General features: G+C 43.4%; 1 protein-coding gene across 1 annotated transcript; it reads right to left on the bottom strand.

Annotated features, from left to right (window-relative positions):
* Window positions 1-15,218: 15,218 nt before the first annotated feature.
* Window positions 15,219-58,619, bottom strand: HPRT1 (hypoxanthine phosphoribosyltransferase 1). The gene is made up of 9 exons (NM_001105671.1): window positions 58,439-58,619; window positions 49,373-49,479; window positions 47,654-47,837; window positions 34,718-34,783; window positions 29,582-29,599; window positions 25,793-25,875; window positions 16,858-16,904; window positions 16,608-16,684; window positions 15,219-15,884 (listed from the first exon to the last, which is right to left on the bottom strand). Exons 1-9 carry the CDS (start codon window positions 58,463-58,465, stop codon window positions 15,837-15,839), a joined length of 657 nt encoding a protein of 218 aa, NP_001099141.1. The 5' UTR covers window positions 58,466-58,619; the 3' UTR covers window positions 15,219-15,836.
* Window positions 58,620-65,396: the final 6,777 nt, after the last annotated feature.

Here is a 65,396-nt window from a genome sequence, read left to right as displayed (position 1 = left end):
TCAAGTACATCATGGATCCTGATGTTTGTATGAAGAAACCCTGACCCGCTGGGGTGGCGCGGCCCATTGCTTCAACAGCAAAGTCAGCCATCAGGGACCAAAAGAACCTGGGAAGGCCACATTCCCAGGGGGGTGCCCAGGGCTCCACCAAGGTTTGCTTGGAGACCTGCTCTGTTAACCTTTTCCTCACGACACCTAAACAGCAAATTCCCCTATTCCTAACGCCCAACACCTGCAAACTGGAGCTGAAGTACAGGTTTTGGGGACGCAGGAGCGTGGGACTGAGGGAGCCGGGGATGGAGCACCATTTGACTTACAGATTACATGCAGCCAGAGAGCATCGGCCTTAGCGAAAATCACTCTTTTAAAGCATACAAAACGATAGCTATCGCTGCTTTTGGAGGCTTTTCTCCTATTTGTGTCCACTTTCCAGCCCTTGGAATAGAACCTAAAATCTTTACCATGGTGTGCAGAGCCCGCCCTTCTCCATCCCACCATTATCTCTCCGACCTCACCCCCTGCTGTTTTCCCCTTCATTCCTCTGCTACTGCCCTACTGGTGACCTCCGGGCTCCTCCCACAGACCAGGCCCCCTCCTGCCTCAGGGCCTTTGCTGTCCCTCTTCTCTTTGCCTGAAGTGTTCTCAGAAATCCTCCACCGCTTTCCTGACCACTTAGTCCACCACAGCAGCCCTGCCGTTCTCTGTGCCTTCTCCCCGCTCCCTTTTCCTTGGCACCTCACAATATGTCATTGCCCGGAACAGTCACTTCTTCCCGTGCCTGCCTCTGCCCCGCTCCCCGGCTGGAAAGCTGGAAAGTCTGCTCCGTGGGGCGGGGCGTGCTGCTAGTTCACAGCCAGAACCTAGCACGATGCCCGGCACACAACAGGTGCGCAGGACCCGTCCGCTGCAGGAATGGACGAGATCCAGACCCTGGGCGAGGGGGGAGGAAGGAGTTTGGGATACAGCAGGACTCCTTATTTTCAGCTCCAATTCAGTTCTCAATTCCTCTGTAGGTTCTAATCTGCAAAAATTAGACTGAACGTCGCACTTCCTTTCTAACCATGACGTTGCTTTCCTCTGAGTGCAAGGAGTGCATTTCTGTGATTACCAGGAGCGCATTCGGGAAAGAAAATGCAAACAAGGCTTTCAAAAGGAGCCGGGCAGAAGGTGAAGGCGCTCTGGCCTCTGGCCGGGGCGAGACAGAGGCGGGGGCCTCATGTTTTCCCTCCTGGCCTGGAGGGGTCCGCTGCCGGCCCATCGGGAGCGCGCTGCGCGGGCTGGGCACAGGCGGTCTGCACAGCGTGCATCGGAGCCAGTGCACGGGGCGGGCAGCCAGGACACCGGAAGGTTCTCATCGTTATCACAGTCTTCAGAGACATCCTTTCTGACGGATGAACACGGATTGAAAAAATGTATCTTTTGAGGTTGTGGATGTTTCGAAACCATTACTCTTTCCCAAGTATTAGCAGCCTTTAGAATTCCATGAGAAGAGCACACACCTTCCTTTTTTTTTTTTTAAGATGTATTTATTTCTTTAAAAGTCAAAGTTACAGAGAGAGAGAATCTTTCATCTGCTGGTTCACTCCCTGCAATAGACAGGACTGGGCCACATTGAACCAGGAGCCCAGATCTTCATCCAGGTCTCCCATGTGAAATGTCAGTAGCCCAAGGACTTGGGCCATCTCTGCTGTTTTCCCAGGCTATTATCAGGGAGCTAGATCGGAAGTAGAGCAGCCAGGACTCAAACCAGCACCCATATGGGATGTTGGCACTGCAGATGGAAGCCTAACCCACTATGCCACAACACGGGCCCCAAACCTTCATTTTAAGAAAGCTGCAGGGGCCAGCGCCGTGGTACAGTAGGTTAATCCTCCGCCTGCGGCAGTGGCATCCCATATGAGCACCGGTTCTAGTCCTGGCTGCTCCTCTCCTGTCCAGCTCTCTGCTGTGGCCTGGGAGAGCAGTGGAGGATGACCCAGGTCCTTGGGCTCCTGCACCCACATGGGAGACTGGGAAAGAAGCTCCTGGCTTTGGATTGGCACAGCTCCGGTCATTGTGGTCAACTGGGGAGTGAACCAGCGGATGGAAGACCTCTCTCTCTCTCTGCCTCTCCTCTCTCTGTGTAACTCTCTCTCTCAAATAAATAAAAAATAAAATCTTAAAAAAAAAAAAGGAGCTGCAATAAAAGGAAATTTTGGAAGGACGTATGTGGGTGAACACATGAAGACTTTCACTGGGTAATGGAATTCTGGGGTTTGGACAAATCTTGTTTTCTCCATATTCCGGTTTTCTAGAAGTAATGCTTTTTATTTCCTGATCAGAAAACGTCACAGTAACACACGCACACGCATTTTTAAAGGTTATGAATGGAAAGAGATCAGGCAAAATCTAGAGGGTTAAAAGAGGATTTTCCTTTTTGGGGGAACTGGGAAGAACATGAGGCTGACAGGAAGGATAAATGAGAGGGGAGGCTGAACCTCCAGGAGCAGCGAGGGGCAGTGGGGGAGGAAGCGAGGTCTGCCAGGAAGCAGCAGCGGCTAAGACCAGCTTTATGCAGCATTTATACACCGATACGAAAGACAGAAAGATGTGAAAATCTCAATGCTGGCACCTGCGTAGTGGAGGTGATGGCTGAATTTTATTTTTACTGTTTTAATCTCCTCGTGTATTTTTTAATTGCTTCTATATATTCATTTTTTTTCCATACTGATGCACAACTTTAAAATCAGGGGAAACATTGATCATGAAAACAAATATAAAAAATGTGTTTCCAGGGCCGGCGCTGTGGCGTAGCAGGTAAAGCCACCACCTGCAGTGCTGGCATCCCATATGGGCGCTGGTTCAAGTCCTGGCTGCTCCACTTCCGATCCAGCTCTCTGCTATGGCCTGGGAAAGCAGTAGAAGATGGCCCAAGTCCTTGGGCCCCTGCACCCATGTGGGAGAACTGGAAGAAGCACCTGGCTCCTGGCTTTGGATCAGCACAGCTCCAGCCATTGTGGCCAATTGGGGGAGTGAACCAACAGATGGAAGACCTCTCTCTCTCTGCCTCTCCTTCTCTCTGTGTGTAACTCTTTCAAATAAATAAAATAAATCTAAAAAAAAAAATAAGGAAGGAAGGAAGGAAGGAAGGAAGGAAGGAAGGAAGGAAGGAAGGAAGGAAGGAAGGAAATGTGTTTCCCAGTTCAGGAGGGTCATAAGTTAGCTGAAATCACCAGCCCCTCAGGCAGAGGCCACTGTAGGAAACCACGTGACAAACAGGCAGGTCACAAAACTTCTGGGGCTTCTTACTCTCTAGTGTTCTAGCATCCTGGTTAAGATCGCAACTTTTCTCTCAGGATTTCAGTATGCATATATTATATTTACAACTACAAAATTCATTTATTTATTCGTTTAAAAGGCAGAGTTACAGAGAGAGAGTGAGAGAGAGAGAGAGAGTCTTCCATCTGCAGGCTCATTCACCAAATGGCTACCAACAGTCTGGGAGGGGCCAGGCTGAAGCCAGGAGCCAGAAACTCCATCTGGGTCTCCCACATGAGTGGCAGGGGCCCAAGCACTCGGGCCATCTTCTATTGCTTTTCCTGGTGCATTAGCAGGGAGCTGGATTGGAAGTGGAGCAGACTCCCATACAGGAGGCCAGCGTTGCAGGCCGCAGCTCAACCCACTGTGGCACAACGCCAGCCCTGTACTACTACAAAATTTCTACACAGATGAGCTTGGTTTCACAGCAGAGCTAACCCTAACAGTTTTTCTCCTAACTACAAGTCACATATTTGCGAAGGAAAATTAAACAGTGCAGGAAGCATCAAGTAGAGAATGACTGTCCTGCGGGCTGGGGGCTGCTGCTACTTTTTCTGTCATGCCACTGACCTAGTGCCCTCACCCCTCCCCTTTTCTAATGGACCATGATTCCAGAATTACCCAGCATTTCTAGAGGGACATTGGTTCACATCTGATGTCTCAGCTGCTGGGCTGCCCCTACCAACCCAGTGGCATGTTGTGGCGGACAATGCCCCATGCCACTCAGATACCCACTTCTGGACAGGTTTGACTTCTGTAACCCTCGGTGAACGACCAGCTCTCTTCAGAACTGTCACTACTGAAAAAAAATCCACCTCGGCAGGAGAAAGCACGCTTCTGGGGTGGCCCACATCCAGTGACCAGTCAACACGGGGACACAAAGACCCAGGACACCACCACATGCAGGGCTACCCTTGAAGGGCCATCCTGGCTTCTGGTACTCACTGTGGAGTTGGCTGAGGCCTCTGCTGAACCGCATTGCAGCCCAACTTCCCTACTTGTTGATCCCAACAATGTTCTCCGACAAACTTTCTGCATGCTCACCTCCCACTCAGAGAGCCCAACCTGCAACACGTCCTAGCTTCACTGGGAGCCTTTGACCTTAGTCATACATAAAATAATGATTCAGCTTCCGACTGCCAGCATCTTAGAGTCAGTGCAACACAGGAATACTCTTTGGCTTATTAAAATACCTAAACATGGTTTTTCACAATTCCTGTTAACCTTAACAAGCCACCAGCGCCACTTTCTTGGCACGTGAGATCACAGAGGTTATTGTTGGCTGCCTCCCCAACACCAATTCCTTGTGTCTTCCTTCCTCATCAAATCCTGATTTTACCCAATGTGTCCTAAGGGAAATGGACTTTGATCTTGGTTCCAGAAGTGGGCCTGACTGGGCAAAGGGCAATTCTGGTCCCAATGGCCCGTGACTGCTTAAGAAATGGGCATGTGAGCCCACTCTGGCCAGTGAGACTTAACACAACACTTCCACCACTTTTAAGAGAGTTGACACAGAAAGCTTGTCTCAAGGAAATCTGCACTCATCTGGTGACTGGCAGCCCTCACCTGACCACAGGAGGACCGGCCCTCCAGTATTGTTTCCTCAGTATAATAATGGAGCAGTGTGGCCTGAGCTGCCCAGACATATGTAGCCAATAAACCCCTATTTAAGCTAGTTTCTGGAAGTCTAGAACATTCTGGTACACAGACCCTTAAGATGACCCCAATATCTCTATCTGGTTTCTTCTTGCACCCCTCTGTGTATCTTCTCTGCTACAGTCAACTACTCACAATTTCCTATACTGTCCTGTGATTTTTGGGTTACCCTTGCCTTTGCCCAGACTGGCTGAAACTCTTCCCCCAGCCTTCTGTCCTCTGTATCGACCTGTCCAAGGGTTTCCCACTCTCCAAAGGCTCATTTTTAAAGGATGCTTCTCCTGCAATGCCCTGTCCCTCCTCCTCTCCCCTCCCCCGACCCCATTCTGACAGTTTCCTCTTTGAATTACTGTTAAGGCCGGCGCCGTGGCTCAATAGGCTAATCCTCCGCCTTGCGGCACTGGCACACTGGGTTCTAGTCCCGATCGGGGTGCCAGATTCTGTCCTGGTTGCCCCTCTTCCAGGCCAGCTCTCTGCTGTGGCCCGGGAAGGCAGTGGAGGACAGCCCAAGTGCTTGGGCCCTGTGCCCACATGGGAGACCAGGAAAAGCACCTGGCTCCTGGCTTTGGATTGGCACAGTGCGCCGGCCGCGGTGGCCATTGGAGGGTGAACCAATGGTAAAGGAAGACCTTTCTCTCTGTCTCTCTCTCTCTCACTGTCCACTCTGCCTAACAAAAAATAAAATAAATAAAAAAATGAATTACTGTTAAGTATGCTCTGCTCAAAATAAATAAATAAATAAATAGATATTAAAAAAAAAAGGACCGGCACCGTGGCTCACTTGGTTAATCCTCCACCTGCAGTGCCGGCATCCCATATGGGTGCCGGGTTCTAGTCCCAGCTGCTCCTCTTCCAGTCCAGCTCTCTGTTGTGGCCCTGGAGTGCAGTGGAGGATGGCCCAAGTGCTTGGGCCCTGTGCCCACATGGGAGACCAGGAAGAAGCACCTGGCTCCTGGCTTCGGATTGGCGCAGTGCCCGCCGTGGTGGCCATTTGGGGAGTGAACCAACGGAAGGAAGACCTTTCTCTCTATAACTCTGTCAAATAAAAACAAAAATAAGTATGATCTGCTCTTCCAGCATTGCATGTGGCCCTGTCTTGCATTAGACTCACTTGTATACTTGACCTTAAGCCCCTTGAGGGCAGGAACAGTTTGCATTCATCTCAAGCTCTGAGACAACTAGCACAGAGCCCAGCACACAGGAAATTGTTTCCATCCACTGGTTAACTCTCCAGGTGGCCGAAACAGCAAGGGCTGTGCTAGGCGGAAGCCAGAAGCTTCATGAGTCTCCCGTGTAGGTGGCAGGAGCCCAGGTATTTGGGTCACCTTTTGCTGCTTTTCCTAGGCCATTAGCAGGGAGCTGGATCAGAAGTGGAGCAGCTAGAGCACGAATGGGCGCCCACGTGGGATGCCAGTGTCACAGGTGGTAGTTTTACCTGGTATGCCAACACTGCTCTGGCTCAGTGATCTTTAGAGGGAGACCAAGCTGAAAGCAACATCTTTGCCCAAGTTCCCAACAAAGGCTAGGTGGGCCCCAGGAGACCTTATTTAGCCACAGAGAACACCTAAGTAACTAGAACAAGAGCTGCAGCAGTTACCAGAATGTTCTGGGGGTGGGGGTGTGCCTTTAGAAGCACTAAGCTTCAGGGAGACCAAACTGAGGAGGGATGAGACAATTTTAAGAGGTGGTAAACAGCCTGGTGGTATATGCATTGGCCCTGGTGTCAGAAAGATCCCAGTTTGAGAACTGGTTCTGTATCAGATATGTCACCTTGAGGAACCTCTTTATGCTGTGACTCAGCTTCCTTATCTGAAAAATGGGGGCAGTAATTGCACCTACCTCAAGGGGTTGCTAGAAGCACCGAAGGCAGCAATACGTGCAAAGCGCCTGCACATACTAACACATGGGTAAAATCTCTAACTGCACCCAAAAACAAGGACAATGATACTCACTGGGTGGGAAAAAGAATGGAAAGCAGTGGGAACAGATTAGGAAGGGATAGGAAGGAAAGAAAGGGATGATGTTGTGGCGTAGCAGGTTAAGCCGCCGCCTTCAGTGCCAGCATCCCATATGGGCGCCGGTTTGAGTCCCAGATGCTCCACTTCCAATCCAACTCTCTGATAACGTGCCTGGGAAAGCACTGGAAGATAGCCCAAATTCTTGGGCCCCTGCACCTACATGGGAGACCCGGAAGAAGCTCCTGGCTCCTGGCTTCAGATCAGTGCAGCTCTGGCCGTTGCGGCCAATTGGGGAGTGAACCAGCGGATGAAGACCTCTTTCTCTGCCTCTCCTTCTCTCTCTGTGTAACTCTTTCAAATAAATAAATAAATCTTAAACAAAGGGAAGAAAACACCCCTGAGGAGACCATTCTGTGTAGCTCAGACTTACCATAATAATGAATTAAAGCTGGGATCTGAGGGCCTGATTGGAATACAAAGACTAACAAGGCAAACTACACCATAAATAACAGAACCACACTAAAAGAGATGAAGAAGAAAACCAATAATTTTGGAAAAACAGTATGTTGGGTTTTGTTTTTATTTTTTTATTGTTGTTGGAAAACAGTTTTTGGATTGGGTACTGCTGGGTTTAGTTCACAAAGATCTGTACACAAATAATGGACTCTAGCAAGTCAGTGTTTCAGGTGTGTTGCTTTAGACTAGGACTGAACAAATGGGTGAACAGAGTGCACTTAACAGGAGCCACATTTCCCACTGCTGAAGAAAGAAGCGAAAATCAGGAACAGGCGAAGGCTGGAATGAAACTTTGCTGTCGAGTGGAGACAGCAGAACGACCTCATGTCTCCTGTGGACATACGACCACAGAAATAGGTACAGATGGGTATGGGTCAGTATGCATGCTTTTATTTTCTAGTTCTGTGCGCTGTGGCACCCCCAGAGCAACGAGAACACCCAGAGCCCAGATCCTGGTTTCTAACATCATCCTGCAATAAAAGAACCCAGAGTCCTCAGAGAAAAAGGCCGATTCTGGCCCAGGGCGGGGAAAACACAAGATGAGCTGTATGTAGTGTTTTGTGGTGCCAGAAAATAGCAGTGCTCAAAGCAGGGGGAGGCCTGAGCAAAGGACACAGGAAACAATGGGAAATGCAGAACAAGAAGTTCCAGGCAGGGGCCAGCATCGTGGCGCAGAGTGAAGTCGCTGTTTGCAATGCCAACACCCCCTTTCAGAGCACTGGCTCAAGTCCTGGCTACTCCACTTCTGATCCAGCTTCTTGTTAATGTACCCTGGAAGGCAGCAAATGATGGCCCAAGTACTTGGGCTCCCACATGAAGAGATCTGAATGGAGCTCTTGGCTCCTGGGTTGGGCCTGGCCCAGACCTGGCTGTTGCAGCCATTTGGGGAATAAACCAATAGATGGAAAATCTCTTTCTGTCTCTCCATCTTTCAAATAAAATTAATCCTAAAAAGGAAAAAAAAAAGAGGGGGCTGGCGGTGTGGCTTAGTGGGTAAAGCTAGTACATGCAATGCTGGCATCCCATATGGGCGCCGTTTCGAGAGTGAGCTGCTCCACTTCTGATCCAGCTCTCTGCTGTGGCCTGGGAAAGCAGTAGAGGATGGCCCAAGTCCTTGGGCCCCTGCACCCGCGTGGGAGACCCAGAAGCTCCTGGCTCCTGGCTTCGGATCGGTGCAGCTCCGGCCGTTGCAGCCATTTGGGGAGTGAACCAGCGGATGGAGGATCTCTCTCTCTCTCTCTCTCTGCTTCTGCCTCTCTGTAAATCTGCCTTTCAAATAAGTAAATAAATCTTTTCTTTAAAAAAAAAAGAATTTGAGGCAAAGAAGCCACATAACAAATCATCGAATTTATCATTTCAGAGCTCTCTAATACAGCCAAAATCAAAGGAATGGGAAAACACATTATGAAAGGAAGCTTTATTGAAAAGCTACCAAGTTTAAAAGTCACTTCAGTCACGGATAATAATGAGGAAACCCATTATGAAGTACACCCAAGTTGTGTAAAAGAAAACTTGAAGCTGGACAGTTTATCAGTAAAGCTTGAAGTTACAAATAATGAAAAACCATTAAAAAATCATTACTCTTTCAAGTGGTTTGAAGTGCCCATAAAATTCACATTTAAAAATGGCAAAGAGCACAGAGAGTTCTTCATGCCAGAAGGTTATTGTGTCTAAAGCTGCCCGCAGGATTGTAAAATAAGGCAGCCGACAAAGCCGAGGAGCACACTGGAGAAACTCCACGACAGTCTGAAAATGCTTTCCAGTAAACGGAGTCAGCGTACATTTGTAAAGATGAGCTGTGACCTCAAAAAGCCGCGCTTAACGTACACGACGTACATTTGGGATTGCTACCTTCAATGGCTTAATGTTGCCCACTATGTTATCAGGGTATCCATGTCAACACAAGAACCGGGCTCTACAGGTGAAGTGGCAAGGAACTGAGAGAGCAGATTTCTAGAATAGAATTGCCTGGGTTCAGACTTCTCGTAGGCCACTTGCTAGCTGTGTGAATCGGAGCCAATTATGCAACCTCTCTGGACCTACATTTGTTCATCTTTAAAGTGGGGACAACTCAAAAAACCAAAGCAGCCTACCTCATAGGAGTTATCATTAAGGAGTCAAATGTGCTTATTAGCACAGTTCCATTATATACATATATTACATGGAAATAATTTAGTAAATAGTGGCTATTCTTAAAAATTTTACTTTTTGAGAGACAGAGACAAAGAGAAACACTCCCATCTGCTGGTTCACTCCTCAAATGCCCACAATGGCCAGGGCCAATGGGGAGCCAGGAATATAATCCAGATCGCCCATGTGAGGCACAGGAACACAATTACTTGATCCATTACTTGCTGTCTCCCACAGTCTGCATTAAACCCAGGTATTCTAATGCATGACACAGGCATCTTAATCGCTAGGCTAAATGCTATTCTTAATAACAAATCTTTTAATCTTTTTTTAACCTGAAAAATACATTTTGCTTCCTACCCTAGGTAGTATTACAATTTTCAAATATTTTCATTGCATCTTAACTTCTTACCACTTATCCAACAAGCATTTACTGAGCACTACAATTTTCCAGGTATTGTGGCAGGTGCTGGGGGTATAGCAGTGAACAAGACTGGCAAGATCCAGCCCTCATGAAGCTGATGGTCTAGTAGGGGAGACAGTAAATAAGAAATGCAAAGATCAATTTGCCACATGCTTATGAGGGAACAGCTCCTCCAGGGACACTTCCATACAGCAAGTCCAAGTTCACTGTGACCGGTCTTGGAGGAATGCCCTGGGACACTCCCAGGAACATAGTAACATGAGTAGTCTTGTGAGGAGCTGTCTCAAAGCCATTTGTCACCACCTCGCCTACCTTGTGGGAGCTGCCATGAGACAGTTTCTCATTTGCCTGCCTGGTTCTGGCAAGTCAAGTGACTTTTGAACTTGCCTCCCCACTTGCGGGACTCCTGTGCGACTGGGGATGCACAGCTGACACAACGCTCTCCTTGCTTATGTTAAGTAACAAACTCTCTGTAGCCACCTCGCCTTGTCTGCTTCTCTGCCAAACCCACAGCAGAGTGACAAGTCCGCCCTAGCAGCCGCAGTAGCTATTGCTTGTGGGTGGCATGTACGCCGGCCAGTGATCTGGGGGACAGGAGGAAAAGAGGGAAAGGCAGAAGGAACAGCAATTACAGAGGTCCCAAGGCAAGTGAGTGGCAATTTTGAGGAGCTGAGAGAATGGCGGTGTGGCTGAAGTGAAGTGAGCAAGGAGGATAAATGAGGTTAGAGAAGTAGGCAGGGGCTCATTTACTCATGGGCTTGCAGACTATAAGAGTTTGCATTTTCTTTGGTGTTAAATAAGCAAGCTATATGATCTGAGTTTTTTAAAAAAGATTTATTTATTTGAAAGTCAGAGTTACAGAGAGAGATCTTCCATGCACTTGTTCACTCCCCAGATAGCCATGACAACCAGGGCTGGGCCAGGCCACACCCAGGAGCCAGGAGTTTCATCCAGGTCTCCCAATGTGGGTGGCAGGGGTCCAAACACGTGGGCCATCTTCTGCTGCATTTCTCACGTCGTTAGCAGGGAGCTGGATCGAAAAGTGGAGCAGCTGGGACTTGAACTGGCACCCATACGGGATGCTGGCTTCACAGGCAGCAGCATTATCCATGACAGCCACAACACCTGCCCCAACCTGATTCCTATTTTTCAAAGTTCATCACCCTCTTGGGGTTGGCATTGTGGTGAAGTGAGTTAAGCTACCACCTGCGAAGCTGGCATTCCATATCAGAGTACTGGCTCGAGTCTCAGCTGTTCCACTTCTGATCTAGAGTCTTGTCAATGCACCTGGGAAGGCAGTGGAAGATGGTCCAAGTGCTTGGGCCCCTGCTGTTCATTTGAGAGCATGGAAGACTTGGATGGAATTTGGACGTTTGACTTCAGTCTGGCCCAGCCCTGGCAGCTGAGCCATTTTGGTGGTGAACTAGTGGATGGAGGACCTCTCTCTCTCTCCCACTCTTTCTCTGTTGCTCTGCCTTCTAAATAAACCTTTAAAAAGAAAAATATTCTCTAAAAATATTATCCCCCTCTGCTTAAAGGAAAAAAAGATCACTCCAACAGAAGTGGAGGCTGAACGGGAAGCAGAGGGAGACCAGTTGTAGGCACAGCAGTCCCAGGGCCCTGGGGAAGGGGGCTGTGGGAGGGAAGTGGAGGACTCTGGAGCCAGCTCAGATGCTTGGGGAGCAGCGATCTGGCCAGGGTGCTGGCAGCAGTGAGGCGGGGATGAGCAGATTCTCTGCCATTGTTAGGGATTTTGACTTCATTATAAAATGGAGAGCCGCAGGAGGGATTGGGGTGACTCAATCTGCGTGAAGATTTATTAGGATCGCTGGGGTTGCTGTGTGTCAGTCAAGGAAGACAGGCAAGGACAGAAGCTGGAGTTTGGGTCAGAGGCTACTGGAATGGTAAGAAATGATGACCAATTTGCCCAGGGCAGTCTTGCCTCACTAAATCCCTTCTCCCCAACTCACTTGTCAACGCAATATCAGGAGAGTCTCCTCTGGAAACATGTTGTGGATAAACAAAAATAATGTGAACAAAGCACTTAGTATAATACCTGACACATATTAAATAATAATTACTACTGGCATTGCCAACATTTTTCCGGAAGTCTCTGTTCTTTTTAAAATGGGCTCAAGAAGGCCTTTAAAATGCAAATGAACTTTCACTCCCAACTTGAAACTCTCAAGTGTTTTTCCTCTGTGGAGTGCAAAAAATCCATATTTCCTGCCTGCCACAGCCTTCGAGGTCCTGCATGGTCTGGCTCTGGCCTTCCTCTCCACCTTAGATTCTAGTACTCTCGACTCCCAGACACACTGGGCCTCCTCTTCCTCACACACCTCAGATGGCCTCTCACCATCTCGCTGCCTTTTGCACTGCTCTTCCTCCCGTAAGGCATTCCGCCTCTGGCTTTTCTGCGTCGCTGGCTGCTTCAAAATAGCGCAATCAGGACTTCGCCTACCTCTCACATCACTGTTTTAGTTCCATCACAGCCTAGTAGTCTTTGAAATTACCTTATTTACTGGCTCTTTTTCATGAAACCAGGACCCTTGCCTGTGTTCCCTAATACCTGGCACCCAGAGGGTGCTCAGTGTGTTTGTAGGCTTGCATGTGCAGGGAAGGCCATCAGTGATCTCTCCAAAGGAATGACAGAGCAGTAGGCCGGTCTTTCGTACTGGAATGCCAATATTTCAAGGCCTTCACTATTACAGGAACACACCGAGGGTTTGACACAGATGAAATTTCCAGGTAACTAAGGCTGATCTCTTCTTTAAACACCAACATTCCCTTTAACATTCTTAAAACAGGCTGCTTCCCTATCTCCTACAACCAAGTGAATGACAATTTTCTTTGCTCTTCTTCATGAACATCCCTTACTTAGTATACGGGGCTGTAACCAACGTTACGATCTGGGAGATTATGCAGATCCCCATTTGCTCCTATACTAAATGGCCCCAGGAAGATAATAGCTTTCTATTGATACATTTTTTTTAACTTTTTTTCTATCTTAACAGACTGTTATTATGAAAATGATTGCTGCCCCTCCCAGTACCCGCCTTTTCCTATCTTTTACATGGATTGTATCTATTCTGCTAAAAGACAGAGAAATAAAACTAGAAGTATCTGCTCAACTATCAGGTAAAGGTCTGAGCAGTATTAGAGCTTCAGTCCACGCATGGACTTCATGCTATTTGGGGAAAGGGGCCTTTTCTTCCTGACTGTCAGCTGGCTTTCTGGTTGGGCTGCCCTCTGTATCTGTGGGCTCTACATCTGCAGAGTCCACCAACCATGGATAGAAAATATTCCAAAAAAAAAAATCATATGTGCTGAACATAGACTATTTTCTTGTCATTATTCCCTGAAAAGCTATTTCATGCCACTTACATTATATTAGATCTTACAAGTAATCTAGAGATGATGTAAAGTACACAGGACAGTAGAGGTTATATGCGAATACCATGACCGTTGTATCAGGTACTTGAGAGATTCTTCAGATTTTGGCACTTGGGGGCGCTCTTGGAGCACTAATCCCCCTGAGCATACCAATGTACAATCATGCTTAACTACAAACTAGAGAGTTGTAGTGAATTAAGAAGGAGCAAGTGCTCAGTTTCTTCATAACGTTGTACAAGAATCAGACAGCTGAGTTGAAATCCTGGCTCTGCCACTTACTCGCCCTGCACCTAACTTCTTGGAACATACCATTGTTTTCACAGGCAACTCATGGCAACGTAGCGCTTTGCTATATTGCAGGCCACTGTCCTATCTCCCCTGCACAATAGCATCTAAGTAACCCTTACATTAAGCCTCTGGAGTAGATAGCATTATTCCCATCAACCAGATGAGAAAACCGGTTCTGAAGGTAACTTGATGTTACCGAGTGAATAAGCAAAGTCAGAGCAGTGTAACCCAAACCTAGGCCATGTCTCCTAGCTACTCATTCACTCAGCAATAATCACCTGAGATCCTACTGTCTTCTAGGCACTCCCCTAAGGACATGATACACATCAGTCAACAGTTTTTGCCCTTCTTATATTCTAGCAGGGGTGGGAGAGGGGTATAGCCAAACTGAAGAATGAACATACATGTAAATTACAAATCATGTTATTGGACTATGCAAAATTCAACACTGCCTCTTATTTAGGAAAAAAAAGGAGAGGAGGGAAAGAGGGAAGGAAGGAAGGGAGGGAGGGAGGAGACCCAGAAGGAGCTCCTCCTTCAGATCGGCACAGCTCAGGCCGTTGTGGCCAATTGGGGAGTGAAGCAGCGGATGGAAGACCTCTCTCGCTCTCGCTCTCTCTGCCTCTCTCTGTAACTCTGTCTTTCAAATAAATAAATAATCTAAAAAAGTCATAAAAAAAGAAACAGTCATTTCATTTGGTTCAGCCTGGTGGTGTGTGCAGCTGAAAAGAGGAAAGAGTAAGGAGGCTCAGCAGTGGGAGGCAGGATGCAGTATTAACTACTGTAGGCACACGGCTCTTAGTGAGGCCACATCTGGGGGGAAGGAGGAGCCCTGAGTTGTTCGGAGATTGCATTCACATGTGCTACAACTTACCTCAACCTTCCAGGGTTACCAAGAGCAACAGAAGTGAAAATCTTTTGTAAACTAGCTAGTGCTAGTACTGCAGCAAACTACTATTTCGTATTGTTCAAAGTTCCCTACTTTGTTGCTAGGCATTACAGCAACCACCTTAAGAAAAAAAAAAAAAAGATCAGATGGCCCACAAAGTCACCCGATTCGTACCTCACTGGGAGCATTGAAGCAGTTCACAGTTAACTTTCCTCCTACTCCGTAGAAAAGCAAAACGATTTTGCTGTTGTTCTTTGGTCAATAAAGCATCATCTATACACAGAAGGTAACAGGACGTGTCGGAAAACAATCTGTTGAGATGTAGCTGAGAATCCAATCTGAACAATTCGAAGAATTCCAAGAGACATACATGTTATTTTAGCCTAGTAAAATGTAATAAAGTGTACCATGTGTCTGACATTTAATGTCTCTGAAGTAGAAAGGAATTTCGCTAGCTCCACCAACCCATTCTACCAGATAATCATTATTCTCTATGTTGGTAAAGATTACAATTAAACTAGCTGCAAAAACTTAATAAACCAGGAAAACATAATTGACAGAAAACTATACTAGGTTAATTTGTAGGGAAATGATAGGTAGGCATAGCTTCTTTTAAAGACACAGTCCTTATTTTAAGGATTTTTACAGTGAAGAATTCACAAAGTGGTATTTTTTGGTAATTTATTTGATTGCATTTAAAAGGAACTGTTGACAAAAATTCCTTGGAAATAATCTGAACATGTGGGAAAATAGCCAATACTACTGAAACACTAATAAAATAACTACAGGGCATAGGTTTCTTCAACAGAACAAAACCTCTTAGATGCTCTATTTGATGTGAAACTGACTGCTTCTTTTCTTTTCTAAACACACAGTAATATAATTAACAATATTCAATCACTTCTGTTCTTTCCTGAATATATAAAAATTAAAATACCAATTAAAAAACTAATATATCTTCTCTTTAAATGTTTCTTAGATACAACTTCAATATTTTCATCTTATAGTGGTGCGATTTAAGATAATTTTTTCATTCACAAGTTTAACAATTGTTTAACAATCCACCCAAAGGGAACTGATAGTCTATAGGCTCATAGTGCAAACAAAGAGCTTAGGAATGCAGCAAATGACATTTCTAAAATACAAAACAGATAAAAATTCTTATAAGGTAACATGCAAAAAGCTCTATTTAAGCAGATGGCCACAGAACTAGAGCATTTGATAATTTTACTGGCGATGTCAATGAGACTCCTGATGTTTTCCAAATTCGACTCGCAGTTTCATCTTAGGCTTTGTATTTTGCTTTTCCAGTTTCACTAATGACACAAACATGCTAGAAAATAAAAATTCAGAAATTCACATTAGAGGAACAGACCAAAATAAAAGGCAAGCAGAACATTTTGCCTATCTGGTAAGAATACCTTTATGCTGCCAGGCTTCTTACTAAACAAACAGAAGTAATTCTATGATAACTTAAGACTGGTAACCTTTGGGGAGTGTCTTGAAACCAAACCAGTAGTTTGTCCCGTTAGTTTCTTTTTTGATCTCAATATGCAATTTTAAATAACAAATGAAGCAGGAAATTTTAAGTTTATCAAAATGGGGGGCAGGGTAAGTGGTGAAAAAAGATGCAATAAAAAGCCTGCTTTAGAGAGTGCCGTTGGAGTAGTCCTCCTCATCTTCCTTGGTAGTGTTCCTAAATGTATCCGTGGGACTCCTGCTTCCACAGGAGGAGGGCATTTGAAGGAGAATGAAAGAAGACTTGAAACACTTATCTATTTCTTACTTATGACCATATTTATCATCTGGAATAATAACGGGACAGTTATTACATATTAAAGCTGTTCAACTATTTCAGCCAGCAAGAATTGTCACCCCAGTCTGGCCAAGTTCCAGTTCTAAGGACGTCTGTACTTGACTACAGTTTTATGTGACTAATGGGAACCATCAGTCTGTTCAAATTATGAGGTGCTGGAAAGAGAAAACAATTCTTCCCTTTCCTAAATTTTTATGTGGGTTTTGAAAAATAAGAGCGAGAAGAAGAAGAATTACTTACATTCAAATCCCTGAAGTATTCATTATAGTCAAGGGCATATCCTACAACAAACTTGTCTGGAATTTCAAATCCAACAACTAGAAAGAATCATAATTCATCATTTAGATACAGAAAATACTGCTTTCAACTTTAATACTTGCAAATGGCCTTCTCTACAAATATTCCCTAAAGTAACTCTAAGCCATTTCACATACAACCTTTTTTACGTTAAAGATGGTTAAATGATTGACAAAAAAGGTAATTCACTTACAGTCTGGCCTGTATCCAACACTTCGAGGGGTCCTTTTCACCAGCAGGCTGTTAATTACAAAATGATACAAGAGACATATGGAGAGACTACAGGGCATTACCAAAGAGAACATTAATGTTCCCAAAGGCTTTCACTGCATTAACCATATCATGGTGAGCTTTAACATCCCTAAAGACAGACTAGGAAATGGCCGGCAAAATCCTGGAGATGAGAGCAGTGGCAATGAATGTACCCAACGGATGAGGCGAGGCCTCTGCCTGAAGTCTACCTGGAGCCTGATGGACAGTTCTGGGAGCTGTACCCTGACTCCTACGTGGCCACTGAAGGCAGCTATCCAAGATGAATGGGTGGGGAGTGCCAATGAGCAAGGATTAAAAGGGTTCTTGGTCCAGAATCTCTGGAAATACAATTCCTAAGCTGTCAAGGGTGTGGGAGAAGTGAACATCAGCTTTCATTAAACTTGAATACTTGGCTTGCAAAGAGGAGCTGCAGGCTAAAAAGTAACTAGTGTGATAAAGGAACTGGCATTCATTTTTGAGAGCAATAGTAGCAGGTAAGGTAAGTCAATTCTTTTTTTCTTTTAAAGATTTATTTATTTATTCAAAAGGCGGAGTTAGAGCGAGAAGGAGAGACAGAGACACAGAGAGAGACTTCCATCCGCTGGTCCACTCTCCAAGTGGCCACAACAGCCAGGGTGGGGCCAGACCAAAGCTAGGAGCCAAGAGCTTCTTCTGGGTCTCCCAGTGGGTGGCAGGGCTTTAAGCACTTGCACCATCTTCTGCTGTTTTCCCCAGGCACATTAACGGGGAGCTGGATCAGAAGTGGAGCAGCTGGGACTTGAACTGGTGTGCATACTGCAGGAGTTGGTTTTATCCACTATGCCACAACACTGGTGTGGGGAGCAACTCGGACTAGACTGTTACTCGAATTAAGACTTATTCTATGCATCTGCTCTCCCACAATATGGCGCTGGGAAAGGAGGAAACAGCTTCTACACAGCTGCCTCCAGTTCAACCAATAAACAGCAGGACCTGCTCCTGATTGGAGGAGAGCAGCGTGCTCGGCGTGTGGGTAGCAGAGTTGGGATTGGTGGAAGAGGACTATAAAGGAGGAGAGAGACAACATGCACCAGGAACATCTATCTGAAGGAACACCTGTGCAGCCCCCGAGAGAGCAGGCCGGCGGTGTGCCGCTCCCCCGCGGAAGTGGGGAAAGTGGCAGGGGGAACCGCCCTTCCACGGAGGTGGAAGGGTCGGTAGCCAACCCGGGAAGAACCAGCAGCAAACCCGGGGAGGGCCGAGCAGACAAAAGAACAGCGCAGGGTCCTGTGTCGTTCCTCCGCGAAGAGGGGGAGCGACAACTGGCTCTGAGGTAAGTCAATTCTGCCAAAAGCTAATGTTGTAACCTAAATGCTGCCTGCTGAAATTTTTCAGCCATGGTAGCAGCGTGGGGGGCAGGGAGAAGCTGTATAGGTGGGCATTTAGCCTACAGGTTAAAACGCCTGCCTCAAAAATCAGAGTACATGTGCTGGCGTTGTGATGTAGTGGGTTGAGCTGTTGCCTGCAACGCTGGCATCCCATATGGCACCGGTTCAATTCTCAGCTGCTCCACTTCCGATCCAGCTCCCTGTTAATGTGCCTGGGAAAAACAGCAGATGACCCAAGTGCTTGGGCACCTGCACCTATGTGGAAAACCTAAAAGAAGCTCCTGGCTCCTGACTTCAGCCTGGCTCAGTCCCGGCCATTGCTGCCATTTGGGGGAGTGAACCAGCAAATGGAAAATCTCTCTTCCTTGCTCTGTCTCCCCTTATCTCTCTGTAATTCTGCCTTTCCAATAAATAAAAAATAAATCTTAAACAATAAATCAGAGTCTCTGGGTTCAGTTCCCAGTTCCTTATTCCAGCCTCCTGCTAATGCAGACCCTGGGAAGCAGTGAGGATAGTGCAAAAGGTTGGGTTCCTGCTACCCACATGGGGACTTGTATGAAGTTTCCAGCTCTTAGCTGCAGCCAATGTCAATCCTGGCCATTGTGGACATTTGGTAAATGAACCAGTGGATGGGAGCACTCTGTCTCTTTTTCCGTCAAATACATACATACATTTTTTAAAAAGCTGTAGTAGGTGCATTGAAAGCCTTTACATATGTTAAAGACATCTTCAATAAAACTTATGATTTCATACCTTCCTAGATAAATATATTTAAAAATATGGAAAAAGCCTTAAGTGATTCTTAACCGTGGCTGCACATCAGAATCACCTGGGCATTTTGAGAAACACAAAATGGATAGATACTCCAGCCACACCCCTGACCAGTTACATCAGAATGTCTGGGCACAAGACACAAGCAGAGATGTTTGGTTTTGTTTGTTTGTTTGTTAACTGTCTGGGGATTTCAATGTGCAGCCAAAGTTGAGAAGCACTGGTCTAAGCCCAAGGCTCCAAGGAACATCTAATCAAGTCTCCCATGACTTTTTTCCAGTTATTAGTCACAGGAGATTCTGAACTCAATTTCCACTTAGAAATAACAAACCAGTCACCGCGAAACTCCTTACCTCTGCCTGAACTCATGAACACTCCAGAAAAGCCGTCACTGAACACAGTGCAAGCTGTGCTAAGAGATCAGGGGAATGCAGCACCCCCTATACCTACACATCTCAATGTTTAAAATAAGTTGGGGAAAGGTAAAGGAAGAGGACAGAGTGAAGTTGGATAACAGATAACGAAACAGATAGAGGGGACAAGTTCTAGTGTTCTACTGCACAGAGAGAAGATTACAGTTCACAATAATGTATTACATTCTGTATAAAGAACTGGAAGAGAGAAAACTGGTAGGCTCCAAGCACAAAGAAAAGTAAACTGAAGGGTCAGTTACCTGATTTAATAAGTTTATGCTGTATATATGTGCTGAAATACTGCATCCCGTAAAAATGTGCACATTATATGTTAATCAAAAAATGTAATAAAAATGTAAATTTAAAAAATATATAAAGTTCCATTGGTGAGGCATGACTGTGGGTCAATTCTAAAGCATTTTCAATACTTTAAAAGGGTAATATTCCAAAGATCTATGCAAATGGCTAATATGCAAATAAAAAAAGATGCTGCACCATCATTTGTCATCAGAGAAATGCAAACCCAGAACACAATGAGGTACCACATTAAACTCACTAGGATGGTTCTAATAAAAGTTAGACAATAACAAGTGTTGTCAAGGTATGCAGATGGTAGAACCTTTATATGTTGCTGTGGGAATGTAAAATGGTATTTGTTAAACAATTTGGCAGTTCCTTACCATGTTAAACACAGAGTTACCACATGTCCTAGCAATTACAAACCCAGGAGAACTGGAAACAAGGATTCAAACAAAAACTTGTACATGAATATTCATATTAACAGTATTCATAGGCCGGCGCCATGGCTCACTTGGCTAATCCTCCGCCTCGCAGCACTGGCACCCTGGGTTCTAGTCCCGGTTGGGGCGCCGGGTACTAGTCCCGGTTGCTCCTCTTCCAGTCCAGCTCTCTGCTGTGGCCCGGGAAGGCAGGGGAGGATGGCCCAAGTGCTTGGGTCCCTGCACCCGCATGGAAGACTGGGAGGAAGTACCCAGCTCCTGGCTTCGGATCTGCGTAGCACTGGCCGTAGCGGCCAATAAGGGAGTGAACCAATGGAAAGAAGACCTTTCTCTCTGTCTCTCTCTCACTGTAACATAACAAGGAATGAAGTATCATTATATGCTGCAACATGCATGAACCCTGAAAACATCATCCTAAGTGAAGGAAACCAGATACAAAGGCCACATACTGCATGAGTCCATTTCTGCGAAATGTTCAGAATAAGCAAAGTCAAACTTTCTTAGAAAGTAGATTAGTGGTGCCACTGTCTAGGAGGTGGGGGGTAGGGTGAATGACTGATAATGGGGACATGGGTTATTTGGTTTTCCAGAATTAGCAATATATAACATGTTAAAAGCCTTACTATCTTTCCTACATTCTAAAAAGCACAATTAAGCATCTGCTCACTGTAACAGCCAACAATGAAAAAACACAATATCTCCTTGAAAACTGGAACAGTTTATGAGGTAAGTGGGAAAGAAATGCCATACTGAAATCCCAGACTCATGTTTTCCCACTCCACTGCTCTATGGAGAAGCCCTGGAACTTGAAACAGATGGGACGCTCCTTGCATTCTCAACTGTAGTGATGGTGTCTCCAAGGAAAGCAAAACTAATTATCAGCATGAAAGGCAGAGATTTTGGACATCACAACAATTTGTGACCTTCCAAAATTCAACCCTTCCTGACATAATCTTATTCCTTAGTATTTAGTTTTTCTGTTGTGTTCTCTTGGGCATCACACGAACAGCACTGACACTGAGTGCATGGAAGATACATGAAACGTATGCGACATCAATGCTATAAAACTGGTGAACACATGGCTTTGGTTAGAGGGCTTCCTTCATTAACTGCTCAGTCTTGAAGTTATGGTGAGGCAGCCTACGGTGCTTGTTAGCTGCCTTGTGGATACTGTTTACTTTTTAATCCAGAATCTATACTTTATTATTTAATCCCCAAAAGCTATTTGCTAGCCTTTATTATGTCAACTACTAAAAAGAAAGTATCAACAAAATCTCAGTGAGTACCTAGAAGTTAATTTTTAAGTAATTAAAGGTTTGTTTGACTCTTGCTGAAAACAATTGTGAACTTTTAAAAAAATTCATTACATTGCCATCAGTTTTAGGTATTTATATAAACTGCTAATTTGCATGTATAATTTGATACATTACAATTTATATAAATAAGCTATAATAAAAGTGACTTAGCAAATACAATTATGAAGCTAAGCTAAAAGTTAATAGTTTGTTCAAATTTTTTAAACTGAAATATAGATTCATAGGAAGATGCAGAAAAAAATGCAAGTGCTCTTCATGATGTTCCCTTCAATGGTAACACTTTGCCTAACTATAGATATCACAATTGGGACACAGACATTGGTGAACTGACCATATCCAGATTTCCCAGACATTGGTGAACAGCCTATTTCTAGATATTACCAGTTTTCATGTACTTAATCTGCATGTGCATAGTTCTATGCGATTTTATCACATGTGGATTCATGTTATCACCACTCCACCGAGACACCTTGCATCAATGTTCCCTCTTGTATCCATATACCCCTGGCAATCACTAATCTATTCTCTGGTTTGTCATTTTAAGAATATTGTACAATTGGAAACATGCAGTATATAACCTTTTGAGATTGGCTTTTATCCTCTGAGGCTTATCTAGGTTGTTGTATATATTAACAGTTTGTTCCTTTCGTCCACCGTTTGTTGAACCATTCACCTACGGAAGGACATCCTGGTTGCTTCCAGCTTAGGGCTATTATAAATAAGGCTGCCATGAACATTCATGTACAAGCTTTTGTATGGACCTAAGTTTTTACTTCTCCAGGATAAATGCTCAGTAGTATAACTGTCTTAAGGTAGTTAAATGTCTAATTTTTAAAGAAACTGCCAAACTGTTTTCCAGAGTAGCCATGCCACTTTACATTCCTGTCAGTTAACAGCTTTTAATTTTTAATTTAAAATGTTTATTTATTCATCCTTTTAAAAAAAGATTTATTTTTTGAAAGTTAGATTTACACACAGAGAGAAAGAGAGAGAAAGAGAGAATCTTCCATCCACTGATTCACTCCCCAGATGGCCGTAATGGTCAAAACTGGATCAGGCAGAAGCTGAGAGCAAAGAGCTTCTTCTAAGTCTCCCATGTGGGTATCAGGGGACCAGGCAGCCGGGCCACCATCTGTTGCTTTCCCAGGTCATTAGTAGGAAGCTGGAGTGGAAGTGGAGCACCCAGGACAGAAACCAGCACCCATATGAGATGCCAGTGTTGCAGGTGGTAGCTTCACCCACTATGCCACAACACTGACCTCATACTCATCCTTTTTTTTAAAGATTTATTTGAAAGGCAGAGTGACAGAGAGAGAGAGACAGAGAGAGATCTTCCATCAACTGGTTCACTCTCCAAATGGCTGCAATAGCTGAGGCCAGGCCAGGCTGAAGCCAGGAGCCTAAAACTTCATTCAAGTATCCCACACATGTGGCAGGGGCCCAAGTACATGGGCCATCTTCTGCTGCTTTCCCAGGTGCATTAGCAAAGAGCTAGATTGGAAGTGGAGCAGCCAGGACTGAAACTGGTGCTCTGATATGGGATGCTAGTATCCCAGGAGGTGGCTTAACCTGCTACTCCACAATGCTGGCCCCCAGTTTAGTCATTCTTAACCCTGCATTAGATAAAGCTTTGTATTCTCATATTATCTCTCTCTCCCTCTATGTATTTGAAAGGCAGAGTGGGCCGGCGCCGCCGCTCACTAGGCTAATCCTCCGCCTTACGGCGCCGGCACACCGGGTTCTAGTCCCGGTTGGGGCACCGGATTCTGTCCCGGTTGCCCCTCTTCCAGGCCAGCTCTCTGCTGTGGCCAGGGAGTGCAGTGGAGGATGGCCCAAGTCCTTGGGCCCTGCACCCCATGGGAGACCAGGATAAGTACCTGGCTCCTGCCATCGGATCAGCGCGGTGTGCTGGTTGCAGCGCGCCGGCCGCTGGAGGGTGAACCAACGGCAAAAGGAAGACCATTCTCTCTCTCTCTCTCACTGTCCACTCCTGCCTGTCAAAAAAAAAAAAAATAATAATAATAAAAAAAGAAAGGCAGAGTGACAGAGGGAGGAGAAACAGAGGCAGATAGAAGCGGGGAGAGGGAGGGAAGGAGAGATGGAGAGGGAGAGGGAGAAGGAGAGAGAGGGAGGGAAGTGAGGGGGGGAGAGAGAGAAATGAATTTCAACTGGGGAATGCTGGTTCACAACTGGGGTTGAGCCAGGCCCAAGCCAGGGGCTAGGAACTCCAACCAGGTCTCCCACATGGGTGGCAGGAATCCAAGTACTTGAGCCATCATCTGCTGCCTCCTACGATGTATTAGCAGGAAGCTGGATCAGAAGCGGAGGAGCCAGGACTTGATCTGGCACTCTGATATGGGATGTTAGCATCCCATATAGCAGTTTAACCTGGTACACCACCACGTCCACCCCTATACTCTATACATAAAGCACAGATACAAAGGTAAGACATAAACTGATGAAGAATATAGCCACCATATTAAAATTTCATAGTGGTGGAAAAATTAGGGAAAGCTGAGAAACACTGATTTAGGCCAACTGTGTTAACAAGAAATAATCTAAGGAGTCTTTGAATACATCATACTCTAGAACCACAAATACATTCTCATGAGCCAGTCTACCTCAATTACACAGCATACTCTGGGATAGAACTACCAAAGAGCATCTGGAGGATAAAAGTCAATGCCAGGGCCAGCGCTGCGGTGCAGTGGCTTAAAGCCCTGGCCTGAAGTGCCAGCATCCCATATAGGTACCGGTTCTAGTCCCTGATGCTCCTCTTCTGATCTAGCTCCCTGCTATGGCCTGAGAAAGCAGGAAAAGATGGCCCACGTCACAGAGAGAAGTAGAGATAGAGAGAGAGGTCTTCCATCCACTGGTCTACTCCACAGATGGCCGCAACGGCTGGACCTGTGCCAACCTGAAGCCAGGGGCCAGGAGATTCTTCCAGGACTCCCACGTGGGTGCAGGGGCCCAAGCACTTGGGCCATCTTCCACTGCTTTCCCAGGCCACAGCAGAGAGCTGAATCGGAAGTGGAGCAGCCGGGACTAGAACCTGTGACGATATGGGATGCCGGCACTTCAGGCCAGGGCTTTAACCCGCTGTGCCACAGCACCAGCCCCAAAAATAACATTACTAAAGTAAAAAAATACATACCCATAACACATCAGGGATGTTACTGTGCCAGAAACTTAAGATTTAAAAAGGATGCACTTAGCCATTTCTTCTAGGTTCAAATCCCATGTCTACAGCTGAATAGCTCTGTGTCTTTGGGCAAGTCCCAATGCCTCAGTATCCTTATGTATAAAATGGGAATAAGAATGCTACTCCAAAGATGGGCATTGTGGCACAGTGGTTAAGAAGCCACTTTCAAGGCCTGCATCCCATATTAGAGTGTCTGGGTTTATGTCTCAGCTATTTCTGATCCAGTTTCCTGCTAATGCACACCCTGGGAGGCATCAGACAATGGCTCAAGTAGCTGGATCCCTGCCAGCCATGTGGGAGACCTGCCCTGGCTTCAGTCTGGCCAGGAGTGAGTCAGTCAGTCTCTCTCTCTCTCTCTCTCTCTCTCTCTCTCTCTCTGTGTTGCTCTGCCTTTCAAATGAATAAAAATAAATAAAACTTTAAAACTTAAAAAGCTCCTGGCTCCTGGCTTTGGCCTGGCCCAGCCCCAGCTGGCCATTATGGCCATCTGGGGAGTGAATCAGCAGATGGACTCTCTCTCTCTCTCTCCTCTTTCTGTATCTCTGCCTTTCAAATAAATAAATAAAACTTTTTTAAAAAAAGAACTATAAGAAAAAATGCCAAACAGTACAGGTAAGGTCTGGAGCTTAGAAAAAAAGGGAGGAGGCACCATAAAATTTCAATTTGGACACAAAACAAGATGCAATATACATTACTCAATTTCAGGAGCTCCAAACCTTGAGAGAATAGAATATCCCTTCCTACCACATCCTTATCCCCTGTTGGGATCCTTAGTCTCAATTCTGAAAGGAGGCCCAAAATCCTGTCTCACAACACTCAGTACAAGTTGATATAATTAGCATGATAAAAACTCAAATGTTAGTGTAGGAAAGAAAATGACTAATGAAGGAAGGGCTTATTAATGCACAATGAAATTATTTAGAAGGAAAATTTCCAAGTCTTATTTGAGATTATATTACTTTTTGAAGATAAAATGATCTCCGAGAACGTTCCTACTTACAAAGAAGTAATTACTTAATCAATCTTCAAATGAAAAAAATTATCTTATGTCCAAAAGTGATACTTACCTTGCGACCTTGACCATCTTTGGATTATACTGCTTGACCAAGGAAAGCAAGGTCTGCATTGTTTTGCCAGTGTCAATTATATCCTTTAAAAAAAGAGAAGATATTTAAATAGTAAATAAAAACCAGCACACTTTTAACTCCAGAGTTACCATATAAAATAAAATATCACAGCTCCCATGTATAATTGGAAGACTGTCATTTTTTTTTTGCTTCAATAATTCTCATCAAAATTTACACACTGAGATTTTCTGGAACCTATAAATCATCTAGTCCTCATCAAAGAGCAAATATGTCAGTTCCAGGATTAGATTTTGCAGGCACATAGAAGTCAATAATAGCAAATTTAAATATAGACAAGCACAACACACTATAAATATGTACTATCACTGTGTCAATGTAATAAAGATATATGAAGAAATAAAGTGCATATATATGCATGTATATACTGTATATTTTATTAGAGTTATGATGTTATCCTTTGTTATGAAAGGTAGTTTAGGGTTTTTTTTCCATAAACTCAAAATAGAGAATCTCTTCATAAAACTTTCCCATACAGGTGTTTGTTTTTTTTAAAGATTTATTTTGGGTCTGGCGCTGTGGCTTAGCAGGTAAAGCCGCCACCTGCAGTGCCGGCATCCCATATGGGTGCCAGTTCGAGTCCCAGCTGCTCCACTTCCGATCTAGCTCTCTGCTTTGGCCTGGGAAAGCAGTGGAAGATAGTCCCAAGTCCTTGGGCAACTACACCCATGTGGGAGACCCGGAGTAAGCTCCTGGCTCCTGGCTTTGGATCGTCACAGCTCCAGCCATTGCGGCCATCTGCCATAGCAGAGAGCTGGATCGGAAGTAGAGCAGCTGGGACTCGAATCGGCCCCCATATGGGATGCCAGCACTACAAGCGGCAGCTTTACCTGCTAAGCCACAGCACCAGCACCCCCATGCAAGTGTTAACAGACCCCACTCTCTTTAAGAAATACAGTATTATACCATCTTAAAAAGTATCCATACTAATAAAGTTTTACTGTATAAAATGACTTTACATGAAAGCAAATCTCAGGTACTCAGTCAAAAGTAGGATATTTTCAAAACAAATCTACCTCTAAAAGGGAACATATTTTTTGAACCATGACCTCAATATTCTTCAAAGAAAATATGCATTAATGATGGTATATAGCAGCATGGGCCATCAGAAACATCAGGTTTGGAGATTTTTAGAAACTGCAGATACATAGGCCATGGTAGGCAGAATTCTGATGGTTCCAGGATTCCAGTCCCATCATGGATACATACCTGGGAGAATCCCACCCCCTGTGTCTGACTGAGATCTGTGAAAATGATGTGACAGTTCTTGTGGTGACTGGGTTATACTTTACTATATAGCTGTATCAGGCAGCAGGCTGTGAAGAAGTCAGCTGCCAAATTATGAGGGCCTTGGGCTAGGACGTGAGGAGGGCCTTTAGCATCTGAGCACAACCTGTGGTCAGCAAGCCACCAGCAAGAAAAAGGGCCCTAAATCTTCCAGTCCACAAGCAACAACCTGAATGAACTCACGTGAAGAACACAAGCCCCAGCTAACACCTTTATTCAGCCTAATGAGACCTGGGGCAGAAGACCCAGGTAAATCTGTACTCAAACATGCATGCAAATGCTATGTATCAACTGTAAGCACGGTTATCATGCATCTGGGAATGAAGGGGAAAAAACAGGGCTTTGGCTGTACTATGATGTTTAATTTCCCTTAAAAATGAGATCTGAAGCAAATATGGCCAAATGTGAATATTTTGGGGTAAATAACTGGGTGCTGAACATACACTTTCCTTAGTTCAAAATATTTCATAATTAAAAGATTCAAGCAAGTTGAGGAGGGAAGGGGTACCAAGGAAAGCTTTATAGAGGTGACTTTTGAGCTAATCATAAAGGAATTTAAATATGGGATAAGGGAGAGGTTAAAGACATCTGAAGCACAAGAAATGAGGAGAAAATAGGGGGAACAATCTAAATGCCTATCAACCAATGAATGGATGAAGAAAATGTAGTATATGCACATACTGGGATATTCCTTGGTAGTGAAAAGGAATGTGTATTGATGTATCCACAACCTGCATAAACCTTGAAAACACTGAGCTAAGTGAAAGAAGCCATACACAAAAGGCCACATATTATATGATTCCATTTATACAAAATGTCCAGAATACGCAAATGCTATAGAGAGAACAAGTAGATTATCAGTTTGCTGGGGGAGAGGGAAATTGCTAAGGGGGTTGGGGTTCTTTGTGAGGTAATAAAAATATTCTAAAATCGAATGTAGTGAATGTACAATACTGTAAATATAGTAAAAATCACTGAATTGTACATCTTAAGTGGGTGAATGTTGTGAATTATATCTCAATTAAGCTGTTATTTAAAAAAAAAAAGAAATAGGGAGGAAAGAACCAAGGGCAGAAAATGGAGGTACAGGCTCCAGGAAGCTACGAAAAGCACAGAGAAATGTGAGAAAGTTGCTGGAGAATGAGGCTGGCATTATATATTGAAGTCACACTAAAAAATTTAAAGAATTCAATCTAGAGACTGAAGAATGGGGGAATAGGGTCTGAGTAGGAGATAGGATCACAAGCTACGCTTTAGAAGCTTGCAGAATTCAGGAAGGCAGAAATACCTGAATAGGGAGTCGACACACAAAAATTAAAGGAGTACAACAGGCTATTAAAGTGGTAAGTGCGGGCTGGCGCTGTGGCGTAGCAGGTAAAGCTGCCGCCTGCAGTGCCAGCATCCCATATGGGTACTGGTTCAAGTCCCGGCTGTTCCACTTCTGATCCAGCTCTCTGCTATGGCCTGGGAAAGCAGTGGAAGATGGCCCAAGTCCTTGGGCCCCTGCACCCACGTGGGAGACCTGGAAGAAGCTCCTGGCTCCTGGCTCTGGATCATCGCAGCTCCAGCCACTGTGGCCAATTGGGGAGTGAACCAACGCATGGAAGACCTTTCTCTCTGCCTCTGCTTCTCTGTAACTCTGCCTTTCAAATAAATAAATAAATCTTAAAAAAAATGATAAGTGATCAAGGGGAGAAAAAGTATTAGAGAGGGATAGAAGTTGAGAGGGTGGAAATGTGAGCTTTTATATAGGATGGCCAGGGAAGGCCTTAATGAAAAGGTGACTGATGCATAAATCAAGGTTCTTAAACCTCAGCACGCATACTGCGTGCTGGATACTGGATACTTATTAAAACATACTTCGCTGGGACTCATCACAGAAATTTCAATTCATTAGATTCTTAGCCAATGCTTTTGATCTAGGGGTCATGCTTTGAGAACCACTGAGCTAAAGGAAGTGAAGATTTGACTCTTCACTCCACTTACTAGCTCGGAGCCTTGAGAAAGTGCTTTACCTTTCTGTGTCTGTCTCCTTAGCACTTAGAACAATCCCTGGCAAAATAAGCACTGGATATATTTGGTTATTATGATGTACAAAAACTTTAGGGCACATTAGCAAAAAGAAAGTAGTGCAGAAATATTCTCTTGCATGTAGAAAATATCACATCAGATAAAATTTAAGCAATATATTAAATTACATATACATATGTAATATGGTTATAGCATGATTAGAAGGAAAAATTCAAACCAATAAGAGATAAAGGGAAAAATGAAATTTTTCCATTATTAGTAAAAAATAATTTACTAAGTAATCTTTATAAAACATAAGCCCACCATTAAAACTGAATTTAATAGGAATTTCTTTTCCTCTTACCTTTAGGAAAATAATAAACATACTATATTAAAAGTAAATGTAGAACTTACTTCAACAATCAAGACATTCTAGAAGAAAAAGAGAAATGAAAATCAGTACAAATGAATCAGACAGTATTTTCAATTATGTCATACTATAATAATATAGCATAATAGTATAATATTTTCACAAATAACATGTGACCCAAGTGTTCACTTTTGAAAAGCTTTTATTACTTACAGGAGGTCTAATCTTGGACCCCTCAGGAAATTTCTCTGGGTCTTAGTTTCTCAAGTATAAAATGAAAACTTGAACTGACTTCTTATCTTCTGACTCTTAACATTTTAAAAGTATAATTTGTATTATAACTCCAAAATTATGTATTTAACTAATCAGATGGAATCCAATTCAAACCCCATTTTTTTTATTAGACTAACACTGACCTGTGTCTTCTGTTGTGTCCATATTTTACATGAAGGAAAAATAGCAATTCTTCCTCCCAGCATAAACCCTCACCCTATTTTCTGCGTCTTAGAATTTTATAGCTAGAAGAGTTCTTGAGAGAAAATACCATCTAACAACTGCTTCCCAAAGTAGAGAATGGTCCTATCTATTCTTAGGCTAGTTACAGGAATGAGGCACCATCTTCTATACTGGGTGTAACTGTTGCCACAAGAAGATTCATACCGTATTATATATTTGTAATTCTCATTATAATCTGTCATACAAATATAGAATCAGAATTTTAATGTTCTACAACTCCCCTAAGGCAGTGCTTACCAAGATAGGATGCACAATATCCAGTGAGTTGCAAGAAAGATAAAAACTTTTTTCCTTCCCTTCCCTTGTTTAATCTTTATTTTTTGTAAGAAATTTTTATAACATACATCGTGTTACTACCCTAATTCACACATAATTTACAAATATTTATTAGGAGTAAATAATTCATTTTTAAAAATTCTTTGGGAATACAAAAAAAAAAAAAAAAAAAAGGCCAGCGCCGCGGCTCACTAGGCTAATCCTCCACCTTGCGGCGCCAGCACACCGGGTTCTAGTCCCGGTCGGGGCGCCGGATTCTGTCCTGGTTGCCCCTCTTCCAGGCCAGCTCTCTGCTATGGCCCGGGAGTGCAGTGGAGGATGGCCCAAGTTCATGGGCCCTGCACCCCATGGGAGACCAGGAGAAGTACCTGGCTCCTGCCTTCGGATCAGTGCAGTGCGCCAGCCGCAGCGCGCTGGCTGTGGCGGCCATTGGAGGGTGAACCAACGGCTAAAGGAAGACCTTTCTCTCTGTCTCTCTCTCTCACTGTCCACTCTGCCTGTCAAAAAAAAAAAAAAATTCTTTGGGAATACAAGTGAAAGTTTTCAGAGTCAAGCTGTAGGTGTTAAATGTACACTTATAACCAAGTAAAGCTTCAATCTTCCCATGTCTTAAAGCAGTTTATCATGGAGGCAAGATATCTCACAAGCCTGGATAAGGCCAAGTACAGAAGAACGTAAGGCTAGCCCATAAGTTTGGGTAAGCAATTCATATAACTTCTCTCACTCTGACTCATCCTAGGTGAACCAATTACTACAGACAACTGCGGCCTACTGGTAGCCTATTTTACAGGTAGGAAAGAAATTACTCTTTATGCAAAATGGGGCTCAGGATGGGGAAGAAATAAAACAGAAACAAAAATTGGAGCAAAGGGCATATAGCAAATGAGTAAAATTACATTTATTTTCCAATTTTGAGGAGGTCTCAGTAAGTTCTAACTATATTACAAATACTATCAATACACTGAGAAAAAGCCTGTTAGTGAATCTTTAGTCCAGTGCAATAGGTACAGATACTGCAGTTAGACATTTCTTGATGAAGCTGTGGCTCTATCACCTAACAGCTGTCTGACTTTGAGTTTCAATTTTCTCATCTAGAGAAAATGATACCTTCATCACAGGGCAGCTGTGAAGGTTAAATAAGGAATACAGTAATACAGCAGTAGTTGTTGAAGTTAATTCTCCTTTCCTCATATCACAGCAAACTTGTCTCTTCAAACAAGACAATTTAAATCTTTAGAAAAACTGAATATAATAAATTAATAGGCCAATAATTGTGTCACCACAATCTCTGTGATTCTTTCTCAACATTTTCTAGCACCTATGAAGATTAATATATTCTTACCAGTAACTGGCTCATTGTGGCAGTGATTTGTACAACTGGATGGAGTTAGTTTGAAAACAGCATGGAAGGATGAGACAGAAAATAAACTCTACTCTCAGCTCTAACACTAAGCTGTACAACTTTGATTAAGTTATAGCCATATATTATAAGACAGTCTATATGAATCGAAGTCCAGAGGTATAAAATACTTGTCCAATACAACACTGTGCCATCTAGAGTGTGACATTAATGCTATCTAAGAAATAAAAGAATGAGAATTGCTATCATTACTGAGTGTTTATTTATGTCAAGTGGCTATATCCCTACTTAAATGAAAAAGAAAATCAGGTTCAGAGGTCAAATGATCTGCCTAAAGTCATAAAAACAAGAACATGGCAGGGTAAGAATTTAAACAGTGGTATGTATTCACTCAGGCTCCAAAGCCCAGATGCCCAAGCAATAGTTGGGGAAAAAACTAAAAATACTTAAATACAAGAGTCAACACTGAGGCACAGCAGGTTTAAGCTGCCACCTGCAGTGCCAGTTCAGCTCCCTGCTGCTCATCTTCAGATAGAGCTCCTTGCTGATGTGCCTGGGAGGCAGAAGATGTCCCAAATACTTGGGCCTCTGTCACCCACGTGAACTCTGATGGAGTTCCTGGCTCCTGGCTTTGGTCTGGCCCAGTCTTGGATATTTTGGGCATCTAGGGGGTAAATGGTAAATGGAAATGCTCTGTGTGTATGTGTGTGTCAGTCTCTCTCTTTTTCTGTCACTCTTTCAAATAAAAAAAAAAACCTTAAAAATTTTGATGGCAGAAACTAAGTGAACCAGTGAATGGAAGACCTATCCCTCTCTGTCTCTCCCTCTCTTTCTGATGTTCTGCCCTTCAAAATAAATAAATAAATCTTTTTTTAAAAAAAAAAAAGGATACTTAAGAACAATCTCATGTGTACCTACACATAGTATATTTACTTTGAAAGAACCACTCAAATGCATATTTCTTGATTTTCTCAAAATAAGTTTGCTTTACTGTCATTATTATGCAAAGAAAATTATTTTAGACAAACAGACCCATTTCCTGATTAAGATCACAGAGTTACATAGTAGAGCAGAGGCACTAACACTGGAAACTGATTATAGGAAAAAGGGCTTGAAATGACTTCTAAATATGGACAAAACAAGCACAAAGACAAGGAGGCTAGCTCTGGCAGTGATACAGGGAATGGATGGGAGGGAGAAAGAGTTAACTGTATAAGTTCTCCTTTGAAGTTTTCCAAAATGCTGAGGAAGCCACATTAGTTTGGCATCATGATATGGAAAGACAGAATTTCACACATAGGTCATGGGTCAAAGTTTTCTTATAGATTAGCAGTCAAATTAAGTAGTGAACATTAAAATTTAAAAGCCAGGGGCAAGCGTCTTGGCACAGTGGCTTTAGCTGTCACTGGGATGCCTGCATCCTATATCAGAATGTTGGTCTGAGTCCTGTTCAAGTGCTTGGGAAGCGGCAGATCACCAGCTCAAGTACTTGGGTCCCTGCCACCCACAAGGGAGACCTGGACGGAGTTCCTGGCTCCCGGCTTCAGCCTGGCCCAGCCCCAGCTGTTGCAGATATTTGAGGAGTAAACCAGCAGATGGAAGATCAGCCTATCAACTGATCTCTCTCTCTCTCTAACTCTGCGAAAGAAAAGGAAGGAAGGGAGGAAGGAAGCTTTTTTAAAAATAAAATCTAAATGCCAGAGGGAAGGAAAAAAATACCCACTGAAGTCAGACTGATGTGCATTCAAATTCAGACTCTATCACTTATCATCCTGTGACTTGGGGCAAGTCCTTCAACTTTGCTGAGCCTTAATTTCCTAATCTGTAACACAGGAATATCATCCCCCTCACAGCTTATGAGATTGACTCAAAATCTGGCATAATGTCTGTAAGTAAACAACAACTAGAGCTTAAAAGGAAAGTAGCATTGTATCATTTATTACTGGTTACTCAAAAACTTTTTCAATGTATCAGAATAATAATATTCAAATACTTTACTAATTTATATTATTTCTAATTAAACAATATGCTCCCAAACAACCAACAATCCATGTAAGGAATTTTAAAAAATATCTTGACATAAACAATAATGGAAACATGATGCACCAAATCCAATTGACTACTCTGGAAGAATTTTTTATATACTAAGAAAATTCCTTGAGATTTCTCAAAATAATATTATGTTTGAATCTATGAAATTCTTTATGTACCAGAAACTGCTGTAAGAGCTCTACATGTTGGGGCCAGCATTGTGGCAAAACAGTTTAAGCGAGCACCCCATATTGGAGGATGGAATCCAGCTGCTCTGCTTCTGAACCAGCTCCCTGCTAATATGCCTATGAAAGCAGCAGAAGCTGGCCCAAGTCCATGGGCCCCTGCACCCATGCGGGAGACCTGGATGGAGGTCCGGGTTCCACTTTGGCCTGGACCAGCGCTGACCATTGCAGCCATCTAGGGAGTGAACTAGAAGACTGAAGATCTTTCTGCTCTCCCTGTCACTCTGACTTTCAAATAAATAAGTAAATTTTTTTAAAAGAGCACTATAAGCATTATATCACTTAATTCTCTTAACTCTATGAGGTGGCTGCAACTGTCACCCACACTCTATTTACATATCTACCTGGAGGCCACAGCTTAAAAAATTGCTGAGCTAGGCTTTGAATCAAAGCTGTCAGGCTCCAGTACCCATTTCAGCTACTATATTATACTGCTTCTCTATCGTTGAAGAAACTATGTGTGAGTCTATTGCTTAAAAAGAAGCCTGTCTTTCCTCCACCTATATTTTTTGAAGGATTCCCACAGGGGCAGACATCAGTACTTGGCCATATGAACATTTAAGTTTAATATCAGATTCTGCTGCATTTTTATTATATGATCTAAGGGAAAATAATTTACCTTTGCTTCCAAAGGTTAAATAACCTCTGTTTAGTTATACTATGTAAACTGCCTCTTAATGATTGATTGAAAGCAGTGTTACTAATTGACTCTTGGTATGAAGGGTTCTTTCCTTCCTCTGCAAGATACATACCTTTCCAGTTAAGGTTGAGAGATCATCTCCACCGATTACTTTTATGTCCCCTGTTGACTGGTCATTCTGGTTAAAAAAACATATATATGTTTATCTTTATGTACACACATGCTTCAAATTATCAAATGGGAACTAGAAGATTTAAGAAGTTAGCTATCTACTGTCCACAGCATGATATTCTAAATGACATGAATTATAAGAATTGTTTCAAGAAATGAAAGATTACATAATTTTCAAGTAGAGATTAGTGGAAAGTCCTAAGTAGACATTACTGATTTGATGTTTGAGTCCTAAAAATAGGGTACGTCCACTTTTGAGTGGGCAGTATCACAGCAGCCACCCATCTTCAGTCACAATCACTTCCGAACCATGAGGGAAGTTATTAGCATGACAGATGTCTGATTCTGGCCCTGTACCATTCCTATGAGGTAAGCAAGTTGTAGGGGCTGGTCTATATGACACTCAGTCCCAAGGCTACATCCCCCAAAAGTCTAGTCCAGGCCCAACTCATCTTCAGCAATGTCTGGGAAATCACATCTGATCAGTAGTCCTTTAAGACACATCTCTTTGGCTCCCACAGAATCCAGTAGAAACCCTTACAAGAGTTTCAATGGAGAATGCTCAACACCCACCAGAGTTGATGGTGATAATGACGACAATTTGGTTGTGCTGGATTCAAAGCAAAACTAGGTTGGAAGGGCAGGTGAACAAAACAGTTTAGACTTGCCCTGTCAGAGAGCAAAACACACCATAAAGCTCAACCATTGCAATAGTGCAACACCAGCACAGTGATCAACAAGGAGATCGAGGAACAAAGTAGAGCCCAGAAACAGACCCAGAAATAGATGATTTAGTATATGATAAAGATGATATTTGGAGTCAGTAAGGAAAGGATGAATTGCTCAACAAATGGGGTTTGGTCAACTAGTTATCCATTTAGGAAAAAAAAATGAAGTACGGTCCCTACCTCAAAGTATACACACAAACAAATTCCAGATGGGTTAAAATCTAAATGTAAAAAATAAAGCCATAAGCAGACTGGAATACAGTGGAGAATTTTTTTCACATATTTAAAACGGATAAAAACCCAGGCATGACATGCATCTAAACGGAAAAGATCTGTAACAAACATTCCTATTATACCTTGAGTGCCAACAATAGTAATCCACAGGAAACTGGCGAACACACATACATAGAAAACTTACAGAAGAAAAGGTCACAATCTATAAAACAATACCTAGCTGGGGGCTGGCACTGAGTCATAGCAGGAAAAGCCACCACCTACAAAGCCAGCATCCCATATGGGCGCTGGCTCAAGTCCCAGCTGCTCCACTTCCAATCCAGCTCCCTGCTAATGGCCTGGAAAAGGAGTGGAGGATAGCCCAAGTGCTTGGGTCCCTGAACCCACGTGGGAGATCTGGAAGAACCTCCCAGCTCCTGGCTTTGGTCTGGCCCAGCCCTAGCCATTGCAGATATCTGAGGAGTCAATCAGTGGATGGAAGCTCTCTGTTTCCTCTCCCCTCTCTTTCTGTAACTCTGCCTTTCAAATAAATAAAAAAATCTTTTTAAAAAATGATTCTGAGCTGAGAAATAAGTACCAAAACATTATTCTATTGTTCATCCTCCCACACTAGTAAAACTTAAGGCTGATGATACATTAAGGGGAAACAAGCACTCTTGCTGTTGGTGAGAATATAAATTAGTACAACCTCTGTTGAAAAAGATACAGCAATATCTATTAAAATTGGAAAGATATATGCCATTTGATCTAGTAATTCCACCTCTTGGAACTGGTGTTACAAAAGCAATCACAGGCCGGCACCGCGGCTCACTAGGCTAATCCTCCACCTTGCGGCGCCGGCACACCGGGTTCTAGTCCCGGTTGGGGCGCCAGATTCTGTTCTGGTTGCCCCTCTTCCAGGCCAGCTCTCTGCTGTGGCCAGGGAGTGCAGTGGAGGATGGCCCAGGTGCTTGGGCCCTGCACCCCATGGGAGACCAGGATAAGTACCTGGCTCCTGCCATCCCATCGGATCAGCGCGGTGCGCCGGCCGCGGCGGCAATTAGAGGGTGAACCAATGGCAAAGGAAGACCTTTCTCTCTGTCTCTCTCTCTCACTGTCCACTCTGCCTGTCAAAAAAAAAAAAAAAAAAAGCAATCACAAATATACAAAAGTATATTCAAAGATGTCCACTACATTAATTGTTCTTCAAAAAGTATTATCTATCTATTAACAGGGAATTAGTTAAATTAAATTCATCTACACAATGCTATACCATGAAGCTATTAAAAAGAATCTGCCAATCTGATACACATTAGACATGGAATAATGCTAATTACAAAAACCAAGTAGTAGAATAATGTGTTGCCTATGAAGTCATTTTTAATTCAGGACTAAAAAAATTTTTTACAACAATTATCTCTGAGATATGAGAATGGGGACAATAAGACTTTTTACTTTTATCTAATTCTATTTTTGTTATATACTTCCACATATACATGTCATTTTTATGGAGTTTTTTTTTTTAAGATTTATTTATTTACTTGAAAGGCAGAGTTCGAAAGAGGGAGGAAGGGAGAAAGAGATCTTACATCCACTGGTTCACTCCCCAAATGGCTGGAGCTGGGCTGGTCCAAAGCCAGGAGCCAGGAGCTTCTAGGTCTCCCACGTGGGTGCAGGGGCCCTACAAGCCATCTTCTATTGCTTTCCCAGGTACATTAGCAGAGAGCTGGTTTGGAAGTGGAGCAGCCGGGACTATAATTGGTTCCCAAATGCAGGCAGCAGCTTCACCTGCTATATCATAACACCAGTCCCTGCTCTCATGACTTTTACATCATTTCTCTTATTTGTTCACTCCCCAAATGTCCGCATCGGCCGGAGCTGGTCCGTAGTCAGGAGCTTCTTCGGGTCTTCCACGTGGGTGCAGGGACCCCAAGCACTCGAGCCATCTTCCGCTGCTTTCCCAGGATATTAGCAGGGAGCTGAATCAGAAGTGGAGCAGCCGGGACATCTATATGGGATGCCAGCATCACAGGCGGCAGCTTTACCTGCTATACCACCATGCTGGCCCCTGGAATATTATTTTTGAAAAATACAAATAGGCTAATACTATTTGGTGTTGCAAACTAAATGTAAAACTTATGATATTAAAAGCCCTTGCATATTATTTCTTATCTTATGGAAATCAGAGATTCTCCTTGTCATTGTTAAAACCTGGTGTTTCAAACATACATGAGTAACAGGAAAAAATTGTACAGAACTTGAAGCTTTATGAGGAAGTCATGTTAAATGATTGCTAAATAGTGACATCTTCTGTAGCAATTTGGTATTACACTCCAACTCCAATTCCTTTTTATAAAGAAAGCACGAGAGGAGTAAATATTTGAGAACTGAACAGTGTGGAATCACAGAAAAACTCCCATAATCCAAGGGCTATGGTGATAAGAGACAAGAGAACTTCAAGAACGAAAAACACCGCTGTTATACTAACATCACAATTTCAATACATTGGACCCAAGGTTTTTCAGTTAAGTCTTTTCTAAGGCCTTTTTCATGGAACTACAATCACCTTTTAAACGTAAGGTAATAAAGAAGACTCCTGTAACAGTAATGGGTCCCCTGTGCTGGAATACAAGTATAAGTACCCCAACTGTATACAAGTGGCACCCATGGATCAACTACCTCACTTGCATAGACAGAGAAAGTTCAAGAACCTCCCTGACTCCCTTACTGTTAACAACCTTTTCAGTGCATCCTTTTTATCGAGTGCCTCTTATATGTGTCATCTTTCATTAGGGTAAAGTCTTGGATAACAAGGCTGGCATGAGTGAGGGGAAAGCCTCCCCCACACACACACCTTCTTCCACCATTCTGTCTTCCCACTCCTCTCAGCCAACCAGAGAATCCAATCTGTCCTTTGTCCTTAACTCAAAGTATCACCATCAACTACATAAAATTCCCAGAGAAATCTTTAGGTCTATTAATTCAAGGGGACTTTAGCAGGGATTCTACTACTTGAGCAATCACCTGCAGCCTAGCAGGGTACTCCTCAGCACGAAGCTGGAATTGGGAGCTGAGCTAGAAGTCAAAGCCAGGCACACCAATATGGGACACCGGTGTCCCAAACTGCAGCTGAACCACTAAGCCAAAGACCTGTCCCCATGTATCTTTTAATTCCAGTTCCATGGATTCTTGATGCCCTTTTCCATATACCATTAGTGTCTGTTTCAATTTTGTCTACTTCTTGAGACCAGATGAAAAAACGAGAAGGTTAATATGAAAGAACATTGTTTGTTCCTACTTGCCCATTACCAGGTATTTTTAAGACCTCTAGATAGCAACAAGAACTATAGCTTATGGCCTGGGAAAGCAGTGGAAGATGGCCCAAGTCCTTGGGCCCCTGCACCTGCGTGGGAGACTCAGAGGAAGCTCCTGGCTCCTGGCTTCGGATCAGCACAGCTCCAGCAGTTGCAGTCAATTGGGGAGTGAACCAGCAGATGGAAGACCTCCCTCTCTCTCTCTCTCTGACTCTCCTTCTCTCTGTGTGATATTCTTTCAAATAAATAAATAAATCTTTAAAAAAAAGAACTGTAGCTTGTTACAAAAGGAGTAGGTGAAAAAAATGCTTAAAACAAACAGGTAGGTTGACACTTTAGGAAAAATAAGCAAGAGCCCATCACCAAGGCTGGGTTCTCAAGAGAGTATGCCTAGGAGTATTACTGAGGTAGGAAGCCCTGGATCGACATCCAGGACTTCCAATGATACCCTGCTATGCAGCTTGCTTTTTTGTGGATCCTCTTGGAATGGAATTTTCTCATTGGGAACAGTATCTTGATATCCAACTAGGTCCCAAGTCTACTATACACAATAATATTTTCTCTTCACACCACAGTCTGAACCATCTTGTCCTTTAACTGTTTTTCTACTCTCTGATCAAATACCAATGAAAGTGGGAGTTTAGAATCATATATTTTTAGAAGCAGAGTGGACCTCAGATAAAGACAACAGATACCCTGTTAAAAATATATAAATGCAGGGCTGGTGCTGTGGCGTAGCAGGTAAAGCTGCCGCCTGTGGTGCTAGCATCCCATATGGGCACTGGTTAAGAGTTCCGGCTGCTCCACTTCCAATCCAGCTCTCTGCTATGGCCTGGGAAAGCAGTAGAAGATGGCCCAAGTCCTTGGGCCCCTGCACCCGTGTGGGAGACCCGGAAAAAGCTCCTGGCTCCTAACTTCGATCTGGCTCAGTCCCAGCCATTGCTGCCATTTGGGGAGTGAATCATCAGATAGAAGACCTCCCACTCTCTCTGCCTCTCCTTCTCTCTGTGTAACTCTGACTTTCAAATAAATAAGTAAATCTTTAAAAAATATGCAGAAAAATAAGTCTGGAAGGATATATACCCAGGTAATTTATTCACTTCTATTTTATGAGATAATTTTTAAAATTTTATTTAAGTTACACAAGTTTCATGTATTTCACATAGATTTAGGAATATAGTGATTCTTCCCACCCTACTTTCCCTCTCACCCATGCTCCAACCCTTCTTCCTCTCCTATTCCCATTCTTATTTTTTAAAAAGGTCTATTTTCAGTTTACTTTATACTCATAAGGTTAACCCTATGCTAAGTAAAGAGTTCAATAAATAGTATGAAGAAAAGAAACACTGTTCTTCAACAGTAGAGACAAGGGCTGTAAACAATCATCAAATCTCAGTTCTTTAAACACATTGCTTTTTAAAAATAGATTAGCGTGCTGGCGCCGCGGCTCACTAGGCTAATCCTCCGCCTTGCGGCACAAGCACACCAGGTTCTAGTCCCAGTTGGGGCGCCGGATTCTGTCCCGGTTGCCCCTCTTCCAGGCCAGCTCTCTGCTGTGGCCCGGGAGTGCAGTGGAGGATGACCCAAGTGCTTGGGCCCTGCACCCCATGGGAGACCAGGAGAAGCACCTGGCTCCTGGCATCGGATCAGCGCAGTGTGCCGGCCGCAGTGCGCCAGCCACGGCGGCCATTGGAGGGTGAACCAACGGCAAAAGGAAGACCTTTCTCTCTGTCTCTCTCTCTCACTGTCCACTCTGCCTGTTTAAAAAAAAAAAAAAAAAAGAAAAAATAGATTAGCAGGTGCTCAACAGCCACACATGGCAAGTGGCTCCGTACCAGACAGCACAGATAGACAACACTTCCATCATCACAGCAAATTCTACTGGACAGCACTGCTCTAAATGTATCAATGATGCCATTTAGCACACATGGTACTAGAAAAGATCAGAGTTAGTACTGATACTTAACACCTGGTATCTTTCAGGTACAGTGTTTTTTTTTTTTTTTTTTTTAGATTTTTATTTATTTACTTGACAGGTAGAATTACAGACAGTGTGAGAGAGAGAGAGACAGAAAGAAAGGTCCTCCACCCGTTGGTTCACTTCCCAAATGGCCGCAATGGCCGGAGCTATGCTGATCCTAAGCCAGGAGCCAGGAGCTTCTTCTGGGTCTCACGTGGGTACAGGGGCCCAAGGACTTGGGCCATCTTCTACTATTTTACCAGGCCACAGCAGAGAGCTGGATCAGAAGAGGATCAGCCGGGACTAGAACCGGCACCCATATGGGAATGCCAGCGCCACAGGCGGAGGATCAACCTAGTACGCCACGGCGCCGAGCCCAGGTACAGTGTTTTCAAACCTTCAGAAGCTACTACATCCTATTTTCATGCTTTTCATTCCATTCCTGGTTTGGGACTAGAACCTAATAAGATAAATGTACTCAAAAGAACCAACTGTATGACCTATAATAGCACCCTGCATGGTACAGATGATCTTGTGTTTGCTGCGGGTATTAGTCAATTTCCTTAATTTTTTTTTTCAAAATTTGTGGTTTCTGGGGACCAAAGTAAAACATTTTTATGTTCTAAGAATCAGGGTGCTTATATAAAACCTCAGGGACAGACTTGGTACGGCAGTTAAGACACTGCTTGGGGGTCTGGCACTGTGGTGCAGTGGGTTAATGCCCTGGCCTGCAGCACCAGCATCCCATATGGGCACTGGTTCAAGTCCTGGCTGCTCCACTTCTGATCCAGCTCTCTGCTATGACCTGGGAAAGCAGTAGAAGATGGCCCAAGTCCTTGGACCCCTGCACCCGCGTGGGAGACCTGGAAGAAGCTCCTGGCTCCTGGCTTCAGATCAGCTCAGCTCTGGCCCTGGACGTTGTGGCCATTTGGGGAGTGAACCAGCGAATGGAAGACCTCTCCCTCTTTCTGGCTCTACATCTCTCCGTAACTCTGTGTTTCAAATTAATAAAATAAATATTTTTGCTTTAAAAAAGGACGCTCTTAGTAGGCCACGTGACGTGTGTAGCGTGGTGCCTGGCCCACAGCGGCAGCAGCAAAGGCAGCACGCTCTGGGGCTTCTGCACCCTCCGCTCCCACACTCCACCACAGCTGACCTTTGCAGCAGTCAGCAGGTGGAGGGCACTGCAGAATGTTCTGGGCTCTGATGGTCAAGTTCAAATTCAGCGCTGGCTGGGAGAAGACAGCCCGAACAGAATGTCTTCTCACTTCTCCAGAGCCCCAAGCCCCACTCCCACTCCTGGCAGAATGCAAACAAACTTACTTTTCTCCCTCCTAGTCGCTAAGCCCTGCCCCCACCCCACAGAGTCAGGAGTTGATGCTGATCTGTTTTTTTTTTTTTAATTTTGCCTTCTTGAAGCATGTGCTGAGCTGTGGGATGGAGCAATTTGGCGATTAAAAAGGCCTAACTGGATCCCATATCAAAACACCCAAGTTCATCTGCTGGCTCTGATTCTGACCCAACTTGCTGCTAATGTGTGCTTGAGAGATAGCAGTTGACAGCTCAACTACCTGGGTCTGTGCCAACCACGTGGGAGACCTGAACGGAATTCTGGGCTCCTGGATTCAACCTGGCCCAGCCTTGGCTGTTTCAGGCATTTGGATGTGAACCAGCAGATGGAAAATATCTCTGCCTTTCAAATAAAATGGATATAAAGAATAAATAAAACCTCAGTTGCCTGATAAGAACTGCATCAAAGTCCATGGGAAGGGACCAGAAAGAATACTTGTGACCCTAATTCTGTTAAATTTGTCTTACACCACAGATATTGTATCCCTATTCCTGTTAAATTCTTTCCCTCACCCCTGACTATGGTCTCAATTCAGTAACTAGGAGAAAGGCATCAATGACTTCATTAGCTTTAAATATATAGAGACAGATTTACAGAAGATAAGCTCTAGCTATTCTAGTATCAACATCAAAGAGGTGTACTTACATTTAATTTTAACTATTCTGGAAAGAAAAGCAAAGCTCAAAGCAAATGACTAATAACAGAGATAAAGGTCAAGCTAAAAGCTACTGATCTCTTAGAAATGTCTCTTTAGGAGACTCTATTTAGGAGGGTAGATTCTGGGTTGCTGAACACATGGAGGTGCTGGGAGTGTGGCAGACCCAGAAAGGGCAATGAAACTCTGCACCCTTTCCCTGTCATGCATCTCATCTGGATATTCACCTGTATCCTTTACTATGAGGGGTCTTCAAAAAGTTCATAGAAAATGCATCATTATGAACAAATTATACGGCTTCAAAATTTTTTGCAACAAAATAAACAATCTTTTTTTAAAAAAGGTTATTTATTTGGAACTCAGAGCTACAGAGAGAGGGAAGAGACAGAGAGAGGTTTTCCATTCTCTGGTTCACTCCCCAGCCGGCCACAATGACTGAAGCTGAGGCTGAGCCCAGGCCAGGCTGAAACCAGGAGCCAGGAGCTTCTTTCCAGTCTGCCACATGGGTGGCAGGGGCCCAAGCAGTGGGCCATCCCCTGCTGCCTTCCCAGGCCATTAACAGGGAGCCAGATTGGAAGTGGAGCAGCCAGGACATGAACCAGCATGGCAGGTGGCTTTACTCGTGATGCCACAACACCTGCCCCAAAATTTTTCCACAAACTTTTTGAAGTCCCCTCCTTCTCAAGGAAATGTACCCTTTATTAAAACTGGTAAACATAAGTTTAAAAAAGGCACAAAGGAAACTATGAGAGTTGGTGAGGAAATGTGAAGGTGTAGGACAGAGGATACAAAGAAGTAGATATGTAGGATAGAGAACATGCCTAGAGATCTAATATACAGCATGAAGTCTATAGGTAATACAGTTGTACTGTACTTGAGATTTATGCTAAATGAGTAGGCTTAATGTTCTTGCCACCGAAACAAAGGAAAAAAGGTTAACTATGTGAGTTGACCAATGTATTAATTTGCTTTGCTTTAGCAACCTTCTTACTATCAATATGGATCTTACAACATCATTCTGTATACCAAGAAGCTACTCCAATCTCTGCTGCATTTTTCTTTAATTGAATATGCTCACTCAAAGCAAGTTGATGAATTGTACCTTTGACAATGCTAAACAGATAGCCTAAAGAGCAACTATCAAGATCAAGAATGAAGGTTAGACCTTTATGAATCCTAACTGCAACAAAGGAAAAATCCCCAAGTGGGAAAATGAACTGCTTGCATGCAAAACTTCTGATTAACAGAGAATGAAGAAATAATAGGAAGCACATATTAGAGGATCTATGTCAGTTAAATCTATGTCAGTTTTATTTTTCCCAAGTAAAACCGTAAGTTCGGCACAGAATTAACACCTAGGTTCAAATGAAAGACCTGTCTGATCTTAGACAAGTCCTTTAATCTCTCTATGCCTCATTGTTCTTAAGTGTAAACAAGGATCATTTGTAACTAGGAAAAAAGTGTTCTCTAAGATTGCCAAGTCCTAAGAGCAATTTCATCTTAATATCAGCCATTTAGTCTACATATACGATAACCAGGCTAATTTACCCTTCGCTTAAGGCCCACATAAAAACATTCTTATAAAAATGTACTTGTCTAACAACTTTTCCTCCCAAGTCTTAAATGGTTTTAGAAAAAAATTTTACTACAATATTGAAATGATCTTGTAATAGAGGGAATACATTTGCATATTAATTGATTTTTCTGAATATCAAAGAATCTTAATGGCAGAAAAGATCACTGAACATATAATACTGTATTTCATTGTTCCAAGATGCACATTCACACTTCAATACCTGTGAAATTGACATATTACAACTGATGACACTACACAACTATAACTGGAAGTGTTCTTCTTCAGCAACGCAAAAAATAGTAGTAAGTCTTTTGTAAATTTTATTTTTTATTTATTTGAAATGCAGAGAGAGAGAGAGAAGGAGAGGGAGATTGATGTTCTTACCTTCTGGTTCACTCAGCAAATGCCTGACAGCTGGGGCTGGCCAGGCTGAAACCAAGAGCCCAAAACTTCATCTAGGTCTCCCACATGGATAGTAAGGACCCAAGCACTTCAGCCATCATCTCCTGCCTGTCATCAGCGGGAAGCTAATGGTAGTATTAGCACTAGCAGGAAGGTGGATGGGAAGCAGACAGTGACTTGAACTCAGTTGCTCTGAAGTGGGATGCAGGCTTCTCAAGTAGCATCTTTTTTTTTTTTTTTTTTGACAGGCAGAGTGGACAGTGAGTGAGAGAGAGAGAGAGACAGAGAGAAAGGTATTCCTTTGCCGTTGGTTCACCCTCCAATGGCCGCCGCAGCCGGCGCGCTGAAGCCGGCGCACCGCGCTGATCCGAAGCCAGGAGCCAGGTGCTTCTCCTGGTCTCCCATGGGGTGCAGGGCCCAAGCACTTGGGCCATCCTCCACTGCACTCCCTGGCCACAGCAGAGAGCTGGCCTGGAAGAGGGGCGACCGGGACAGAATCCAGCGCCCCGACCAGGACTAGAACCCGGTGTGCCGGCGCCTCAAGGCGGAGGATTAGCCTAGTGAGCCGCGGCACCGGCCAGAAAAATGTATTTTTTAGTTTGAAGAAAAAGATGGATGGCTATGTGGACATTGAATTGCTTATTACTTATATAATCTGGAACTATTTAATGCTTCATGGAACATTTCTTTAGGATTAATATAAATCAGCCAGCTTTAATGTACTGTTTCAAACTGATCAAGATCAGCACATAAAATCATACTAATATCAATGTTACTGGATGCTGTAAACAATTTAAAATTTACTTTTTATGCTTTTATCAAATTAAGCTGCCTGGAATTTTATATGCATGTGAATGTCTTCCATGATAAGCTTTTGAATTATGTTTTTAAAGGTTTATTTTATTTACTTGAAAGGCAGAGTTAGAGAGAGAGAGAGAGATCAATCTTCCATTTGCTGGTTCACTTCCCAAATGCCTACAAAGGCCAGGGGTGGGTCACACTGAAGCCAGGGGCTTTACTCACTATGCCACAATGCCAGCCCCAAGCTCTTGAATTATTAAACAGGCTAGAAAAGTTATTTCAAATCAGTATATAGTATCTGGATAGTTTTCTTAATCTCTACTGTTCAATAGTAAATCTACAAAGAACTTGACATAAAATATATTTTTCTCTAAATGAAAATTAACAAAGTATGTTTTACTTATGTTTACTATTTCATGCGTTTTATCAGCTGAGGAGCTCAACTTAATACTCTAAGAACTTAAAAAAAAACAACTAAAAGTAGAGAGGTGGGCATTTGGCTCAGTGGTTAAGTCATCTCTCAGAAGGGCCACATCCCTTTTCAGAGCACCTGCTTCAAATCCTCGGCTTCTCATCCTGCTTCCTTGTTAAAGTACACCCTGCAAGGCAGCAGATTTGAGTACTTGAGTCCCTGCCACCTAGATGTGAGACCTGGATTGAAATCCCAGTTAATGGGTTCGGCCCAGCCCAGCCCTGATGGTTGCGGGCATTTGGGGAGTGAACTGGCAGAAAGCAGATCTGTCTTTCTGTCTCCCTCCCTGACTTTTGAATGAAATGAAGAAAAAAAGTAGAAAAGTCAACAAAGAGAAACCTAAAAGTACAAAACCGAAATAAAATGTCAGTGTTTCTACTGCTCCAAACTGCTCTTACAACTATGAAATACTTCTAAAAAATGAAAACAGTAAAGATAAACTCCCTCTATTTTGGGGCTCATCTTTGCTTTCCAAAGAAACAAGATTCTTTCAAAATCTCCAAATTTGTGGGTGCTGGGGGGGTGATGAGGGCGTTAAAGAAGACCAAAAAGATAAATCCATACCATGAACTATATAAAGCACATGCTCTGACTCTTGTCAAAGGCTGGCCAGCAGCTGCACTGATTAGAATTGAGTTCTGGTGTAAATCATCAGTCAATAAATTCTGTTGAGTAAAAATTCAAATTCTGTATTTAAAAAGTCTTTAATTCAGCCGGCGCCACAGCTCAATAGGCTAATCCTCCACCTTGCAGCACCGGCACACCGGGTTCTAGTCCCGGTCGGGGCACCAGATTCTGTCCTGGTTGCCCCTCTTCCAGGCCAGCTCTCTGCTGTGGCCCAGGAGTGCAGTGGAGGATGGCCCAAATGCTTGGGCCCTGCACCCCATGGGAGACCAGGAGGAAGCACCTGGCTCCTGGCTTCAAATCAGCGCGGTGCGCCAGCCGCAGCGTGCCAGCCGCGGTGGCCATTGGAGGGTGAACCAACGGCAAAGGAAGACCTTTCTCTCTGTCTCTCTCTCTCACTGTCCACTCTGCCTGTCAAAAAGGAAAAAAAAAAGTCTTTAATTCAAGCTGGTTCAAGTCTTGGCTGCTGCATTTCCGATTCTGCTCTCTGCTAATGTTTCTGGGAAAGCACTGGAAGATGGTCCAAGGGCTTGGGTCCCTGTCACCTACGTTGGAGACTATTCAGATAGAGTTCCATGCTCCTAGCTTTGGACTGGCCCAGACTTGGCTTTTGTAGCCATTTGGGGAGTGAACTAGCAGATGAGAGATTTCTCTCTGCCTCTTCCCGCCTCTCTCTCTGTGAACTGCCTTTCAAGCATATAAATACATCAATCTTAAAGAATGAAAACAGGAAAACTATAGTTTCTACAGTTTTAAAAAGGAGCATATTAAATATACTTACACAGTAGCTCTTCAGTCTGATAAAATCTACAGTCATAGGAATGGATCTATCACTATTTCTATTCAGGGCTTTAATATAATCCAGCAGGTCAGCAAAGAACTTATAGCCCCCCTTGAGCACACAGAGGGCTACAATGTGATGGCCTCCCATCTCCTTCATCACATCTCGAGCAAGCCTTTCAGTCCTACAGAAACAAAATCAGGAATTAAACACAAAGTTCCATGTGTTTAAACTATAACACACAGCTAGCTCATAAACACTAAACTCTAAACTTCACATCCTTTGTGCCCATGAAGTGTGTCCCTGCTTCATAAAATTAAATTAAAATTGTATGCCTTCAAAAACCAGGTATAGCATAATATCTATCATTAATTTTTTACATGCAAATAAAAATAAGATGTCATTTTCTCCTATTAGATTAGCAAATTCTGAATAATGTATCTTTGATAATAACTAACATAAGGAGAGATCATGAGGAAAAAGACACTCTCCAATATCACTGGGAGTAGAAAATGATACATCATTTTGAAGGATAAATTGGCAATGCCAAAATACTCAATGAACACTTTTCCTTTGACTTAGAATTTCCACACGGATAAAGATGAGCAAATGCCAAAACGTGTAGAACGTATAAATGATGTTACGGTAAAATCATAATATGGAATGCTATGTAACTTTTAACAGACAGCTCTAGATGTAATCATATTAAAAAAAATCCAATAAATGGCCAGCGCCATGGCTCAATAGGCTAATCCTCCACCTGTGGCGCCAGCACACCGGATTCTAGTCCCGGTTGCTCCTCTTCCCAGTCCAGCTCTCTACTGTGGCCTGGGAGTGCAGTGGAGGATGGCCCAGTTCCTTGGGCCCTGCACCAGCATGGGAGAGACCAGGAGAAGCACCTGGCTCCTGGCTTTGGATCAGCGCAGTGCACCGGCCGCAGCGCAGCGGCCATTGTGGGTTGAACCAATGGAAAAAAAGGAAGACCTTTCTCTCTGTCTCTCTCTCTCACTGTCCACTCTGCCTGTCAAAAATAAATAAATAAATAAATAAAAATTTAAAAAAAATTTAAAAAATCCAATGAATGTTAGAACTACAGGACAGTATGTACCCATGTGTTTAAATAGATATGTCTGTATCTATATTTGCATACAATATATGTGCATAGCCAGTGTCCAAGGAGGGAACACTTACAGGAAGCTGAGGAGAGCACTTTACTCCACATTATTCAGAATGTTTTACAACACAAACATGCTGGCATTGTAATTAGAAAAAAAAAAAAAACACAGACTAGCCAGACACACAAGGCACATATTCAAATATCAAGTATGGGTTTTCACTGTAATTCATCTGAGGGGAAATTTTCAAATTATATGTTTGTAATAGGCAAAATCTGACACTGCCTTCAGGGGATTTAGCCCCAGCTCATTACCCTGCTGTTTAGGACCAAGAAATCAAAGTCTACAGTTCATTCTTCCAACCTCCCTTCAATGCTTACTTTTTTCTACTCTTTACAGAGTTCCACTATACCTTGAGTTATACTGGGTAATTAATAAGAACCCCATCTCTTTTTCAATAAAGAGGACTTTACAAATAGAAGGCATCTATTACTTAACAATTTGGCCTAGTTTATGTTGAAATATCAATTATTCAGAACAGCTGCTAACACCTAAAATTAATAAAAGAAAAAAATATAAAACTTCAACTTAAAATATTACTAACCTGTCCATAATGAGTCCATGAGGAATAAACACCCTTTCCAAGTCCTCGACGTAATGATTAGGTATACAAAATAAATCTAGGTCATATCCCGGTTCATCATCACTAATCTGAAAAAGAAATAGTTGTTTCAATGAAGGCATTACAGGATACATTTGATTGGCTTTAAATGAAAAACAAAACAAAACAAAAATTTTAAGTCTACCAAAGGAAATTAAGGTATGAGATAATGTCAACTTTGTTAACTCTGTAGGTATTATAATGAATTAGTTATATAAGAAAACATGTCTTAGAGATGAATAGTCAAGAATACAGAAGTAAAAATCACGTGACATAGAATTTCCTTTATGTCAAAAAGAGAAAAAGAAAAATTTTAAATAGCTAAGAAAAATATGGCAAAACCTTGATAATATTTTAAATATGGGTGATAAGTATATGGGAGTTCATTATCCTATTCTCTCCACTGCTGAGTATGTCTGGAAATTAGTATAAAAATTTCAATACACTGTAGTCTATCACACTAAACAAGTAAATTGCTGTACCTCATCCAAATCCATCTCTATACTCAAATCCACCAGCAAAAGCTAATTGATCACTCAAAAAAATCAAACTCCTGGAAGTCTGAGATTATTACAATCAATTCATGAGACCTTAGTACACATTGCAAGACTGTGTTGGATTATAGCTTGGTTGTTTTGGTATGTCCAGTCCCTGATAATACTGTACACCTATACACATAGGAAAAGAAGAATACAGCAAAATCATAAAAGCTATAATATTTGGGAGGGGAGTTACACTGATTATATGCCAGTTTTTCTTCAATGAATATGTTACTTTTTAAAAAATTCAATGGTTTTTCTTATAAATTATCTTTGGCAGTGTGTTTTTATATGTACATAAAAGTATGAAGAAATTTTAAAAGATACACTAAATGAAAAGAAATACACAAACAAAAAACTGACAAAAAGATAAAGGAAAAGAAAAAATGGAAAGAAGGATAGGTAGGTGGGTATGGAAGAATATACAAATGATGGTAAGAACTGGGTACCTGCCACTTTCTACACTTTAATATTTCTTCATCGTCAGTGTAACTTTTATTAACTAATTTAAAATTCCCACTTACCATTATATTCAAGGTTTATTCAAAAATTAAGCTAGAAAGAATTATAATATTCTATATCAGATTATATTTAAGACTAAATAACTTTCAAGCCACATTAAAGAGGCTGATATAAGCTTTGGCTTTTAAAGCATAATTAAATCTTCAGGTATTAGTTAATACCTACTGAACATTTTTTTCAGTTAGCATGGTATTAGCTGCAAGTAGCCTAACTTTCTATGAATCTTTAAAACATGTATTTAAGATTTATATTGAATCCAATTAAATTTTGAAGCTTTTACTCCTCAGAGATTTAAAGTGGATATGTTGTCTCTCTTTCAGTCCTGAAAGCTCCATTTTGAGTTCTCAGATTATGGTTGAGTTTTATGCATTATCAGGTAGGGCAGGTAGTACTGTGCACTAACTACACTGGCCGCCTGTGCACGTGGGCTATGACACTTTGCAGGTCAATAGAGCAGGACATGGCCGTGTGCACTGGTCTTGGTGATGGAGGTGCTGTGCAGTGCTCAGCAGCAGCCCAGAATCAACACTGACTTTTTAAAAAAGCATTACTTTCATAAGAAGAAAAGCGTTCTATCCTAAGAAAAAAAGATTATGCCAGATCTTCTAAGATTAAGTGCTAATGCATCTGTTAAACATCCACATCATACTTATTTCAGAACACATTTACTACGAAAACAATGGAAACAGGACATCTGAGTCACCTACAGGAGCGTTCCAAGAATACCTTACAATGAGCAAGTACTGTTTCTACAAATTTTATAAATTGAAATTTAATTCAAGTTTTGGGAAAAGGTAGACCTTGCTATATCTTATAACATGAAACATAAACATTAATGTTGGCTCATCAGAATATCTTTCTTATCATCAAACAAAAATGAAAATGCACTCTTAAAAATCAAGAAAATTCAGGGTGCCAAAAATGACTTCCCTAAAGCTTACTCACCCCTTCCTTCCAGTTACTCATTGTCTCTGCCACAAGCACAAACCAGGACCCACCCAGGACTCTGAAATGCACACTTGCAAAGACTACTGCATTTGTCAAAATGGCTCACGGCCTGCCTACAGGTTCTTCAGGCAGCCTCAGAACTTAAGAGTCTTGTTTGTTTCTATCAAAGCCAGTGTGAATTCTGCCCAGAGTTCATCCTGGACGCTAAGAATCGTCTAGAATTCCTATTTTGGAGTACATCCCTACTTACCCGTTTGTATTCTTGGACTCTAGTTCTGTCAACATACCAAATTAACACTGAATACAAAAAATTTGATTTCCAGCAGAACTAGATTTATATGTCACATTTAATGTCAAAGAGTTTCTCTTTTTAAATTGAATCCTAGGTTTTATTTTGGGTTTTTGGGGAAAATTTATGGTTTGCTATTTGAAGCATAAAAAGCATGTAAACACAATTTCTTCCCAAAAGGCAAAAACAAAAATTCATAAAAATTTTATCAAGTATTTGACACGAATTCACAAGTTTGTTATAATTCATTATACATAAATGAAATGGATTTTATCTGGGTCCCAACTTAAGAAATATATTACTAATTACAGATGGATAGTTGTCAGAACTGGGCATGGAGTACATGTGGATTCATAATGCTGTCGTCTACTTATGGATGTTCAAAATGCATCAAAATTCAAAGTTAAATAAGAAGACATTCATTAAAATAGTGAAAAGGCTTGGCGCCGGCACTGTGGCGCAGCAGGTTAAAGCCCTGGCCTGAAGTGCCAGGATCCCATATGGGCGCCGGTTCTAGTCACAGCTGCTCTTCTTCAGATCCAGCTCTCTGCTATGGCCAGGGATTGCAGTAGAAGATGGCCCAAGTCCTTGGGCTCCTGCACCCACGTGGGAGACCCGGAGGAAGCTACTGGCTCCTGGCTCCTGGCTTCCGATCAGTGCAGTTCCAGCCGTTGCAGCCAATTAGGGAGTGAACCAGTGGATGGAAGACCTCTCTCTGTCTCTACCTCTCTGTAACTCTTTCAAATAAAAAAAATTTTTTTTAAATAGTGAAAAGGCACCAACATCAACTTTCCTGAATTTTATATCTAACAAAAAGTCAAGCCCTCCTAATTCATATTTAGTGATCACATATTAGAATGCTGGGGTAGGTGCTATGGCACAGCACAGGTTAGGGTCCCCCTTGGGATACCCACATCACATATCAGAGTCCCATTTCAAGTTCCAAGTATTCCACTCCCAATCTAGTTTCCTGCTAATGCAGATGATGGCTCAAATGTTTTGGGCCCTGCCATCCACATGGGAAACACAGATGGAGATCTGGGCTTCTGGCTTCAGCCTGACTCAGCCCTGATTATTACAAATATTTGGGGAGTACATGGAAGATATCTATTTCTCTCTCTTTCCCTTTCAAGTACATGAAAATAAATAAATAAACATTAAAATGTTAGAATACCAATTTTAAAAAGGTAAGGACACCATTCAGAATCTGTATTCTTATTACTACTACTCAGATAGTTCTTGGAACTTACCATGTTGTATGGCATGTACTAGAGAGAATTAGATAAAGTTGACAGAACCACCCTCATTGAGCTCACGGTATAGCAGATGGCATGTATATAAACTGCCATAAAAAATACAGGTAAAGTGGTATGGTAGTGTTAAGAAAGAACACAAACTCTGACTCAGAAGCCTCACTTGCACCTGGACCATAAAGCAGATAAAATTCAATAAACAGGAACTTCAGTTGTAATCATTCCGAACAGGTTGAATACCTCTGAGTTACTTAAATTTACTAGTTTAGAAATCTTACTATATCTACTCAGAGCTCTAGAACACAGATCTCAAATTCGAACCTTTATACTTATCAACAAAAAAAGTATGCAGATACTTTTCTACCTTTTGTCTCAAATCAAAATCAATACTTTTGCAATCATAAATTACTGAAATGGGATCAGCATTGTGGAGCAGCAGCGTAAGCTGCCACTCGCAACACTGGCATCCCATATCAGAGTGTTGGAACTCTTCTCATCCAGCTTCCTGCTACTGTGCTTAGCAAACAGTGGAAGATGGCCCAGTGCGTGGGCCCCTGCCACCCATGTGAGAGATCAGAATGGAGTTCCAGGCTCCTGGCTTCAGCCTGGCCCAGCCCTAGGAGTGAACCAGCCCTCAGGAGTGAACCAGCAGATGGAAGACCTCTGTCTCTCCCTCCCTCTTTCTCTATGGCTGTGCCTTTCAAATAAATTAATAAATGAATCATTTAAGTAATTTTACTTTCCAGTAAAACTGGCTTTGCAAATTCTGAATAATTATGTGTATCACATCTGTAATAATGGCTTTCATATATAAAAAAACTGTGGTTGACACATATTTCTAATTACAAAGGTATATTATCTAAAATCACAGTAAGCAAGGAAATTAATCTGAGCTAAAACAACACTTGCAACATCAATACATCACCTGTGACTAGGACTGCTTCAGTCCCAACAAGACTAAATAGAAATGAGTCATAAAAACAGCTGTGAATAAAGATATACAACAGATTTTAAAAAAGGTATTTGATCTCATTCCCAGTAACAAACATTTGCAGGCTTTGAGAATGGGCAGAAATCACTAGGTGATATACTTTTTATCTTTTATATTCAGATGCAGTAAATTGTCAAAAAACATCAAAGTAGATAATATGCCACCCCCTTGGGATAATTTGTGATAACTCAGGATATCATAAAAGCAAAATGACGAATTATTGATGAAGATATTCCTAAATATGAAAACATGCCAGTATTACGTGCATCTTCCTATTTTGTATCAGTCTCAGAAGTACATATAAAGCTTGCTTGCTTCCTTTTCTAAGAGTTAAAGCTATTACAAGAATTAAAACAGGGGCTGGCACTGTAGCGCAGAGGGTTAACGCCCCAGCCTGAAGCGCCAGCATCCCATATGGGTGCCAGTTCCAGACCTGGCTGCTCCACTTCCAATCCAGCTCTCTGCTATGGCCTGGGAAAGCAGTAGAAGATGGCCCAAGTCCTTGGGCCCCTGCACCCACGTGGGAGACCCAGAAGAAGCTCCTGGCTCCTGGCTTTGGATCACTGCAGCTCTGGCCGTTGCGGCCAATTAGGGAGTGAAACATCAGATGGAAGACCTCTCTCTCTGCCTCTCCTCTCTCTGTGTAACTCTGACTTTCAAATAAATAAATTAATTAAAAAAAAAGAATTAAAACAAGCATTCTCGACTACTCAACACAGGGATAAATTTATCACCCATTCTAGGCAAATGGGCACGTAATGCTATATGTGCAAGGATGTCAATTCACCCAACACTACCATCTTTCCTCTATTATCGTGTACAGTGGAATAACAGGCATGTTTACTTTGGACAGAAAAAAATTGTATCAGAAGCATAACACTGAATAGCTCCATGGTAATTTGAAGCATTTGTCTGAATTCTTATTATTTTTGCAAATTATTATTGTAAATGTTATTAATCTGGTAGCCACTGGGAGGAAATTAAGAATTGAGTGTCAATATTGATGCTAATGGTGGTGACTTACACTTTTACAGCACATAAATCTTACTGAATCCACACAATATAAAATTACAGAAAATGTACACTAGCACACTTTAGCATCTCTTTACTACCAGGGCGAGTAATAACATGGTCCAGTTACTGCCTAAGGAACTCCAGAAAACTGACAGAAAACTCCAAGACACCTCTTTCTATGCTGATCTCCTTGGTCCTTTTCCTACTTTTCACAATACCCAGAAACAAACAATGATCAGAAAACAAATAGGATGAGTCTTTAGTATGTCTGCCACAGTACTTCACACAGAAAGCAAAAACAAAACAAAACCAAAAACTGCAAACTGAATCGCTCCATTTCTTAGTGGTTACAAGAATAATTTTGGTCTATACCTACAGACTATCAGTTTAAACTGTTGATATCAATGATATGGGCATGAACCCCCCAAAAATGCATCATTTTGTCAATTCTGTAAAAAATATTGGTGGGCTAAGATTTAAGTTCTATTAGTACAGGATTACATGTCCAGCACTACCATCCTGATATTTAGAAGACATTATACCCACATAAAGAACGTCTGATGTTTCACATTAACTGCAAAAATCCAGAAGCTTTTTCTTAGTTCAAATGAGTCCATGTTTACTCTGGCAGTTTCAAATGATAGTTACAAAGCAGCATGAGTTTTATCAGGCAGATCTAGGGGTCAATTTCATCTATGTGCTCATGGGCAAGTTAAAATTACTTCACCTAACTGCCTCCAAGGTCGTACTAGGTTTATCTACCTAATAGGGTACCGGTTAAGCAACTTTAGGGCATTTACATTAGATAATCTCTGCAAAAATATTTATCTCGATGCCTAAGACATAGGAAATATCTGATAAACATCTACTACTGTCACTACTAACTTCAAAATTTAGAAGCAGTTAGGAGCAGAATCTGGGGGCAGATAAATTAGGTTCAAATCCTAGCATTGTGGGAAGATCATGGGCAATTTACTTAACCTTTGAGTTGTACACTTTTTCAAAAAAGATCAAGTCAGTTAATGCATGTGAAGAGCTTACAACAGTAATTAGCACAAAGTAAGCACTTTTTAGGTGTTATTGCTAACACTTTAGGTGGAAGAAAAAAATTTTTAAAGGAACAGGAACTTGCTAACTAAAATCATAATATATTTATGTTGAAAGAAAACTGCCAGGGCCAACGCTGTGGCATAGTAGGTAATGCCACTGCCTGCAGTGCCAGCATCCCATACAGGTGCTGGTTCAAGTCCCGGCTGCTCCACTTCCAATACGGCTCTCTGCTATGGCCTGGGAAAGCAGTAGAACATGCGTGGGAGACCCGGAAGAAGTTCCTGACTCCTGGCTTTGGATCAGCACAGCTCCAGCCGATGTGACCATCTGGGGAGTGAACCAGCGGATGGAAGATCTCGCTCTCTCTGCCTCTCCTCTCTCTGTGTAACTCTGACTTTCAAATAAATAAATAAATCTTTAAAAAAAAATATTGTTGTCGGCCGGCGCCGTGGCTCACTTGGCTAATCCTCCGCCTGCGGCACTGGCACCCTGGGTTCTAGTCCCAGTTGGAGCGCCAGATTCTGTCCCGGTTGCTCCTCTTCCAGTCCAGCTCTCTGCTGTGGCCTGGGAGGGCAGTGGAGGATGGCCCAAGTCCTTGGGCCCTGCACCCGCATGGGAGACCAGGAGAGGCACCTGGCTCCTGGCTTCGGATAGGCACAGCACACCGGCCGTGGCGGCCATTTGGGGGAGTGAACCAACAGAAAAAGGAAGACCTTTCTCTCTGCCTCTCTTTCTCACTAACTCTGCCTGCCAAAAGAAGAAAAAGAAAAAAAAATACTGTTGTCAAAAAACAAGAAAACTGCCAGTGCTAGCAATAATAATTACTTCACTGTATAATGGGACAGGCATCATATCCCAAAGCTAAAAGCATCTATCTAACTGCCTAATGCAACAGCCATTAGCATTTTTGAGTACCTACTTTTAGTAAACCATTTAAATGCACAGGCTCTTTAGAGAGATTTAGGTTTGAGTCAGAGATCTTTCTCTTACTGAGTGACCTAGCATATGTCTGTAACCCCTCTGAGGCATCAAAGATATAAAATGATGATATAAAATGGTAATAATCAGAGCGCTGTTAGAGCTGTCACAGTGATAGCCATCATTACTATTCCCAAGAAGGGGCCATGCAAGGGTTGTTTACTCACATAAACTGTTCATAATCCTTTCAGTAACACCCCAAAGTAGCCAGCACCTCAGATGTACCTAAGAAAATTCAAGCCTGGAGAGGTGAAGTCAGTTGCCCAAGGCCACAGAGCTAGTAAATATCCCCAAAGCCACAACGCCTTAAGCCTGACTCCACCTTAAGCCACAACCCCTAACATGAAATGCAATCCTGTCTTTCTTAGGGCTCAAGAGGTTAATTATTTAATTTATTCATTCTACACACCACTGCTGAAAACTTCCTACAAGTCAGACACTTGCGATGGGGCTGGAGTTAACACCGGTGACTCCTGCCCTAGCAAAGTTTTCCTGAGAGAGGCCATCAACACGTAATCAGGCGAGTGCTAAGACAATAAGCATAATAAAGCGGACTGAGGCGTTGAACTGGCAGGGGGCGGGACGTTTTTAGCAAGCAAGGATCAGAGAGGTTGGGGAGTAGGAACAACAGCTTGGCTAGCGCCAGAAACAGAACCAATGAGGGTGGAGATAAGACACCAAGGCTGCTGGTGGGAGGAACGTCCTTGAAGGTAAGGACCACATTCGCCAATTTTTCTTGTCCGCAGTGTCGGAACGCACGGGACAGGGATCCAATCTTATCTCAGTTCAAGGCCCAGCTACCTCGGGCCGTGGGAAACTGACCTGCCTTTTTCACCCGTGTCCTCGCGGGTGAAACAGGCCTGGTTGCCGCTGCGGGAGCTGCGGTGAGGACTCAAGAAGGGACTGCGCATTCCCACAAACATGAATTATAGCATCTGCAGAAGTCCATGCAAAGCCCAGTGCCCACATGCTGGCCCAATAGGCCAGCACGCAGAGGTGCCCTGAGGACCTCGGCACCAGCTCCAAACTTCCAGAGGAGGGCCTCTCAGAGGACGGCCCCCACACCCGCACCCCGCGCCGGCACTGCCCAATCGGCCCCTCCCCACGGCACGCTCGCGGGCGGCACATGTCAACCACAACGCCATTTCCACCTTCCCTACCCACACGCAGCCCTCTCGGCCAGGGCTCTCCCCAGGCGGGACCCACCCCGAACCCCGCGCCATTCCTTCTTCCCTGTCGCTCTCGGGTGACATAAAGCCCAACGGGAAAACCTGTGAGCGCCCCCGCCCCCGGGGTTCCCCGGGCCACCCTGGCCCCAGAGCGCACCGCGGGCCCCGCGCCCCAGGGCCCAGCCGCCGCCGCCGCTGCCCTGCCGCCGGCCGCGTGGGCCAGGGCCTGGAGGGGCTAGCGAGCCAAGCTACTCACCACAACGCTGGGGCTGCGAGTCGCCATAACGGGGCCGGCCGGCGAGCGGGCTGACGGGCGGCGGGCAGAGGAGGAGGAAGCCGGCAGCGGAGCAGAGGAGGAGGCGGAGGCGCAGTAGGAGGCGGCGCCGCGCGGGAAAGCCGAGAGGCTCGCTCGGGCTCTCTTCGCGGCTGCAGCAGCCGTTCAGCGCCGAGAGCAGGCCCCGCCCTCGCCCCGCCTCCGTCGGCGCCGCCCGCGCGCTCGCCGGCGTGCGTCCGCCGCGGTTACAGGTTTCCACGCTCGCGAGGTGACCGTGGGAATTTTCTTCCGGAAGAAACGGAGACCACCTGCGCAGTTTATCCGTCTGCCTCAGTCTCCCGTGCAGACGAGTCCCCAAATTCCCAAACCGACCACCGCCGGCGTTTCCTCCTAGTGGCCCTAAACTGCGTGCCAGCTCTTCGGGTTCCATCACCACGTGGCTCCCTGAAACAGACGTCCCCTTCCAGAGACCTTGCGCTACAGTGCGGCTTCCATTTTTTTCCCGGACCGACTGTGGCCCATTTCTTTAAAAAGCCCTTAACTGGTTGTAAGGCTTGAGACCTACAGCCTCAAAGTCAGCCAGATCAGGGTAAGAATCCGAAAGGAACGCTTACGTGCTGTGTAACCTTGTGCAAATCAGACTCCAAGCCTCTTTTTACCTGAGTAAAATGACTGTATTGACAGTATATTAACAGGATCATTCTGAGGATTCAAGGAGTGTGTATGTGTGTGTGTGAGAGAGAGAGAGAGAGAGAGAGATTTTCAGTACTTAGGACAGTAAAACAATCGGTAAATGGGAACTGTTGCTATTACTGATCTTTATGTCTCCGCAATCTCCTCTATGGTACTGGGGAAAAACTCTACTTATTCTCTACTTACTCTCTAAATAATTGGTCAAGTCAACAAGCAACAGTTGTTCCAGCTATGCTAGTCCTAATGTACTCCTCTGTATAGCTCCAGCATCCACTACAGCACCCAGTGCCCAGTCAGTGGGCTCCCTCTTAATGAAGGATACTGGGGGACACGCGGGGTATATTGTGGTAGGACATCTGTGAAACTGGGAAGTCGTTGCACATGTCTGAACCTCGGTCTCCTCATGTACAAGATAAGAATAATAATTCCTCCTGTAATGGAGTGATCATAAGCAGATAGCTAGAAATGAACAGAGCACCAAATGTCTCAGAGAGTCCCGAGGCTTTTCCATATCCTACCAACTCAAAAACCCCTGGGTTTGGGGGCCGACGTTTTGGCACAGTGGGCTAAGCTGCCAACTGCAATGCCAGGGTGTTGGTTCAAGTCCTGGATGCTCTGCTTTCCATCTAGCTTCCTGCTAATGCACCTGGGAAGGCAAGGTGCATTTGGGCCCCTCCCACCCATGTGAGAGAGCAGGATGGAGTTCCTGGCTCCCGGCTTGGGCCTGGCCCAGATCTGGCTGATGTGGCCATTTGAGGAGTGAGCTGTATTTTCTCCTTTTCTCTCTTTCTCTTGCTCTCTCAAATAAATAAATAGAAAAACACCCATCAGGTTGGCAAATGCCCCAGGAAAGGCAGCCTCTTTGATAGCATCATTGTGGGTGCCATTGTGACCACCTGGAAAATCGCTGTGACAAATTGGAAAGCTCCCCCAGTTATATGATAGAAATAAAGGAAAAACCTTCTCAAACCCTCAAGGCAGTTGCTCTTCCCAAAGCTGTCCATTCTCTGAATCTTGAGAGTGTACTTACGCATACAATTGAGCTTGCTTGCTCAGGTCAACTGTGACGCGTCCTAGAATTCTTATCTGCAATGGCATCAAGAACCTGGATGTATTACCCACTAACAGCTTTCTTGGAGAGCCAGCCAGGAGCAGGAGAGTTGGTAAGTGATAGCTTCTCACCCTCTTTGTGTTGGAGAGGCTGCTGTGCTGGGCACCTTAAAGTCTGTAGCCTTTCTATCTTCTCACAAGCCATACTCACTCCAGACTGGGTACCATGGCTCTCCCATTCTCGGGATGACCAGGGGCTCTCTCTGCATCATGCAGATGCAAGTGGTCCCAATTGCAACCTGATGGCTGTCTCAAAAGAGCAGGCAGGATTTACAATCAGTGCCGTGTAGTAGGCTAACCAAAGAGGTTTTTTTTTGTTTAAACAGATTTCATGTATTTCATATATACAGATTTAGGAGCATAGTGATGCTTCCCAACTTTACCCTCCCCCTTCTCCCTTCCCCCCTCCCATCCTTCCTCCTCCTTCCTCTCTTATTCCCTTACCTTTTACAATGATCTACTTTCAGTTTACTTTATTAGAGGCTTACTTTCATCTTCCCTTTATGATGCTATCGTGTCTAGCATCTGTTTTCTGCCAACAAAGGTTCATTATGAGAATCATAAGTCATTTAATTAAAGCACCTAGCACACAGAGTACTTGCCAATTAAATAGTAGCTGTTATAATTTCAGCATGTATGACTGTGTGAAGTGAACATTTGTAAGTTTCTTTGTCTTATCTATCAATCATGGATAGGCAACAGGCTAAAATGGAAAAGGCACTTGTGCACTTTGGACTGAAAAAGATCTGAGTTCAAATCCTAAATTCAAAACCAAGTAGCATTATGACTTTGGTAAGATTTTGATCTCTCTGTATCTCAGTTAGCTTATATGTCAAATAATTTCTCACAAGTGCTGGTGAATGTTAAACAAAATAATGCATGCAAAAGTGCCTAGGATAGTGCTTGGAGTAATACATAATACCAATGCTATGTGTGCCATAATTTTACCTTAAACAGTTCTCTGGTATACTTGTCCTTCTAGCCTGAAAGACTTCTCATCCATCCTCTTGTTGTTAAGTGTTTGGGCAGTTTCCAGGTTTGAGGCTATTACATATAGCACTGTTATGAACGTTTTAAATATTTCCTTTGGTGAATGTATGAAGACATATTTCATAAAGACTTTGAAATTCATGTTAGCGCTTTTTCATTGTTTGCTCCTTTAACAAACATTGTGCTCTACCTGGAAGCTAATTCAGAAAATATCTTATTATATATTCAGTCCCTGACACCTGTAGACTCAGCTACCCATGTTTGTTTCTAAATTAAGTATTCAAGCTAATTTCTAAATTAAGTATCCATCCATACTACTTTGTGGTAGTTTCTTCTTAGAACCATTAAGATACTAATTACTTATTACCAATACTTTAGTATTTGTGTGCTGCTAATCTGATTACAAAATGATTCTATGTGTAACATCTTCTACCTAAGGCTCAATGGGTTATTTTCAAATACTAGGTTATTACTCATGAAAAATTAGCAGGTCCCAGTAGCTCAGCAGCCGGGAGATGTGGGAGTGGCCAAGCAGCCCAACTTCGTGAAGGCTCTTGGGCCACTGGCAACTGGCACGTGCCCTCCTCACTGCCAAGATGCCTGAGAGGAGGTCAGCTCTGTCGAAGCGCCAGTAGCGAAGGAAGAACCTAAGAGGAGAAGTTGTTGGCAGAACTCGCTCCTGCAAAAGTGGAAACGAAGCCAAAAAAGGAAGTAGGGAAGCATAAGTCATCAGACAAAAAAGTGCAAACCATAGGAAAAACAGACCAAGGTGGCTAACCAAGAAACTAAAGATTTTCCACAGAAACTGGAGAAACTAAAATTGAGGGGAGTCCATCCTCTGAGGAAGCAGAAGAGAAAGAAGCCAAGTCTGATTAATATCACACATGTCTTATCAGTGGTCCATGTCCCCCTTCTTGTACAATTCTGATGAGTATTTTTACCAATTATTTTATAAATCAAATATTTTTCGTAGCTCTAGAAACTTTTTTTAAAGATTTACATTATTTAATTAAAATGCAGAGTTAGGGAGAGCAAGAGATCTTCCATTCACTGGTTCACTGCACAAATAGCCTCAACAGTCAAGGCTGGGCCATGCCGAAACCGGGAGCCTGGAACGCTATCCAGGTCTCCCACGTGGGTGCAGGGACCCTAAGCACTTAGGCCATCTTCCACTGCTTTCCCAGGCAGTCTAGCAGGAAGCTGCAGTGGGAAGTAGAGCAGCTGGAACTGGAACCGGCGCTCATATGGGATGCCAGCATAGCAGGATGTAACTTAACCTGCTACCCCACAAAGCCAGACTCTAGAAACATTTTTAAGGAGGGAATCCCACTTCATGTCATTTTTAAGTGTAAGTTATTTTTTAAGACATGAAATGTTTTTCTTGTTGTCTGTTTTTTGTACAACCAGAAAATAGTGGGATGTTGAATTATGGGAGGTTTTGACTTTCTTGGATGTCAGCTTAACATTCCATGGGCTGGTGGAAGGGGAGGTTATACTCTACAATACAATGCATACTAAATGGTAATTTGGGTCACCAAACATTTTCAATTACTTCTACTCCCGTGTTGTTTAGGAAAATTGTTTCCTAGAAACCATCCTTGTTGCCCTGTCAGAACCTTGTAGACTCCATAACATCTTTGGTTGTGGTTATCCAGTTTTTATAACAATTTTGTTAATGTACTGTCAAAATTGAAAATTTGAGTATGCAGTATATGTGATATTACATTGTGAATCGGTGGGATTTATGTAACAGCTTCTCAACATTTGAAGATCCTGGTACATGATATCCATTGATTAAGTCCCAAGTTTTCAATTCTGCAAATATTTCAAAGACATCATACTTATTTCAAAGTTCTAAGTTTATCTGTGTCCTATATATAGAGATGGTGGGACATATGGGTTTAAATATTTTGCCTCCAAATTTGAAACTGGAAAGTCACTGGAATAACTTTAAAAACAATGATGGCCGGCGCCGCGGCTCAATAGGCTAATCCTCCGCCTAGCGGCGCCGGCACACCAGGTTCTAGTCCCGGTCGGGGTGCTGGATTCTGTCCTGCTTGCCCCTCTTCCAGGCCAGATCTCTGCTGTGGCCCAGGACTGTAGTGGAGGATGGCCCAAGTGCTTGGGCCCTGCACCCCATGGGAGACCAGGATAAGCACCTGGCTCCTGCCATTGGATCAGCACAGTGCGCCAGCCACGGCGGCCATTGGAGGGTGAACCAACGGCAAAGGAAGACCTTACTCTCTGTCTCTCTCTCTCACTGTCCACTCTGCCTGTCAAAAATAAATAAATAAATAAAGTCTAATAAATAAGGACCAGAACTCTGCCCAGAAATTTGGATTTGCTCAATATCAAGCTCTTCTTTCAATATATTTATCAGAAAGTGATCTTGTTAAGTTGGTAAGGTACTTTAATGTTTTCAATAAAATTTTGTCATAGTTCTTTATAGAATGGTGGGCAAGCAAATTGTATGATCTACACTGTAATATCATGGTGATGAGATGTGGTACATATTCAACACGTTGAGGTCTATATACATATTTGTTGTAGACGAGTAGCCTGTACAAAAATAAATATAGTCCATCTAACTATATATTTCAAGAAGAGACTGTTAAAGATATATTCATAACATATCAAAACAAATAAAGAGAAACAACTGCTGACTGTACTTACAGAATTGTCGCTCCCCCTCTTCGTGGAGGAACGACACTAAACCCTGCCTAGGCTTCATATCCGAGTCACGGCACCATTATGTCACTCCCCCTCTTCGTGGAGGAGCAACACAGGACCCTGAGCTGTTCTTTCGTCTGCTCGGCCCTCCCCGGGTTTGCTGCTGGTTCTTCCCGGGTTGGCTACTGTCCCTTCCACCTCCGTGGAAGGGCAGTTCCCCCTGGCCACATTCCCCACTTCCGCAGGGGAGCGGCACACCGCCGGCCGGCTCTCTCGGGGGCTGCACAGGCGTTCCCTTTAGATGTTCCCCTTAGATGTTCCTGGTGAATGCCGTCTCTCTCCTCCTTTATAGTCCTCCTCCGCCAATCCCAACTCGGCTGCCCACACGCCGAGTACGCTGCTCTCCTCCAATCAGTAGCAAGTCCTGCAGCTTGTCAAGTTGGTGAGAGGCAGCTGTGCGGAAGCTGTTTACTTCTCTCCCAGCGCCATATTGTGGGAGAGCAGATGCATAGAATAAGTCTTAATTCCAGTAACTCAGTCTAGTCCGGTTTGCTCCCCACAGTGGGAGAGCAGATGCATAGAATAAGTCTTAATTCCAGTAACTCAGTCTAGTCCGGTTTGCTCCCCACACAGAATAGTGAGGGTTAGAGAATTTTTCATTAATTGTATCTAACAGTATTCATTTAGAAGAAACTCTTCTTTTAATAAAAAAAAGTTTATGCTAGCCAAGATTGCAACTAATAATACTAGTCTTGGGGCCGGCGCCGTGGCTCACTTGGTTAATCCTCTGCCTGCGGCACCGGCATCTCATATGGGCGCCGGGTTCTAGTCCCGGTTGCTCCTCTTCCGGTCCAGCTCTCTGCTGTGGCCCGGGAGGGCAGTGGAGGATGGCCCAAGTGCTTGGGCCCCTGCACCCGCGTGGGAGACCAGGCGGAAGCACCTGGCTCCTGGCTTTGGATTGGCGCAGCTCCGACCGTAGTGGCCATTTTGGGGGTGAACCAATGGAAGGAAGACCTTTCTCTCTGTCTCTCTCTAACTCTGTCAAATTAAAAAAAAAAAGTAAAAAAAAAATACTAGTCTTTTTTTCTTTTAAAGATTTATTTATTTTGCTTGAAAATCAGAGTAACACACAGAGAGAAGGAGAGGCAGAGAAAGAGAAAGGTAGAGAGAGGCAGAGACAGAGAGAGAGGTCTTCCATCCACTGGTTCACTCCCCCAGATGGCCGCAGCGGCCGGAGCTTCGCTGATCCGAAGCCAGGAGCCGTGAGCTTCTTCTGGGTCTTCCACGCCGGTGCAGGGGCCTAAGCACTTGGGCAATCTTCTACTGCTTTCCCAGGCCATAGCAGAGAGCTGGATTGGAAGTGGAGCAACCGGGTCTCGAACCAGCGCCCATATGGGATGCCGGCACCGCAGCCAGCAGCTTTACCCACTACGCCACAGCGCCGGCCCAATACTAGTCATTTTAAATTTCTTTATTC

Source organism: Oryctolagus cuniculus, chromosome X (genome assembly GCF_051225735.1).
Source record: "Oryctolagus cuniculus isolate XC-2025 breed Fujian yellow rabbit chromosome X, ASM5122573v1, whole genome shotgun sequence".
NCBI lineage: Eukaryota > Metazoa > Chordata > Mammalia > Lagomorpha > Leporidae > Oryctolagus > Oryctolagus cuniculus.
Note: the sequence above shows the minus strand (reverse complement) of the source record. Positions and strands in the feature narration are given on the sequence as shown.

What these genes read in the sequence shown, in the direction of transcription:
- HPRT1 (NM_001105671.1), bottom strand. Translation starts at nt 58,465, where the DNA reads ATGGCGACTCGCAGCCCCAGCGTTGTG. An exon ending in CATGGACTCATTATGGACAG is followed by an intron (nt 47,838 to 49,372) that starts GTTAGTAATATT and finishes TTGTTTCTGTAG; the next exon opens with GACTGAAAGGCTTGCTCGAG. An exon ending in TGTTGGATACAGGCCAGACT is followed by an intron (nt 16,685 to 16,857) that starts GTAAGTGAATTA and finishes GATTCTTTCTAG; the next exon opens with TTGTTGGATTTGAAATTCCA.